The sequence below is a fragment of the Triticum aestivum genome, chromosome 7D (assembly GCF_018294505.1).
Source record: "Triticum aestivum cultivar Chinese Spring chromosome 7D, IWGSC CS RefSeq v2.1, whole genome shotgun sequence".
NCBI lineage: Eukaryota > Viridiplantae > Streptophyta > Magnoliopsida > Poales > Poaceae > Triticum > Triticum aestivum.
In genome coordinates this window covers 522,803,316-522,875,404 of record NC_057814.1, presented here as the reverse complement: position 1 = coordinate 522,875,404, position 72,089 = coordinate 522,803,316, and the positions used below count along the sequence as shown (strand labels likewise).

Genomic DNA, 72,089 nt, shown 5'->3' with positions numbered 1-72,089 from the left:
GGCTCTCCATGGAGATAACACCCCTAGTCCTGCTCTGCGGGGTCTCCACATGATCACTAGATCAGTACAGGTAGCTACAAGTGCTCCTTGAGCTATTTGCCTAGAGGAAGAAGAAAGGCAAGGCTAGGTCTCCTTTTCTCTCTATGTGGTGTGTGAAACTCTATGAGATCAACCCTTTGCATGGGTGTCCCAGGGGGGCTTATATAGGCCTACCCCCAGGGGTACAATGGTAATCCGGCTGGGCACGGGTCCCAGCCGTCAGTGTCTATGCTCGCCGGCTTCTCCGCCGGCCATTGGGGCCCGCCGACTGGTGGGTCCCGCCGGCTGCCGGCCTCTTGGCCGACAGGCCGGCCCCACCGCTTGGGGGCCTTATCGGCAGCTGGTTACTGTTGCCTCGCCTCTGATGACGAGGGCTTTGTCGAGGTAAGCATGGCTAGAGTGTCGCCGCCTTGCGGGCTCTCACTGTAGCCTCACCTCGTCTTGTCTCCTTAATGAGGCACATGTTTCGAGGGAGGGAGGTAGCCGGCTATTGGGAGCCGGCTATTCCCCTGGCCGACTAGGGGAGGCCGGGCCGCCTTCGAGTGTCTCTCTGGCTAAAGGGGCCCGCCGCCCGTGGGACGTACTGGCGCCTGTCGTGGGTGACATCGAGGTCAACATGGCTACAGTGCCGCGCCAAACGGGAGATGGTTGGCCCGTACGACGCCCTGTGGCCATGCCTGCTTCGGGATTCAGGGGTAGTGGGATGTACTGCGGCCACGCCCTGTCTTATCACCGTTATGTGGATGCAGTCTTTGTGGGTGCAGTCTTGGCCGGCTTCTGGGAGTCGGCTTTCTTCATGGCCGGCTTCTGGGAGTCGGTCCTCTTGGGGCCGGCTTCCTGGAGTCGACCATCTCGTAGCTTTCTTGGGGAGGGTTTCTGAGGCCGGGTCGCCTTCTGGCAGTCGGCCCTGGGGATAGCCGGCCGGGGGAAGGCGACCCTGTGCTCTGTATGCTTGAGGGCCTGAATGGCCTGATAATTTTTCGAAGAGCCAGGGGGAGTCGGTTAGGCTACCCGTGGCCATTTACTCCGACACTATCCACGTCAGTTATTGTACACAATGGAACTGAACATGTAGAGCAAAAGAGACGAGCCTTGCGTGGCAATAAAATTTCATGCAGACGTCGCTCCATGGTGGGCACAAAGGCAGCCCCCCTCCACCCATTTCGGATCGTAATCAAGAGGAAGATAACTGTTCTGAGGGGGATTCAGAAGCAGAAGACCACTCCTATTTACCCATGAGGTCTTCGCTCTAACTTGGCATGCTGATGTTGGTAATATCATGCATATGGTGCCTTGCATTGCTTACTGTATACATCAAAGATGTCATCTTCTTAGTTTAGACATGCTTTGTGTCAATGCCATCTGTTTAGTTTCTTTATCGTATATGTTAATCATGCAATGCCATCTTGTTTAGCCAGGCATCATATATGTGAATTTTGCAATGCAACCCTGGTTAGCCAGTCATCTTATATGTGAATTATATCATGACATCATTTTTTTATTACGTGTTAAATTTGTCAACAATTTTAGTACATTCAATTACTCTTCCTGTGCATCAGCCATTCGGCACGGTCATGGAAAAATCGGGAGTGGAAACAAGGTCTTCAGAGCAGACAATGCTATCTAACAAAGTGCATGTCTTGCTGGTTACAGATAGCTCCTCAGAGGAGGAGTCAGAGACAGATGACCGGTCCTATTTACCCCCCAAGGTGCATGCTCTAACTTGACAGGGTTATGATGCTCATATTGTGCATATGGTATCTTGCATTGCTATGTCATTTGCTTAGTTTAGACATCCTTTGTGTGAATGCCACCTGTTTAGTGTCTAATTACCATATATGTGAATTATGCAATGCCATCTTGTTGCAAGACATTATATATGTGAATTATGCAATGCTATCTTGTTGCAAGGCATTATATATGTGAATTATGCAATGCCATGATGTTTAGCCAAGCGTCATATATGTGAATTATATCATGCCGTCCTTTTTTTGTATTTCTCATTGCTTTTGTCGACAATGTTTGTATATTCAACTGCTCTTCCTGTGCATCAACCATTTGAATTGGTGATGGAGAAATCTGGAGTGAAAACAAGGTCTTCAGAGTAGACAATGCTACCTCGTGAAGCAGATATCTTGTTGGTTACAGATAGCTCTTTAGAGGAGGATTCAGAGGTAGATGACCAGTCCTATTATCCCCCTGAGGTGTATGCTCAAACTTGGCAGGGTTATATTACTCATATCATGCACATGTTCTATTGCAATGCTTAGTTTTTACATCATATACACGATATTGAATGCCAACTCCTTAGTTGACACATCATATATGCGATTGCCCTCTGCTCACTTCCTTAGTATATAAATCATATATTTGAATTATATCATGCCATGATGTTTACATAGACAGCATGTATCTGAATTATGGCATGACAACCCATTTTCTGAAGACATAATATAGTTATATCATCTCATCTTGTTCACATAGTCATCATATTTTGAATTATGTCATTCTATCCGTGAATTATATCATGCCATCATGTTTCCATCGATGACATGTTTGGGATTTATGGCATGCCAACCACTTTAATAGACACATCGTATAGTTATATCATGTCATCATGTTTACATAGTCATCATATTTTGAAGTATGTCATTCTATCCTGTTTAGTTAGCCATCATACATGTGAAAATGTGTCATGCTATCCTATTTAATTAGCCATCATATATGTGAAATTATGTCCTGCTATTCTGTTTGGTTAGCCAACATAAATGTGAATTATTTCATGCCCTGTTTTCTTCCCTACTATCCATTGCACATGTCTATCTTACAATGTCTGTACATTCAATTACTTTTCTTGTTTATCAGCCATTTCAATTGGAGGGGGTGATGGCAGTATCTGTGGGAGTAAAAACACGGTCTTCAGAAAAGATCGTGCTACCTGTCGATGGAGATAGAACCACGGTTTTACTTGCACAAGAACTGACCCCACCACACATAACCCAGACTCACGCAGATTGTACCCCTACCCAGTTGGACAGAGAACCAGCTACACCCCTTCTAACCCCAACCCCAGCAGATAGTAACCCTGTTCCCCTTGACACAGCACCGTCTCCATCACAGAGCACCCAAACACGAGCAGTTAGTAAGGCAACTACAGTGCCCAAAGCACGAGGACCACCACTCTGAACCCCAAGTCAACGCTTAAAGCAGAAGAAGAATTGTTCTCGGGTCAGGTTCCGTAGTTATGGTTCATACTACTTTACTCTTGCATCACTGTCTTTACTCATACCAACTAATTTCAAATTTGAAGGATGCAATTGAAACTCCAATGGCGCAACAGGTATGTTTTAAACCTGTTTCTTTAACGTGTTTGCTGTTGTAACTTGCTCTATGTTGATTTCAGTTTCAATTGAATAAACAGTTATATTCTCATGCCATGCACCTTACAAGTGTTGTTATTGCTGTGTAGTTTCCCACAGTTATATTCTGTCTAAGCTGCTTTGTCTTAAATAGATATGATTCGAACTGTATCTATCTTGATCTGGCAACATAAACTAGAATGATATAGACCATACAGTGACCATACTACATAGATATATGTTTGTTTCATGCTGTTATCCTGACCACCTTACTACTGAACTGTTTACCAAAATGAGTTTCATATACTACATTGTAAACCTGTGATGTGTTTGTTTGTTTGTTTCTCTTTTAGAATGTGGATAAAATATTGGAGAAGAGTACCCCGTTATGCAATGGTACAGGAAGTAATGCAGATAAGGTTCAAGATAGTGAGACATCCCTGTTGGTATCCAAGAAAGCTGATAAAAACTATATTGAAGACATTGAGACAACCCCAAAGTCCTGTCTTGATGTAGTGTTCGAGTTACTGGCTACTACTGCTGGCACCAGCTCTTCGAACTTGCTGCCTGAATCAGTTCGGCTTCTTGAGTCTCAACTTCAAGTTGAAAGACATCGATCAGATGTTATGCGACAGGAAGCCGAAGGACTGAGGAAGTCCCTGCAGAATTCAGATGCATACTTTCTGGTGCAACAGCAAGTGCTGGAGGATTTAAGCACCAAACAAGAGAAAGTTAATAAGCTTGCTAAGCATCTTGCCAGCATTATGGGTACCCAGGATATTGTTTCTTGAGCTCTTCTGAAGTGGTTTCAGTTCTGGACTTGTTTTGCTGCGGCGTTTATATGCTGCTTTGTTCCCTATATTTGCACTGGTGGCGAACTTTGATGCCCAGTGGATGTAATATGTGTAATAGCCGTGATAGCCTAGCGTAAGTTTCTTGCCTATTTATTTCCTTATTGTCTTGTTTATTTGTTTTCTTGTAGTCAGTGCAGTTCTTTTTCTGTGGTTTGCTAGTGGCCGCAATAGCCTATTTTTTAAAACTAGGCCACATTAACCATGGGTTACATATTTACTGTAGTTAACATGGGCCTCCACGGGCCGTAGAAACAATGGGCCTTCTAAGGGCCGTAGAAACAATGGGCCTTATACGGGCCGTAGACACAATGGGCCTTCTACGGGCCGTGTGATCGGGTGGCCAAACATGGGCCAATAACAGACCACATTATGGTCGTAAATGGGCTAGAGTTGAAATCGTCCGTTCATGGGCCGACCATAACGGGCCGTCGTTAATTGGCTGTATTTGATGACGCTATGAAAATGGCCCAACGTATTAACGGGCCACAAACGGGCCGACTGTAACCACGGGCTGAGTTTTACCACGGGTCATTACACTGTTCATTACAGGCCAGTTTTACCACGGGTCATTAATGGGCCGAGGGTTACTAAGGCCTCATATGGGCCGAAAGACGTCATGGGCCATACATGGGCCGGAAGTTAAAACGGGCTAGAATTATATTGGACGGCCCAGATGAAGCTACTGGGCCTAATTCAGTTAGGCCGTAAACGGGCCCTGGGTTAGCGGGCTGTAAATGGGCCATGTGCGAACACGCCGTTAACAGGCTTGTCGTGGGCCGGCCCGCCATATTTTGACCAAGTCAAACGGGCCGGCCTTTTCACGGGAATGGGCCTCTGTTGGGCCGTGCCACGTGTCGACGTATCATAGGCGCTTTGGGTCCAATGAGTGGATGACATCTGTCCCAACGGCGAGCCGACACGTGTTCTCTCCAGCCAATGATGATTTTACACGTGGAAAGTCCCCATTGGTTGGGGCTGTTAACGGGTTATCGGATCCAAGACCGGGCCCGATAGCTTAACGGCGTTCCGTTATGGTGGATGCCACGTGTCGGTCACCCTTGACGAAAGCACTTCTCTGACGCGCGATTTATCATCATGGAAGTGGACACTTCCGTGATGATAATTTTGGTAATGTCATGGAACACTTCTACGATAGCACAGGTATGACTATCTTGATTCTGTCATAAATTTGTCATGGATGTACATGCATGACGGGAAACGTGACCTACTGTGACAACCACATATCATCACGTAAGTGTATATTTTTTGTAGTGAAAGAAGTTCAAGAAACCTCGGAAGAACGGGTGAGGGGGCTTAGAGAAACCTCACTCAACGTGTGTCGTGAGCAGAACCCGCTCGCCCTCGTACGGCTCGGGCTCGATCTCTCCCTCCGGCAGCCTCCAAGACCCCTGCGCAATCCGGCCATCGGCAAAGAGATTCTCCAGGTCCTCCTCTGTGGATCCAATCCCCCTGGATCAAACCAGGCAGCAGAGCGGACCGCGAGGTCGACCCCTTCGCCGCCTTCTTGCCCTTAGCCGTCGACTTCTTCGCACGCTCCAGAGCCGCAGTCTTGTCCTTCGCCATAGCTATGGAGCTTGAGAGGAGTGGGCTGAGGGGCGTGGCGCTGGGGAAGACAAGGCGAAGAAGCAAAGGAGAAAGGGGCAAATGGCGAGCACTGTTCCACGCATCGGCAGCAGCGCCATACATGGCCACACATCCGAGTGGCTGACTCATGGGCCCGTGCAATCCTAGCGCATCCCGCAACCGGTGCCAGCTCGATACATGGCAAAAAATGCGGCGCGAGGATCGAGGAGTCCCTCCCCACCTGCCCCGCTTACCGCGCTGCGTCCCGGCCCGCGCGCTTCTCCAAATTTCGAATCCTGTGAAATCCGGATCTAGTAAAGCAGTCGATCGCATTAGAGATATCCAAATCCAATCTACCCGAATAAATGCCGTACAATTCACTCGGAAATTCCATAAGCTGAAATTGATCGAGGTGACTAATGAAGGGTTAAAATACCTAGCGTACTTCCAGACCCCTTTAGAAAGTGTCTCCGGGACATTGAATCGGGTCAGGATCAACTTTAACCCTTCTTCACTCGGTCCTCAATCCATTCGGGGGCTAATGATGATGACATGTACCTAGGGTAGGGTCATAGGCCTGACCTACATGCCTTACCCAAGGACACTACACAAGAGGCCAAGGTCCGCAAAGATAAACAAGAGATACCAACTAAAATCTTCATCAAGTGCAATACACTCAACAGACGATTTCACTCGGAAATCCCAATTCCACTCGACCATCATTATTCACTCGGAATACAGAGATTCACTCAGAGTCCAGAAGACCTAAAGTCACCCCTGGATGGCAACGGTCAGGCATTCACTCCGTTGCCATAAGGATCATTTAATACGGGCATTACCAGTAACATTCGAGACTTAACTCTCATTGAACCCTGGTGTAACTGAGGACATCGAAGGGTCGGCGTACTGTATATAAGCCACCCCTCCCCTCTTGCACAAGGGTTCGCACTCCCTGTAACTCATACTCCAATCAACAGAGCTCCTGCAGCACCGAGACGTAGGGATTTTACCTCCTCCGAGAGGGGCCTGAACTCGTAAATCCGAGTGTACAACTTCACCGTAGCTAGGACTCTACCCTCTCCTACGTACCCCCCCATCTCTACTGTCAGATCTGTTCCCACGACAACGGGCGCGGCTGCAAGACACACACCTTGCCCCGAATAAGATGGGCAAAATGAGGCGCCGAACAAGGCCGTCGACCCCCCAAGCATGGCCTCCTCGTTGGCAAACCGCCTTGGCGATTGGTTCACGGCGGCAAGAATGCGGCAATGCTCCTACTGGTTCTACCAGGAGTCGAGCAACATCGCGGTTTGCCTCATTGGCCTTGCCAAGCACAGCCTCAGAACCAATGGCTCGAGCCCAACTCCTGCTGAATTTTTCGCCGGCGGCTACCAAGCTGGATGAGTGGAGAGCCACCATCCAGAGCTTGATCGGTTTGCTGAAACTGGTAAATCGCAGCACGCAGAGCCGTCTCGATGCCCGTGAACGATGACGGCAGCCCAGGCTAATGGCCGCGTCGAGGGGGCTACACTAACAGTGCAGTCCCTGATAATCCCCAAGTGCAGGGAATCATCGTAGCAATTCCCAAAGGTGGAAGTGATAAGTATGGAGTGTCGAACCCACAAGGAGCTAAAGGTAAGATCAATATTCTCTCAAGTCCTATCTGCCACTGATACGACTCTACGTACACTGAACGTTTGCTTCCAACTAGAAACGACAAATAAAACTATGTTGTGGGTATGAAGAGGATAACTTTGCATGATATCGGAGAGCTAAAACATAAAAGTAGGTGTTGTTAGCATAAAGTTAGAATATATTACTAAATATTATAAATATCGAGTGTGGAATAATGATGGGTCGGTGGGCGGAATTATCCTAGGCAATCGTTAACAAGATCGGTAATCACTATTGCAATTTCATATGAGGGAGAGGCATAAGCTAACATACTTTCTCCTCTTGGATCATATGCACTTATGATTGGAACTCTAGCAACAATCCGCAACTACTAAAGATCATTAAGGTAAAACCCAACCATAGCATTAAAGCATCAAGTCCCCTTTATCCCATACGCAACAACCCCCTTACTCGGGTTTATGCTTCTGTCACTCAAGCAACCCACTATAAGCAAATCATGAACGTATTGCAACACCCTACAGTGGGAATCCCTCACGCTTGCGCGACACGGAGGGCACAATAGGACAGCACCAAAATAAAACATACAACTCATACCAATCTAGATCATCAATCAGCCCAAAGACAAAGGATATCTACTCAAAACATCATAGGATGGCAACACATCATTGGATCATAATATGTGGCATAAAGCACCATGTTCAAGTAGGGATTACAGCGGGGTGCAGGAGAGTGGACCGCGTAAAAGAGATGAGGATGATGATGATGGTGATGTTGATGAAGACGATCACTGCAGCGTTGATTCCCCTCCCGTTGGCACTCCGGCGCCACCAAGAGAGAAGAGGAGAGGTTCTCCCCCTTGTCCTTCCTCCTCCATGGCCTCCCCTAGATGGGGAGAGGTTCTCCCTCTGGTCCTTGGCCTTCATGGCGATGATGGCCCCTCCGGGATCCTCCTCCATGGCCTCCGGTGATGATGGCCCTCTCCGACAGGGTGCCAGAGAGGGCCTAGATTGATTTCTCGTGGCTACAGAGGCTTGCGGCGGCGGAACTTCTGATCTAGGTTATTTTCTGGAGGTTCCTGTATTTATAGGAATTTTTGGCGTTGGTTTCACGTCAGGGGGGTCTCCAAGTCGTCCACAAGTTAGGGGCCCACGCCCAAGGGGGGTGGGTGCGCCCCCACCCTCGTGGACAGCCCGGGACTCTTCTGGCCCAACTCTTTTACTCTGGGGGCTTCTTCTGGTCCATAAAAAATCGTCAAAAATTGGCATGTCAATTGGACTCCATTTGGTATTCCTTTTTCTGTAAAACTCAAAAACAAGGAAAAAACAGAAACTGGCACTGGGCTCTAGGTTAATAGGTTAGTCCCAAAAATCATATAAAATAGCATATAAATGCATATAAAACATCTAAGATGGATAATATAATAGCATGAATACTTCATAAATTATAGATACATTGGAGACGTATCAGCATCCCCAAGCTTAATTCATGCTCGTCCTCGAGTAGGTAAATGATAAAAGAAATAATTTATGAAGTGTGCATGCTATCAGGTGCACAAGTTTGATCAATGATAATTTCAATCACCTTTTCTAGCATCATTATATGTCATGACAGTAGCTCATCTCATAAAACTTTTCATGATCAAGTAACAAGCTATTCACATGTTAAAGTATAGATAATAAACTTTCTTGAAAACTAACAAACAGTGCTCTTAGTCATGAAACAATTGCAATTCATCTTATTTTCGGGAAGGGTCTATGTGAGCTTTGATTCAGCAAACTCCACATACTCAACTATCATTTAATCTTTCACAATTGCTAACACTCATGTGATACTTATGGGATCAAAGTTTTAATCGGACACAGAGAAAGATAGGGGCTTATAGTTTCGCCTCCCAACCTTTTACCTCAAGGGTAATGTCAACAATAATAATTTATGAAAACCTACATCCAGGTGGATATATATATCCGGATCACTCCAACACAAAGTGCTTGCCAAAGGAAAAAGTGTAAAAAGGAAAGGTGATGATCACCATGACTCTTGTATAAGGGTAGAAGATAAAAGTAAAAGATAGGCCCTTCGCAGAGGGAAACAGAGGTTGTCATGCGCTTTTATGGTTGGATGCAGAAAATCTTACTGCAAAAGAACGTCACTTTTTATTGCCTCTTGTGATAAAGACCTTTATTATGCAGTCGGTCGCTTTTATTTCTTCCCTATCACAAGTTCGTATAAAGCTTATTTTCTTCGCACTAATAGATCATACATATTTAGAGAGCAATTTTTATTGCATGCACCGATGACAACTTACTTGAAGGATCTTACTCAATCCTTAGGTAGGTATGGTGGACTCTCATGGCAAAACTGGTTTAAGAGATGTCTGGAAGCACAAGTAGTATTTCTACTTGGTGCAAAGAATTTGGCTAGCATGAGAGGGAAAGGCAAGCCCAACATGTTGGATGATCCAAGACAATATAACATTTCGGATATAGGAAAACATAACCCATTAAGTTGCCTTCCTTATCCAACATCAACCTTTTAGCTTGTCATATTTTAATGAGTGCTCACAATTACAAAATATGTCCAAGATAGTATATTTATATGTGAAATCTCTCTTCCATCAATATTCTTTCAAGAATTTTTCAAGTGACCAATTCTGCGTTTGCTAAATTTCAATAAGTTTACTACCTATACTTATTCTGTGTGAAGTCATTACTCCCCATGGTATAAGCATATGAACCATATATAAATTCAGATTTATAATATTCAATTCATTCAACCATTTACTCATAGGATATATGTGAAGCACGTGAGTAAATGACAAACTACTCCAAAAAGATATAAGTGAAGAACGCTGAGTAGTCAAATAATTAACTAGCCATGGGAGGATTCTTTTTCATTCAAGATTTCAGATCCAATGATTTTATTAAAACATCAAGTAAAATTGAAAATACGCTCCAAGCAAAACACATATCATGTGACGAATAAAAATATAGCTCCGAGTAAGGTATACCGATAGTTTTGAGGACGAAAGAGGGGATGCCTTCCGGGGCATCCCCAAGCTTAGGCGCTTGAGTCTTCCTTGAATATTACCTTGGGGTGCCTTGGGCATCCCCAAGCTTAGGCGCTTGAGTCTTTTTTGAATATTACCTTGGGGTGCCTTGGGCATCCCCAAGCTTAGGGTCTTTCCACTCCTTATTCTCCTCATATCGATATCTCACTCAAAGCTTGAAAACTTCAATCACACAAAACTTAACGGAACTTCGTGAGATAGGTTAGTATGATAAAGAGTAAACCATTCACTTTGGTACTGTCAAAGACAAGGTTCATAATTGTTCTCACACTATGCCTACTGTACCATACCATTTCTACAATTTATATTGAGAAATATAAGCCATAGAAACTAGAAAACAAGCAAACTATGCAATGAAAACAGAATCTTTCAGAAACAGAACAGTCTGTAATGATATGAACAGAAACCATACTTCTGCTACTCCAAAAATTATGAGATAAATTGGTGGACGTGAGGAATTTGTCTATTAATCTTCTGAAAAAAGAATCAACTCAAAAGCACTCTTCTGTAAAAAAAATGGTAGCTAATCCCGTGAGCGCAAAGTTTCTGTTTTTTACAGCAAGATCACATTAACTCTCACCCAAGTCTTCCCAAAGGTCTTACTTGGCACTTTATTGAAACAAAAAGCTATAAAACATGATTACTACAGTAGCTTAATCATTTAAACACACAAAAACAGTAAGGGTAAATATTGGGTTGTCTCCCAGCAAGCGCTTTTCTTTAATGCCTTTTAGCTAGGTATGATGATTTCAATGATGCTCACATAAAAGAAAAGAATTGAAACATAAAGAGAGCATCATGAAGAATACGACTAGCACATTTAAATCTAACCCGCTTCCTATGCCTAGGGATTTTGTGAACACATAATTTATAGGAACAAGAATCAACTAGCATAGGAAGGCAAAACAAGTATAACTTCAAAACTTTAAGCACGTAGAGAGGAAACTTGATATTACTGCAACTCCCACAAGCAAATATACCTCCCTCATAATAACTTTCAGTAGCATCATGAATGAATTCAACAATATAACCATCACATAAAGCATTCTTTTCATGATCTACAAGCATAGAAATTTTTCTACTCTCCACATAAGCAAAATTCTTCTCATTCGGAATAGTGGGATCACTAATTCCTAAAGTTGACACTCTTGCAAACCCGCTTTAGATGATAGTATTATTCATACTCCAAAAGATATAAGTGAAGTTCATGTAGCATTCTACAATTAATATAGACTAACCAATATCCAAGCTCAAAATATATAAGTGAAGTACATGAAGCATTCTATAAAACCATACTCAAAAGATTTAAGTGAAGCACAAAGAGCAATTCTATAAATTGATGAAGGGACATCTCATACTAGCATGGTTCTTAAAGAAAAAGAAAAACACAAAGGACACAAATCATGTGAACAAAACAAAAACCGAGGTATACCGATAATTGTTGAAGAAGAAAAATGGGATGCCAACCGGGGCATCCCCAAGCTTAGATGCTTGAGTATCCTTGGAATATTTACTTGGGGTGACTTGGGCATCCCCAAGCTTGAACTCTTGCCTCTCTTTATTCTTCTCACATCGGTAACTCCTCGTTCTTCGAACACTTCATCCACAAAAACTTAACAAAAACTTTGTGAGATCCGTTAGTATACTAAAGCAGATCACTACCTTTAGGTACTGTTGCAAGCTCATTCCAATTTCATATTAGCACTTTATCTACTGTATTCCAACTTCACCATGGTTCATACCCCCCGATACTACCCATAGATTCATCAAAATAAGCGATCAACACATAGAAAACAGAATCTGTCAAAAACAGGACAGTCTGTAGTAATCTGGAAGTTTAGTAAACTTCTTTAACTCCAAAAAATTCTAAAAATATATGAAAATTTAAACAATTTGTACAGAAGTAATGTGCAAAAAGTTTCAGACCCATTTCACTTTCCAGTAAAAAATGTAAATTCACGCACTACAGCCAAAGTTTCTGTTTTTGTACTGCACATAGTAAACAAGCAATCTAATCATCCTAAAACCAAAGCTTGGCACATTATTTTTATAATACAATGGATATATACAAGGGGATAATTATTTTCAAAGAAGCTTCCATGAAAATTTTTACATTGTTTCCATGAGCATGAACACAAGTGTTCAAGGTCGACCCTCACTTCTCCAATGCATAAACTTCCAATCACTTCTCTTACTGAAAAACTTTTTAGGCATGAGAGGCAAGTAAATTTTTTGTATTTTCATTCTTAAAAAAAATTGTATGTTTCACCCACAACTAAACAGAAACAAAAAGTAAAAACAAAATCTACTTAGTGAAGAAAGCAAACAAGCACACACGAGAATATCAACCCCACGCTATTGCTCCCCGGCAACGGCGCCGGAAAAGAGCTTGATAATCCCCAAGTGCAGGGAATCATCGTAGCAATTCCCAAAGGTGGAAGTGATAAGTATGGAGTGTTGAACCCACAAGGAGCTAAAGGTAAGATCAACATTCTCTCAAGTCCTATTTGCCACTGATACGACTCTACGTACATTGAATGTTTGCTTCCAACTAGAAACGAGAAATAAAACTACGTTGTGGGTATGAAGAGGATAACTTTGCATGATATCGGAGAGCTAAAACATAAAAGTAGGTGTTGTTATCATAAAGTTAGAATATATTACTAAATATTGTAAATAGCGAGTGTGGAATAATGATGGGTCGGTGTGCGGAATTATCCTAGGCAATCGTTAACAAGACCGGTAATCACTATTGCAATTTCAGATGAGGGAGAGGCATAAGCTAACATACTTTATCCTCTTGGATCATATGCACTTATGATTGGAACTCTAACAAGCATCCGCAACTACTAAAGATCATTAAGGTAAAACCCAACCATAGCATTAAAGCATCAAGTCCCCTTTATCCCATACACAACAACCCCCTTACTCGGGTTTATGCTTCTGTCACTCAAGCAACCCACTATAAGCAAATCATGAACGTATTGCAACACCCTACAGCGGGAATCCCTTACGCTTGCGCGACACAGAGGGCACACTAGGACAGCACCAAAATAAAACATACAACTCATACCAATCTAGATCATCAATCAGCCCAAAGACAAAGGATATCTACTCAAAACATCATAGGATGGCAACACATCATTGGATCATAATATGTGGCATAAGGCACCATGTTCAAGTAGGGATTACAGTGGGGTGCGGGAGAGTGGACCACGTAAAAGGGATGAGGATGGTGATGATGATGGTGATGTTGATGAAGACGATCACCGCGGCGATGATTCCCCTCCCGATGGCACTCCAGCACCACCAAGAGAGAGGAGGAGAGGTTCTCCCCCTTGTGCTTCCTCCTCCATGGCCTCCCCCCTAGATGGGGAGAGGTTCTCCCTCTGGTCCTTGGCCTTCATGGTGATGATGGCCCCTCCGGGATCCTCCTCCATGGCCTCCGGTGATGATGGCCCTCTCCGGCAGGGTGCCAGAGAGGGCCTAGATTGATTTCTCATGGCTACAGAGGCTTGCGGCGTCGGAACTTCTGATCTAGGTTATTTTCTGGAGGTTCCTCTATTTATAGGAATTTTTTGCATCGGTTTCACGTCAGGGGGGTCTCCGAGTCGTCCACGAGATAGGGGCCCACGCCCAAGGGGGAAAGAGCGCCCCCCACCCTCGTGGATAGCCCGGGACTCTTCTGGCCCAACTCTTTTACTCCGGGGGCTTCTTCTGGTCCATAAAAAATCGTCAAAAATTGGCACGTCAATTGGACTCCATTTGGTATTCCTTTTCTGTAAAACTCAAAAACAAGGAAAAAACAGAAAATGGCACTGGGCTCTAGGTTAATAGGTTAGTCCCAAAAATCATATGAAATAGCATATAAATGCATATAAAACATCTAAGATGGATAATATAATAGCATGAATACTTCATAAATTATAGATACGTTGGAGACGTATCAGCATCCCCAAGCTTAATTCCTGCTCGTCCTCGAGTAGGTAAATGATAAAAGAAATAATTTATGAAGTGTGAATGCTATCAGGTGCACAAGTTTGATCAATGATAATTTCAATCACCTTTTCTAGCATCATTATATGTCAGGACAGTAGCTCATCTCATAAAACTTTTCATGATCAAGTAACAAGCTATTCACATCTTAGAGTACAGATCATAAACTTTCTTGAAAACTAACAAACAGTGCTCTTGGTCATCAAACAATTGCAATTCATCTTATTTTCGGGAAGGGTGTATGTAAGAGCTTTGATTCAGCAAACTTCACATACTCAACTATCATTTAATCTTTCACAATTGCTAACACTCATGTTATATTTATGGGTTCAAAGTTTTAATCCGACACAGAGAAAGATAGGGGCTTATAGTTTCGCCTGCCAACCTTTTACCTCAAGGGTAATGTCAACAATAATAATTTATGAAAACCTACATCCAAGTGGATATATATATCCGGATCACTCCAACACAAAGTGCTTGCCAAAGGAAAAAGTGTAAAAAGGAAAGGTGATGATCACCATGACTCTTGTATAAGGGTAGAAGATAAAAGTAAAAGATAGGCCCTTCGCAGAGGGAAGCAGAGGTTGTCATGCGCTTTTATGGTTGGATGCAGAAAATCTTAATGCAAAAGAACGTCACTTTATATTGCCTCTTGTGATAAAGACCTTTATAATGCAGTCCGTCGCTTTTATTTATTCCCTATCGCAAGTTCGTATAAAGCTTATTTTCTTCGCACTAATAGATCATACATATTTAGAGAGCATTTTTTATTGCATGCACTGATGACAACTTACTTGAAGGATCTTACTCAATCCTTAGGTAGGTATGGTGGACTCTCATGGCAAAACTGGTTTAAGGGATGTTTGGAAGCACAAGTAATATTTCTACTTGGTGCAAAGAATTTGGCTAGCATGAGAGGGAAAGGCAAGCCCAACATGTTGGATGATCCAAGACAATATACCATTTCGGATATAGGAAAACATAACCCATTAAGTTGTCTTCCTTGTCCAACATCAACCTTTTAGCATGTCATATTTTAATGAGTGCTCACAATTACAAAAGATGTCCAAGATAGTATATTTATATGTGAAATCTCTCTTCCTTCAATATTCTTTCATAAATTGTTCAAGTGACCAATTCTGCGTTTGCTAACTTTCAATAAGTTTACTACCTGTACTTATTCTGTCTGAAGTCATTACTCCCCATGGTATAAGCATATGAACCATATATAAATTCAGATTTATAATATGCAATTCATTCAACCATTTACTCATAGGATATATGTGAAGCACATGAGTAAATGACAAACTACTCCAAAAAGATATAAGTGAAGAACACTGAGTAGTCAAATAATTAACTAGCCATGGGAGGATTCTTTTTCATTCAAGATTTCAGATCCAATGATTTTATTCAAACAGCAAGTAAAATTGAAAATACGCTCCAAGCAGAACACATATCATGTGACGAATAAAAATATAGCTCCGAGTAAGGTACGATAGTTTTGAAGACGAAAGAGGGGATGTCTTCCTTGAATATTACCTTGGGGTGCCTTGGGCATCCCCAAGCTTAGGGTCTTTCACTCCTTATTCTCCTCATATCGATATCTCACTCAAAGCTTGAAAACTTCAATCACACAAAACTTAACGGAACTTCATGAGATAGGTTAGTATGATAAAGAGTAAACCATTCACTTTGGTACTGTCAAAGACAAGGTTCATAATTGTTCTCACACAATGCCTACTATACCATACCATTTCTACAATTTATATTGAGAAATATAAGCCATAGAAACAAGAAAACAAGCAAACTATGCAATGAAAACAGAATCTGTCAGAAACAGAACAGTCTGTAATGATCTGAACAACAACCATACTTCTGCTACTCCAAAAATTATGGGATAAATTGGTGGACGTGAGGAATTTGTCTATTAATCTTCTGCAAAAAGAATCAACTCAAAAGCACTCTTTAGTAAAAATGGTAGCTAATCCCGTGAGCGCAAAGTTTCTGTATTTTACAGCAAGATCACATTAACTCTCACCCACAACTAAACAGAAACAAAAAGGAAAAACAAAATCTACTTAGTGAAGAAAGCAAACAAGCAGACACGAGAATATCAACCCCACGCTATTGCTCCCAGGCAACGGCGCCAGAAAAGAGTTTGATAATCCCCAAGTGCAGGGAATCATCGTAGCAATTCCCAAAGGTGGAAGTGATAAGTATGGAGTGTTGAACCCACAAGGAGCTAAAGGTAAGATCAACTTTCTCTCAAGTCCTATCTGCCACTGATACGACTCTACGTACACTGAACGTTTGCTTCCAACTAGAAACGAGAAATAAAACTACGTTGTGGGTATGAAGAGGATAACTTTGCATGATATCGGAGAGCTAAAACATAAAAGTAGGTGTTGTTATCATAAAGTTAGAATATATTACTAAATATTATAAATAGCGAGTGTGGAATACTGATGGGTCGGTGTGTGGAATTATCCTAGGCAATCGTTAACAAGACCGGTAATCACTATTGCAATTTCATATGAGGGAGAGGCATAAGCTAACATACTTTATCCTCTTCAATCATATGCACTTATGATTGGAACTCTAGCAAGCATCCGCAACTACTAAAGATCATTAAGGTAAAACCCAACCATAGCATTAAAGCATCAAGTCCCCTTTATCCCATACGCAACAATCCCCTTACTCGGGTTTATGCTTTTGTTACTCAAGCAACCCAATATAAGAGAATCATGAACGTATTGCAACACCCTACAGCGGGAATCCATCACGCTTGCGCGACACGGAGGGCACAATAGGACAGCACCAAAATAAAACATACAACTCATACCAATGTAGATCATCAATCAGCCCAAAGACAAAGGATATCTACTCAAAACATCATAGGATGGCAACACATCATTGGATCATAATATGTGGCATAAAGCACCATGTTCAAGTAGGGATTACAGCGGGGTGCGGGAGAGTGGACCGCGTAAAGGAGATGAGGATGGTGATGATGATGGTGATGTTGATGAAGACGATCACCGGGGCGATGATTCCCCTCCCGATGGCACTCCGGTGCCACCAAGAGAGAGGAGGAGAGGTTCTCCCCCTTGTGCTTCCTCCTCCATGGCATCCCCCCTAGATGGGGAGAGATTCTCCCTCTGGTCCTTGCCCTTCATGGCGATGATGGCCCCTCCGGGATCCTCCTCCATGGCCTCCGGTGATGATGGCCCTCTCCGGCAGGGTGCCAGAGAGGGCCTAGATTGATTTCTCATGGCTACAGAGGCTTGCCGCGGCGGAACTTCCGATCTAGTTTATTTTCTGGAGGTTCCTGTATTTATAGGAATTTTTGGCGTCGGTTTCACGTCAGGGGGGTCTCCGAGTCGTCCACGAGATAGGGGCCCATGCCCAAGGGGTGGGCGCGCCCCCCACCCTCGTGGACAGCCCGGGACTCTTCTGGCCCAACTCTTTTACTCCGGGGGCTTCTTCTGCTCCATAAAAAGTTGTCAAAATTGGCACGTCAATTGGACTCCATTTGGTATTCCTTTTCTATAAAACTCAAAAACAAGGAAAAAAACAGAAACTGGCACTGGGCTCTAGGTTAATAGGTTAGTCCCAAAAATCATATAAAATAGCATATAAATGCATATAAAACATCTAAGATGGATAATATAATAGCATGAATACTTCATAAATTATAGATACGTTGGATATGTATCAGTCCCCTCTGCGACAGCAAGCCCAGAGGTAGCCCCAACGAGCACAGCATGTCGAAGAGCCGATGAGACGTCGATGGCCCTGTCTGGCCCGCAAACCCACCAAGATCAACCACGGGTTCTGGAAGATCGACGGAAGGAAGATGCGCTGTCACCATCGAGTGACGCCAGGAGGCACACCGTCAATCCAACAGGCGCAATGGCCCAGGCATTGATGAACCCGCACCCAGCGATGGTGGGTACTTGCCTTACGAGATTGGGTGCCCTGCTTCACTCGAGAGTCGCGACAAGTCCGCTGGCCATCTGCATGAGTCTTCAAGCCTGAACTGGCAGAAAAATACGATGGAAAGTTAAATCCGGCAGAGTTTTTGAGCATCTAGATGATTGTCATTCAAGCCGCCGAGGCCAGAGATGAGAAGGTGTTCGCCAACTACTTCCCTTTGGTGCTCAAGCCAAATGTGAGGTCATGGCTGATGCACCTGCTGGAGAACTCCATTTCCTCATGGGATGACATGTGCAATGAGTTCATTGGCGCCTTAACAGGTGGCCACCAAGAGCCTGGACAGCCTAGTGACTTGCAGGTCCTTCCGCAAAAAAGAAGGGGAGGGTTTGCGTAAATACATACGGAGGTACAGCCGAGTGCACCGCAACATTCCGGAGATACATCCAGCAGCAGTGGTTGCCGCGTTCCATTCGAACATGCGCAACAGGAGGATGCAAGCCAAGATGAATGTCCGGCTGCCCAAGACCGTCAACGAGCTATATACCTTGGCAGACAAGTGCACTCGGGCTGAAGAAGGAAGGCGACTCCCCGGGGAAGAGGCTGGCGTCGAAATCAATTCAGATGAAGATGACGAAGCCACTAACCCGAAGAGGAAGAACCGGAGGCGCAATAGGAAACACAAGGAGAAGATAGTGTTGGCCGTTGAGAGCTCTGGTGATCCTAGTACCGGTAAGAAAGCCAAAACCGAGGTCCCGGCAAGGGAGCTGCCACATGCCCTGATTGTCGGGAGGCCGCAGCAGCCGAAAAAGCCAGAGTTCCTACGGGCCATACTATAAAATCCACCGCACCAAAGGTCATGATCTCCAAGAGTGCCACCAAGTGGAGCAGCTTGTCAAGAAACAAAAAGCTGAGTACGAGAAGCGTGATAGGGAGAGAGGTCAAGAAGGTGCTGGCGGGAAAGGGTCATGGTAGTAGAGGAGGCCGCCGTGGCAAGACCCCGTAGCAAAAGGAAAAACCTGTTAGAAGTCGTGAGAATAAAGAAGGAGACGATGGGAGTGATGAAGAGGATGAGGAAGAAACTAGCGAGCAAGAGTTCCAAAAGGCAACCGAAGCCATGTGTATTTATGGGGGCGCATCTTTGCACTCCTCTCACCGCCAGCTCAAACAGTGGGCGCGTGAGGTCAATGTCGTGGAGGCAATTGCAAACTCCCAAGAGCCACTCAAATGGTCCCCCATGCCTATCATCTTTGACGAGGAGGATCACCCTGACCGTACCACTGCGGTCGGGTGTTTGCCGTTGTTGGTTTCCCCAACAATCCGCAACCTCAAAGTAACAAAGATGCTAGTTGACGGTGGGGCCGGGTTGAACTTGATCTCCCCTAAGGAAATTAGCAACAGATCCGCACGAATCAATCTCCACCTCCAGCTCCCGTGACTAGAGCATGCACCTCATTAATCATGCATGTAGTGCAAACTCCTTCCCATGCGTATATAGACTCCTCCTGTTGTATAATACTTGCATGCAAAAAAACAGAAAAGCTGATGTTGTCAAAGATTCCATCTAAAAAATGTTCAAAATGTTTTGTAACTCAAACCGTCGCTCTGATTGAAAAACTATTTTCACATAAAAGATTCGTCATGACGAGACCTTCGAAACTAGATCCCATGTTGGTATGTTTCGATGACTTTTTTTCGGGTCAAAAGTTACCACGCATGTGCTACGTAAGTTATCACGACTATGACACACAGTTACCAAGTTGTTTTCATAGGAAATACCGGGCATAAAAAGATGGTCTTCCAACTTTTCTTCTCATGTGCACATGCATATATGCAGTAGATGACAAAACTATGATGTCATCCTAGATTCTCCCTATTTCAAAACTTGAAAATGTTTTGTACCTCAAACTACCCCTTTGATCGAAAAACTGTATTCACATAAGAGATTCGTCAGGACAAGATCTTCAAAACTAGATCCCATGTTAGTATGTTCCGATGACTTTTTTTAGATAAAAATTTATCACGCATGAGCTACGCAAGTTATCATACTAGTTGAGTGTAAAGTTATCGTGTTCTTTACACAGAAATTACCGAGGCATAAAAAATGGTTTCTTCGACCTTCTCCCCACATGCACATGCACACGCCCTAGAGAATGAAAATGCTAATGTCAGGGAGGATTCGACCAAATTTAAAAATTTAAAAATATTTTGTAACTTAAATAGCCGCTCTAGTATAAAAACCTTTTTACATAAAAAAATCATTGCGATAAGGCCTTCGAAACAAGATCTCATGTTGCTATGTTTCGACAACTTCTTTCAGTCAAAAGATCATCAGGCCTAAACTAACTAAGTTTATCAACTCTGTTGTGGGTATATTACCATGATATTCACACACGAATTACCGAAGGGTGTTTTTCAACAAGTCCCTACCCATCCCGGTCAAAAGTTATCACACCTGGACTAAGTAAGTTATCAACTTAGTTGTGCGTATATTTTCAACAATTTTTTCATGAGTCAAAATTTGTACATAAGTTATCATGTTTGGAGCCTGTGTTACCATGTTATTTACAGAGTATGTTTTCAATAACTTTTTTCCACGAGTCAAAAGTTATCGTGGTGTTTGTAAATAAGTTATCAGGTCCGGAAGCCTGTGTTACCATGTTATTTATAGAGTATGTTTTCAATAAAAAAATTCCACGGTCAAAAAGTTATTGTGGTGTTTGTACCTAAGTTAATAGGTCCGGAAAGCATATATTATCACGCTTTTACACAGAAGTTATCGGTGGTATGTTTTCATCAACTTTTTTCCATGGGTCAAAGTTATTGTGGTGTTTGTATCTTAGTTATCAGGTCCGGGAGCCTATATTATCATGCTTTTACACAAAAAGCTATTGGTTGTATGTTTTTAATATCTTCTTCTCTGGGTCAAAATTATCGTGGTGTTTGTACTTGAGTTATCATGTCCAAGGGCGTATATTACCATGCTATTACTTTGAAGTTATCAGTGGTATGTTTTAATTTCAACAACTTTTTTCCACGGGTCAAAGTTATCGTGGTGTTTGTACCTAAATTATTAGGTCAGGGGATGTATCTTACCATGCTATTACTTAGAAGTTATCGGTGGTATATTTTCAACAACTTTTTCTCACGGGTCAAAATTATCATGGCGTTTGCATCTAAATTATCAGGTCCAGGAGCCTATATTATCATGCTGTTTACACAAATAGTTGCCGAGGTATGTTTACAAGGATTTTTTGTAACCAAATAAAGGGTAAGTCAGTCTACAATAATCATGTTTCTATAACATATACAACTTGGTAACTATAAAAATAACCATGTTAATAACTACAACCCGATGACTACATAATTGTTATGTTGGAACTACGTATAGTCTTACCTCCTATGATGACCCCTCTCTCATCAAATTACTACGAAGATTTTCTTGGATTCTACCATGATACGACGCGCTACCTTCCCTTTGCCAACATCTCCCACCTGTCCAAGTGCATCTCATGTAGAATCCTCTTTGATCCCACCACCAACGCCGTTCTCGGCATCATCGGAGTGCTTGCGGAGATGCCTACTTACATCAAGAAGTGAACCACAAAATGATTCATGAGTGAAAGAAAAACCGGAAATGCATTCTATAAAAATACAACAAAATCCGAGTAGTACCAATTCCTAACAGAAAAAACAAATGGAGGGCTGCACCGTAGTAGTGGCCTACTCGCGGTAATCACGTATCTAAAGAATTAGCCAACTTCCAAACAAAACATGTGGTTGACTGAGATGGTCACCAGGTACACTCAAAAGTTAGTACTGAGTCTGCAGGTGCGCAGTTCGATTCTTATTGCCGCTACTGTTTTTTGAAAAAATGAGCCAACGACCCACGATGATGGAATCGTGCGTGCCTATCGCTAACCAACAGTGGGCAGGAACTTAGCTTTCTCGATTGGAAAATTGTGGGAAGCATATCAAGCTTCTTTGGATATAACCTACAAGTCAAGAGATGTGACTAAAAAGGAGAACAGAGGTATACGAGATTCTTATGAAATAAACCATGGTTTATATGTAGACAGTGGCGGAGACAGGCCTGGGGCAACTAGGGCTATAGCCCCAGGCCTAGAAACAACTTCCCTTATAATTTCTTCGTACAAAGTATAGAAAATCATAGAATTTTATCACTTAACATAGCATAGCCCCAGGCGTAACCACATCTAGCTCCGCCACTGTATGCAGAACAATGCAACGCAGAAATAATGAAATAAACTGAATCAAGATTACATACGGATAAGTGGGTATTAACTTGAGGGTTCTAAAGGAATGACTAACTAAGAAAATTAAGTATAAATACATATGTGATACACATGAAATAAGTCATTATATCTCAGATCACACGAAAGTAGAAAGAATCAAAGATATGGACATAATTAATAAAATTGAACTTCAATAAAATAAGTATGCGTCGACGCAGCAGCCATTCAGTTTATAATTTACAGGGGAAAGGAACAAACAACTGCATTGCTTGAACAAACGATGAATGCCCATACCCTGTTCTCCGAGACCATCAGCATGGGGCGAGTTTGGTTGCCTGCACCGAGCCCAACCAGGCCCACGCGATGCAGCATCTTTTTGGACCTCGGTTGTTTGGTTGCTCGCATATATTGTTAAGCCCGCATAGCACGGTTCTTAAAGCACCCCTAGGCCTGGCCCGTTGGGAACGGCCGAATCGGCAGTTTCCCCAGAGCCAGGCCCGAGCGATGCTTCGAGGCGCACATGGGTGGCTCTCTGGAGATGTGTGTCTCGGGTTAATCCCTCTCTCTCTCCCTAATCCTCAATCCCCTCTCTCTCCCTAATCCTCAATCCCCTCTCTCTCCCTCTACTCCAGTGCGATCCCGTCCGCCATGGGGGCAGGGGAGCTCTACCACGAGCTGCTGCAGTCCATGGCCGCGATGCTCGCTGATGCAGCCCAGCTCGCGGCGCGGTGCCGGGGCCCGCCGAGGGACGGGAAGCTGCAGACGCAGAGCGCCGTCGATGCGCTCGGCGCCCGGCTCGACGTCAACCTCCGAGACTGCGCGGTGCTCGTCCGGACCGGCGTGCTGTCTGACTCCGACGCCTCCGTCGTCGCCGTCCCGGCGACAGCGGCTGCGGCGCAGGCGGCCGTGTAGGAGCTGCTCGCGCGGCTGCAGATCGGGCACGCCGAGGCCAAGTGCTGGGACGTGGACGGGCTCCTCGACACGCTCAACCGGGACGAGAAGAGCGTCGTGTCGCTGCTCGGCCGCGCCAACGTGTCCGCGCTGGTGCAACTGCTCACGGCGTCGGCACCCAAGGCGCGGGAGATAGCCGCCATGGTGCACTACAAAAAAAAGACACATCCGTGATATTTTGGGCCGAACAAATTTTTTTCTGTCATACTTATGACACTTCTATGATGATAATTGTGACAAAACCCGGTATCATCATAGATGTGGTGGGCTCCTACTTCTATGACAAAAAATCATGACAGAAAATGGGCTTTTCATCCTGGGCGGGCCAGAGACGCAGCTTCATGACATTCTTTGGGCCATCCATGACGGAAAAACCATGGTAGAAGTAAGGGCGAGGAAAATATCGGGGTGTTCCCGGTTACGGTGGGTGGTCGGGGTCGAGCGATGCACGGAGGTTTGCGCGTTTCTCTCGTACACGCACGTGCGTGGGTGCGAGGCGTTGGGCTCTAACTGAACCCGAGCGAGGCGTTCGCCTACTGAACCCGAGCGATTGCACTGCAGGCTACGCGTTACTGAACCCGAGCGATCGACCGATGGCTGTTAACTGAACCCGATCGAGCGATTCCTTCGCAAGTACTGCTAACTGAAGCCGATCGATGCTGCCTCTGGATGAACAGTGAGTGTTGCTGGGGGGGTTTGGATGAACAGTTCCCGGTGGGGGTGGATGAACAGGACCCCGTGGTGTTGCCTCTGGATGAACAGGACCCCAATCGATCGAGCCGGTTGGGGCTGGATGAACAGGACCCCGTGGAGGGCTGGATGAATAGGACCACCCCGTGGAGGGCTGGATGAATAGTAGACAGTGGAGGGCTGGATGAACAGTAGCCTGTGGAGGGGTGGTTGAACTGGAGCCCGTGGAGAGGGCTGGTTGAACAGTAGCCGGTGGAGTAGCGTGCGGTGGAGGCTGGATGAACAGGAGCCAGTGGATGAACAGTCGCAGGTGGAGGCTGGAGGAGGTTAATGGTGGATGAACAGCAGCCCGTGGAGGCTGGAGGGGGTCGATGGTGGAGATTAACAGTATCCCGTGGAGTCCCATTTTGCGGTACGCCACACCCCTCCCGATGAACAGGAACCCCGTTTCGACCGTAGCGCTCCAACACAAGTCCGTTTCCTCCGTTTTGCGGTACGCCACACCCCTCCCGATGAACAGGACCCCCGTTTCGACCGTAGGATGTCCATTTCCTCTGTTTTGCGGTACGCCAGACCCCTCCCGATGAACAGGATCCCGTTTCGACCGTGGCCGGTCGAACACAAGGCCGTTTCCTCCGTTCTGCGGTACGCCAGGCCTCATTTCCATCGGCTGTTCCGTCCAAGCCGGTTGGCTCCCACGCGTTCCGTTGCCTCCCGATGAACACGACGCATTCCGTTGCCTCCCCATGAACACGACGACAACGCAGTTTCTCCGTTCCGACCCAGCCATGTACACGAGCCCTGGCCGTACGTATGCGCGAGTAGGCATTCGAGACCCCACCCGTATGTACATACGTGGCCGTATTTTCTTTCTTGCACACTGGCCGTTGTACGTACGTGTACCTGCTACATGCGCGCCTCTACTATGCCACGTGCGCGCCTCTACTACGACACGTGCGCGCCTCTACATCGACCAGTATGTATGTACACGTTTGCGACCAGAATGACAACGCTACGTACGCTTCGACCAAGTGGGTCCCGACTGTCAGGCACTTCCTTGCGTGCGAAGATGTAGCTGGTGGGTCCCAGCAGTAAGGGGGCGAATCGTTTTTTTTTTTGCCCGGACGCACTTCCTTGCGTGCGAAGATGTAGCTGGTGGGTCCCAGCAGTCAGGGGAAACGTTTTTTTCATGAAATACGGTGGCCCGTCCGGTGGGTCCCTGCTGTCAGGTGGAGGAATAATTATTTTGCGCGTAATAAGGACGCACTTCCTTGTTGCCGCCGTGGACCCAGTTGTCAGCCTCTCCACGTACAGTCCACGTCCGATGGAAGCCGTTCCTTGACCATGTTGACCACGCTGCGCCGAGAGCACCAGGGCGGTGGACGACGGCGAGGCCTAGGAAGGGGACGACGTGGAGCCGGGGAAGACGCGGCAGTGGATGCCCATGCGTAGAGGAGTATGAGGGTTCACTGGTTCGCTGTCGTGTGAGGCTGCCATCGCCGTAGAATAACAGGGGGCGTGGGTGAGTAGAGGGATGGCCTGGCCAGCGGTGGGAGTAGTAGGGGGCGGTGAGGCCTCCGCGGCATCGCAGCCGGCCACGGGAGGCAGGAGCACGAGGCACGACCGGCGCTGGTTTGGGCGGCTGGAGCAAGAAGACCAGAGGTTGAAGAAGCACTATGGCCGTTGGATGGACATCGTACGGTCACTGGAGCTAGACTCGTGCATATTGACTAAGTTGACAAAGCCCTCCGTCCCGTCAACTTAGTAGGCCCACAAGTCAGCCTGCCACTATACTGGGTCCCAGCTAGTAGGGGGTATTCTTTTTTTGTGGGTAATAAGGAGGCACTTCCTTGATTGCGAAGATATAGCTGGTGGGTCCGAGCTGTCAGCGGCGGTAACGTTTTTTCGCGAAATACAGAGGCCCTTTCGGTGGGTCCCAGATGTCAGGTGGAGGAACCATTATTTTGCGCGTAATAAGGAGGCATTTCCTTGCGTGCGGCCGTGGACCCATCTGTCAGCCTCCCCACGTATAGTCCACTTCAGATGCTTGTGACCAGGCCGCGTCGAGAGCACCAGGGCGGTGGACGACGGCGAGGCCTAGGAAGGGAACGACACGGAGCCAGGGAAGACTCGGCAGTTGTTTCCCACGCGGAGGGGATACGACTGTACGAGGGTTTACTGGTTCGTCTGCCATCGCCGGAGAATAACAGCAGGTGTGGGTGACTAGAGGGATGGCTAGGCCAGCGATGGGAGTACGGTGGGCGGTGAGGCCTGCGCGGCAGCACAGCCGGCCGCGGGGAGGAGGGAGCAGGCAGTCCCGCCGGCGCTTGTTTGAGCGGCTGGAGCAGGAAGAGCAGAGATTGAAGAAGCACGACGGCCGTTGGATGGACAGCCAACAGTCACTGCTTGTGCGTCAACCTTTTTTTAGGAAAGCCTCAAATCTGTGGAAAACAGCATACAACCCATCTGCCATTATTTCTAATAATTTATAGCCCATTTGCTAATTCTTAAGTTTTTTTGGAGCCCTTGGTTGGGATTTAATAGCTGTTACAATAATTCACTCTAAATTAAACGACTGGCAAGCCATTTGCCTTGCTTCAAAGAAAATATGACAGTCACAGTCGAGTTGAAAAGGGCAAGAACATCTAACTCCAGCTTACAAACTGTACAAAAGCACGAGGGTTAATTGTTCATCAGGTTTACAAAAAAACCAGGTTGAAAAGGGCAACAACATCTAACTCCAGCACTGTTTTCGGCAGTCACAGTCAAATGGATCGGTCAGGTCCATAGAATGAACATCCTGGGTCGTAAAATTTACTGGATTATGACCACAATATGTTGTAAATAGAAGCCCGGCACGTTCAAAAGCTCTTTTGCCCACCTGAAACTCCTTTTTTTTTGCTCTTCCACATACCCATCCGTCAAAACCATGCTGCAGATAAACTTAAGCCTGATGGACAATAGTAACCTCACATTCAGCAGGAAGAATGTGACAAATCTAGTGTTTGCATGGTTGGCTACATATCATTCTAGCGTTATTGTCTTCAATCGAATCTCATGAGAAGTGAGAAAATCCCGATGCTTACGAATCCACCGATTGGTTATAACTTTCTTACCCCGTCCTGTTGCCTAAATAGACATGAAGATTGAAAACAGTTAAGGTCTAAAAAAGGAGTGTCGAAAGAGCAACAGCTGAACGGTTAATTCTAGTACACTATATGCGGGCTTCCAATGTGCGTGAAATTGTCACCTTTATATACAACTTCTCCAGACATGGAAAGCATTGCAGCAAGCCAATAATCTTGTTCAGATCAAAACTATTCATTTGGATATATAAAATCTTGACAGAATCCAGCACCATTGATAGGCCATCCATGGAGAAACTCTTCATTGAGCATAGAACATAATATTAGTACAAAATGTGTACTCCAAAATGACATATAACTTATGCACAGAAATTTAAAATGCAGTTTATGGTTACAAGTGTAGATGATAATATAAAGTACCTGAAGAACTGTGGAGCCAAACACCATATTGAAATGAGCACAGATATCATGTATTACACCCAAGGTCTCCAGTTTAGGCGTAGAGAGGACGGTTATTTGCAACGGTGAATAACTAGAATCAAGGATCAACCTTTGAAGTGAAGGGGCATCTTGGATGATGAGCTGCCTTTCGTCAAAAGAAATTCCAATTCTTACAAGGTTAGGCCACTTTATTTGGAGACAACCGATTCTAACTGTGAAAACAAGCACCAAGCACTCCAGGGCAGGGCAACTGGAGCGGATGATGCTGTGCAATGAGGCCTCCGATATATGAACCCGCACAACTGAAAGTTTCTTGAGAAATGGGAGTCGAAGGTTTAGTACCAGATTGTCTGGTAGGTCGCACAGCGCAAAGGTGGCGGTGTGGAGAGAGGAGGAAAACTACGAGATGGACATCGGTGCTGAGGGCACAAGTAGATGGTGTTCGGTATCTGGTAGGTGATTTCCAGGGGAATAGTAGAACTCAAGTAGCTGTAGTTCTGTGAATTCAGGGGATTTCATCCAGGCGTCCACCGTGCAGAGCATGGTATGCTTGCTCAGTTAGCATGACAGGATGCAGAGGCTTTGAACGGAGCCCTGGTGGGAGGAGATGATGGCTCTGGGGATTTCAAAATCATTGAAGAGAGATAGCTGACGACAGTCGAGATTAAGGGGCACAGCGTGCCATAGAGGGCGCCACCGAATCGAGAGGACTTGGGTGCAGCAGCAATCCTTGGTGGGGAGAAGCGAGATGATCTCCCCAAGGACGGCATCCGGGAGATCGCTGATGCGGTCCACCCGAGATTCTACGGGTTCCTGGGATCCGGTGGGGGCGGGGTCGCCGCTTCTCCCCGCGCTGCCGGGTGCGGGATCTACAACAGGCGTCGCCGCTGGCGGGAGCCTCATCTTCTTGGCGCTGGGGTCAGCCGACTCCATTTTCCTCGAGGGCGTCGCATCGCGCTCACGGATTTGAGAAGAGTAACGAATGACGAGCCTAGTTGTAGTGCGAGTGAAGAAGAAGGGGAGCTGGGGTTTTCTGTAGTAGTGAGGAAGAAGGGGAGCTGGGGTTTTCTGTAGGAGTGAGGTGAGGAATTTGGGGGTACGAGTGGAGCGAGCTGACATGAGGTGGGTGGGAGTGAGGAGGAAGAAGAACACCCAGGGTTTTTGGGGGGGCGGTGTGCTTTGTGTGGGTAGCGCCTCTCATTCAGTAAATATATGGACTTTTGAATTGATTTTACTATTTACTAGGGTGGATGGGCTGTTTTGTCTTGGGCCCAGAGAAACAATTACTACTAGTACAGTGGAGACACTCTACAGCTACCCAGAAAAACAATTACTACTAGTACAGTGGATACAATACCGCTTCTGGCTCCTCCTAGGTCATCGAAAGTCTCCCTCTACCGAATGTCGTTATACTTTTGTTCACCGACATGTGGGCCATGCAGCACGCGGGCCCAAATGCCATCCACCAAATTAGAAGGCAGTATGCAGGCGGAGAGTCACCCCGGTCGTAGCGCGGCAGTAACGAGCCGTCGTATCACAAAACCCCACCTCCCCGCAGTCTAAGTTTGACGGACGAAGCAACCATCATTTCACTCTTCGCTGAATCCCCTTCTCCCTCACCATCTTCAAGAAAGGCAACACTCGCATCTGCCACTATTCTTCTCTCCCAACGAAGGGAAGGTAAGCGGATCCGTGATGTTGGTATATTTTCGTTCAGAGAAAAAAAGAACTTTTGCAAAGCAGTAACCGATCCTCACTCTCTTTTTTGTTTCATTGTCATTGCGATTGTGTTTTCCTTTCAGTGGTCTCCTAGTATTCGTCAGTTTCATGATGGACCAAGGAGAACCAGGCAAAGATCTGCCGATATTGGAGCAGACATGGGAGGCTGATCCCCACGAGACAGAGAGCTCCAAGAAGCTGGAGGCAGCCACCGAGCCGACCCCAGATACGCTCACGGCCACTACTGAGATGGTCAATGCCCCGTTTGAGGTTACAGCCCCCGTGGCACTGCAGGAGCAGTTTTCCCCCTTCGAGGATGTGTCCCCCCCCCCCCGCTGAGCTGCCCAAGGTGATTTTCTTCTTTGCCGATCTCGATTGTGGTTTTTCATCTAAGTATGTGGTGATGAATAATGCAAAATTTTATTAGCTTCGATGCCATGCTATACATAGTGGTTTAAATAACTTGTGTTTCTTATACTGGAAAGTAATTCAGAATTTGTTTCTGTTTCAATTAGAGCCCTGATGCAGACAAGGATTGTGTGGTTGTACATGTCACTCGCTATGAGGCGGATGACCTGAATATACGCACTGGGAAAACAGAGTTTTTAGGCTGTTGGATCCTGGAAGCCATTTGCGCTTATACCAATGAAGAGTTGTATTCCAGCCTCACTGTTGTCAGGCGTGTTGTCCAGGGTGTACTGAAGCACAAGAAGTTCAAAGCTACTCCTTCGTTTGTGAGGCATACTGTTCTTGTCAAGCTTACGCAGGAAGATGACATGGCATGCCTCCATAAACAAGTTTATGAGTGGCAAGGCCACAAGGTTGTCTTCATGAAGGTTCATAGGATTGAGCTGCTGCCGGACGTCCTCGATGATGTTCATGGCAAGGTCCGTCTTGTGTCCAGCCCAAATTAGATCGAGGCATGAAATAGTTGCCCCAGCTAGTGTTTAATAGTAGTTTGGATTGTGTCTAATTATCCGAACCTTGCCTGTTATCGAGCCCTCTGGGGCTAGTACTCTGTTTGAATCCGTCTATGGGAACTGCTGCTACTTTTGTGTGCCCGTGAATCATGTGAGAACCATCGTAATTGTTGCCGAAACAGATGCGTCCTCACTAGTTTTTTCATGAATATGGCATGGTAAGACATAAGTTGTCACGGTTTATCATACGAGCAGTGTGTGTTTTGATGAAATAGAGTACTCGTTCGAGAACTGTGCGCCGACGTATACATAAGTACTTGTAAACACTGTTGGTGCTACCCCACTTGTAAGCAGTTGTGCAAAACACGGCACATTGGCTCAGCTCGCTTCAACACTAGGCTATCGACCAGCTAACAATCAACAATCTGCTGTCTGACATATAAGCAACTATGTATCTTGTTACAGTGGTTCATGCAGTTAACTGAGGCCACAATGTAAATTCCAAACGTTCACACGCTAGTCCAGCGTTCATGTGGAACACTCACATTAAACTCGGCTTCATAAAAAACTTGAAAAGCATAAGTTAAGCAATTTTATACATCTCAATGATTCATAGAACATAACAAACATATACTAGTTCACAGCAAAAGACAAAGTTGTGAGAAGGTTTACAAATCAGGAAAAAACAAGCAAGGCTTCTCTGAGCAAAGGGCCTCCCGGCAGGCTTAAATTTCCTGGAGTTCACTCTGGTTTTTTCTTGTTGCCACCATCCAGGGTTAGGTTCTCTCATTCCAGAATAACCAATTATAATTGTGTTCTCAGCTGGAATGCTGAACTGAACCATGTAGTGTACTGACCAACTGAAAGTCTTGTGCATTCCACTAAATTTAAGCACCGCTATTTGCAGAAATAAGCAGACCACAATGCCTCTTGTCCGCGCACCTGTCCAAAAAACCGTCGTGCAGCCATGCCAGCTAGTCCTCGGTCCATGGATGAACTGGTAGAAAGTGCATTCCGGACTAGGATGCAGTTGTTTTCGCTCGTCCCTACACTGCAATCAGGAAGTAAAACGTAGGAATCAACTTCTTTTATATTGCGTTGGTCATTCTACCTAGTAACTACCAATGTAGGAATACCTGGAAGACGGGTGGTTAGATGACGGCAACGAGGGATAGCCATCTCATTTTGCGCAGTTCTACTAAAACTGAGGTGTGTGCTTTTGATTGCGCGGATAGAAACGATACGGAGACAGACATCCCGAAACGATATGGAGACAGACATCCCTGTTTGCGCAAATACGAAATACGGTTATTTAAACAGTGACAGATATTTGCAGTGGCGTATGATTAACAGCAGCATCTATTGTGTTATAATTGGCACTAGATTGACAGTATGAAAGTGTCCTTAAGTAAGTAGCATCACATCACATCAACACTGCCACTAGATTAACATGCAGAACAATAGCATTAGTATTACTGTCATGAGAGTAGCACATGGTCAGTAAATGTGCAATCAAATTTGTGCAGTTCCACTGGGATGAAGCAATGTTAGCGGTGTGAGATTTAAGTGTAACTGCAAAAACACAATTCATGGGAAATAAAGCAAGACGGAAGCACTTCATAAAATGGTGGTGGCATTGCTTCAATTTATCGACGGCACTAGACCATTACTTATAGTGACATTAGGTGGCATTGCTTAATGCTTCATGTGATTTTACATTAACGGTAGCGATATGGGCGTAGGGACAGCAGGGGCATAAAGTGGTGAGGCAGATGTGGTTGCCGAGAGCGGCAAACACTCAGGCAGCATGTCTGCATTTGTCCCATTTTTTATCTCCTCGGCGACATTTTCCTATGTGAGCACAGGAAATCTAGACCTGCTCATTCTCATTTGCGTTGTCCCCCAACACCCATCACTTTCTTTCCTTTTTCAACCAAGAGATAGGTCCACTTCCCCCCACCCTTCGCCATCCACCATGCTTTCTTCGTCTTTTCAACCAAGAGACCGGTCGAGTAGACATTATCTACTACTTTCCCCCGTTTCCTCTTAGAACCAAGTCCTAGATTCATGCTACAGCTTTCCCACTTTCTTCCCTGTTTGAACCAACTCTTAGAGTCGACTGTATGAACTAGCTTTACCTCTAATAATAGTAAAAGTCTAGGTCGCTTTGGAACAGCGGACGGAAGTAGAAAAAGATCCAAACGAAGCCAAGTGGGGAGCTGGGGCAGTAGAGCAAGGCAGGTTTCGAAGGAATATATACCTGAGGGTCGTCGGCATGTGGCAAAGACAGCGTCGGGAGGCCGCATCTTGGCCACAATACCGCAGGGAGGAAGAAGGGGTCGGAGGCCCTTCCGAGTCTGCGCTCTCTCGGAGAGAACGGCATGGTCGCCGATCGGGACGCGCGAGCAGCCGTTGGTCTCCTCCCTCGCCGCCGATGACAGCGTGAACGATGCACCTACACCCGTGCCCCGGTCGAGGTTGTCTGGCCGGATTTGTGACCAGCCGTGAGCTGAGAGAGAGTGTGGCCACCTATGTCTTGCTTAGATCTGGAGAGCATGACAGAGTGAACGAGAGGAACCCTAGTAAAGCAAGCGCTAAGGCTCCTGCTTGTATATATAGTGGAGTGATTTTGTTGTACCAGCTTCAAAAAAATGCGCTCCTATGTGTACCTGCGAGTGGGTGTGAGGGAACTAGTGCGTGCGTGCACCGCTTCTCTTCGTAAGAGTACAATATACTATGCCCAAAGAACGTTCGCCACAAGAGTAATAGTATAAGTGTGTGACGTGTGAGCTAAAATAAAATGTGCGCGACGTCTTTTGTTTTTTAGAAGTTCTGAGGGTAGGGTGTGAAGAGCACATATGTGTGTGACGTCTACCTGCAGATAGACGGTGGGTGCGAGAGAACTCGGGAGAGTCGTGACTCGTGAGGGTGTGTGTGCGTGAGAGAGAGGGGGGCACGTATCAATGCAATGCATGTGTCCGTAAATCATTATCCGACAAACGTTCGCCACAAGCCTTTTCCTGACGAACGCCGTAAGAACCGTTAGATCGGCAACCGACAGTGTCAGTTTTGCCATGTCATTTAACAGAACAACCACTCCTCCTACACACAAATCTTCCACGTGAGTGTTAGCAACTTCCGTATGCTCCCTCCATTCCAAAATGCAGTGCATATAACTTTATTGAAAATTCGAACCTCGCAAACTTTTACCGAGTTTTCGTGTACCAAATTGCACATGTAGAATACCCTGTATATATCATTTCATTCATCTTCGAGAGGTAACTATAAAGATGGGGGAGGAGTCTACAAAGAAAGACCATCGTATCACCTGCAACAATTTCAACCATCCTTTGGTGTGGAGGAATATCATAGGAACTCTATATGATACGATTTTTATAGGATTTTTTCCTTTAGAGCCAATTGGTTCATAGGAATAGATTCATATACTCCACATTTCAAAGGAAATAAACATGATATCATTTCTATAGCTTTAGAGCCACTTGGTTCATATGAATGGATTCCTATACTCCCATAATTTCAAAGGAAAATAAACATTAGCGTATATTCAATAGAAAAGTTCCTATGATATGAACCAAATTACATCTCTTTTCTAATCCCTCCTCATAGGAATTGAGATACATGTCATCTCTAGATTCAATAGAAAAGTTCCTATGATGTGAACCAAATGACATCTCTTTTCCAATCCCTACTCATAGGAATTGAGATACTCCATGTCATCTCTTTCCCTACAACTTCATGTATACATCTTCTATTCCTAAATAGCTAGTACAACCCACTAGTAGCTTTTTTCCAAGACATGCAACTATGGCACAAGAACTATATAGTGTGCGAATAACTTTGAAAGATGGTCGCTGGATGAAGCTAATCCGACAGTGCAGAGATGGCAAATCCGAGCACTACTGGCCGTTGGATATCATCAACATTCCACCAGATCTGCCACATGTACAATTTAGAAGACTCCATGGTTGAACTTAAGCATAATGCACAAACCTCAAAACACAAGCACTTCTCCTTTGTTCTAGAATCTTCCGTATCATAATTGATTTTTTTTCTAAATGAATTGCCATTATTTGTTTTTTACTTTATGCTTTACAATGCACAACCCCATGAATCTTAACATTTTTATAAAACTAATTGATTTTGAATGAGATGAACTATAAGAACTAAACGAACATCTACATCATGCATATATGACTCAAAGCTTTACATGCTATAGTGTGTATTTATTCATAATTTGGTTTCGAAATCTCATGCGTTCAATGCATGCGTACCTTACTAGTTTTGAGTAGAGTAGCAAATTTCACGCGGCCCCGGGTATATCAAAATGCAGGGCCCATGCATCATTGCCTTTCGGTCGAACCTACGTCCACAATTTTTTGTACGTACTATATCTCCACTGGTCCCCGAACCCAAAATGATGCCTCGTTCCCCTAAAACCAAGCGGCCCACACATATTTAAGGCGTCGACTCGAACTCAATCCCTCTCCCGTTTACTACGACGTGGCCCCGCACGCTGTAGTAGTACTCCTACAAACCCTACCGCCGCACGCATCATCGGTTTTCTTCAAGAGGACGAGGGAGAAGCTGATTTGTAGTGGAGGCGCTTTCAAAAAAATGATCTGTAGTGGAGACCCCTACCCTAGGGTGCCCTAGGTAGCTGCCACACGCATCATTGGTTTTCTCTTTTCTTTATGCTCTTGCGCCCTAGAGTGAAATGATGGTTGCTTCGTTCGTCCAGCTTAATGCTGGAAAGGTGGGGCTTTGTGATTTGACCCCTCATCGCCCATTTTCTACTACTGCGGCGCTACGACCGCGGTGCCTCCAATTCCAACCGCTGCTCCGAACTGTAATTTGATGCATCGCACATGGAACAAGACGGTGGATGAGCCACATGTCGGCCAAAGGGGTCCTGTTAAGTGTGTCGCCATTTCGTGTGCGGACTGACCCTGCTTGAGTTGCTACGCTAACACGACAGGTGCAGCCTACCACTTGGTTTTGCTCCTTGGTGAATCCCGACTATATTGATCTAAAAAGATACGTACTGAACTACCCTCTCCATCTTGGTTTTTTTAGGCATCTCAGTTTATAGGGCGTGCACGTAGTTCTAGGTCATCCATTTGACTAACTAAATATGAGTTACTATGTCACAAAAAGTATATCATTGGATTATTAAGCGGATGTAGTTTCTAAACATATACTGTTCATCACATATATAGCCAGTTAAATTCTCAACCTAGAACGACGTGCATGCCATGTAAACCGATACGGAGGAAGTATAGTAGTAAAAATGAGGTGATTTTACCGAGCGATCGGCGGGGGAGCATGGCCTGTCATGCGGTCCCACGTGTCATGATCTACCAAGGCGATGCGTGTGTCCCTCTTGAGGCAGAAGCAATACTACGTGGTTTGAGATGATGGCGAACCGAAGTGTGAAATACTGGTTGCTTCGTCCGTCTGGGAAGGTGCGGCATTGTGATTTGACGTCTCATTGCTCATTACTACTACTACTACTGGGGCGGTACGACTGGGGTGCATCCCCCCTACTATTCGGCACTGTTATTTGGTGCTTGACATATCGACCCGGTTGCTATATGTCCCACATGTCGGCGATAGGAAGTACAGAATTCATGAAAGCGAGCGACGATAGAGGAGTACAAGACACGGCTTGGGTTTTTGCTGCTACGCGCGATCCATCGGTACAAACCCGGACTAAAAAAGGCGAGGGCGGGTCTTTTCCCACGCGGCAGGCAGGGGAGTTTGGCATAGTCTGTTCGAGGCAAGGAGACAGGAAGGGAAACAGGGAAATAAAGGTTGAGCGACTTAGTTTTGGGGAAATCTGATTTTACGGAGTACGTACCCACTAGGGTTTATAGGGCTCATCTAAAAAACATTCGTTTTTCCGTTTTATAAGTCTCAATTCTACTACTAGTAGTAGTACCATCACATGTTGGATTTCGAGGTGCGTTAGATCACCCGATGCAAGCAGTGTCAAGAGAAAACTCACCAATGCATGTAGAAGTTCATGGAAATTTAGTGGTCATTCATGCGTTCGTTCTAATTAATGCCTCGGTAAACATAAATTCTTGAGAAAAATGAGCGTACTAATTACTTGTGCAAACTAGGAGTGCGAAATTAATTCGACCACTCACCGTCTACCTTGGTTGGAGAGATTTTGAAATTGAGCCATAAACTGGAAAGGAGGGAGTAGTAACTTTTGTCTCGATTACTATTTGTGGCCTTGTATAGATGCAAAATGTATTTTTTTTATAGTGGCCTTGTATAAGTAAATGGAGGGAGTACTAAAGGACATATATATTCCAAACAATATGATAATGTCTCTAACCAAGGTAGTAGGGACGAGGAGTAAACGGAGGGCGTAGTAAAATTTTCTCCTCGTCCTGCGAGCCACCACACGCGTGGGCGAGGGAGCGGGCGTAAGGCGTACAGTACTACTAGTAGTAAGCAAGCTTCACCTCATCCTGTGAGCCTCCGCGCCCGTGGGCGGGGGAGACGGCATACTAAGCAAGCTTCTCCTCATTCTGCGAGTTGACGGGACACATCAAAAGTACTCCAGTGTATAGAGCCTTGCGTCTAAGGTAGGCCCCACATGGTTTGCCTCTTTTTTAACATAACGCGTCAAGTCACAATTTGTTTGTTCACCCGTGGTAGACGATCCTCCCTCCACCAAGTGGACAACTAGTACACGGTCAAATTACCACGTGGGCTGCCTTTTCGTATAGAAATGAGCTCCACCGTGTACCCGCGCGGGTGTGGTTGGGAAAGAGACGGGAGTACGTGCACCATGCGTGCACCTCTTCTCTTCGTGCATGTCCCCCACCTACGTGGGTGTGTGTGAGAGATACAAACCTAGACAAATGGCTTGTGCGGAATAACTACTCTTCGTAAGCCATTATAAGAGTGGACAAAATGGTGAAGGAGGAGATAGGGGAGCGGCAGAGGTGTGCGATTCTTGGCCGGCGTTTGGCCTCGTTTAAATAGGAGATTAAATAGACGGCGGACGGGAGGAGCTCGGCCGGCGTTGCGTTTAATGCCGGCCCGGTCATGAACGGACGTGTGTCCAGAGTGGGTTTCTCGGCTTCCACGGGCGGGTTTCATGGAGGCGTTTGAATGCGGCAAGGAGGCGTGTCCAGCCGGGCGTGCAGCGAGTGGCGCTCTCGACTCTGACGTAGGACACCGCGCCGTTCTTCCATTGACGTGTGGGCTCTTTGGGTACATGGCCTGCATGTCAGTGACCCAACGCAGGCAGCGCACAGCAGAGGAACCTTCGGTGGGCCAGGGCGCTCAGAAGCGGGCATTTCATAAACCGATGATTGTTCATTGAGAGTGACGTCATCCTTTTTATGTAGATAAGCCTACTATGTTGATAGCCCGTTCGATACGTTGTGATTCATAAAGACCACTGCAAACATCAATGTTCTGCTTATCACAGATAAGATTGATTAATACCCGTAACAATCCATGTCCTTAACAAAGGGTGCATGCACCTATAGGTTGAGCGTGTGTCTTGCGTCGTGTGCTGTGTGCATGCAGGCGTGCGAGTGTTGCATGCGTGCAAGGGTATGTTTCAGTGTTGCATGCATGTGTGTGTACGTGCGTGTGTTTGTGAGTGCATGTGTACGTGTTAGTGTTGCATGCCTGCATGCGTGTGTGTGTGTTCGTTATGTGTACGTGTTAGTGTTGCACGCCTGCATGCGTGCGTGTCTTGCGTGCGTGCATGTGTACGTGCGGGGTGAGGCTACACGTCAGTCGACTGACTTCTTCATCTCTGGTAATTAGATTTTCCAGCCGTTGGATACGAAATCAAGGGCCTGCAGTTTATCATCAAACTCCACCCCCTGAGCCGCCAGCCACCACCGGCCGAACCGCCGGCCCCCGCCGCCACGCCGCCCCGCCCGCCCCGAAACCACTCCCCACCGCCGGTCCGCCGCCGCACCGGCCATCCCTCTAGCCCCCCCCCCTCCCGCGCCGAGCTTTTTCTCCGGCGATCCCCACCCCACCGCCCAATCAACGCCCCCCCCCACCGCCGGCGACTGCCAACCAGAGGTCTCACGACTTCAAATACCCACCGACCAGTAATTTATTACCATTCTTGTCCTTCATATACGCGCTGACGGGTGGGCCCTATGGTAATGTGCACTGCTGAATGTGGACCGTTTGACTGGTCAATTCATCGTGTCATCAACAAGTTACGGAGCTGTATGGTGAGCCAGTGACCGTATGATCACCCTAAAATGTATTTATTAACACAATACAAACTCAAACTACCATTTCTTTCTTTCATATACGGGCTGACAGGTGGGCCCCATGGTTACGCGCCCCGATGGTGCAACACTAGTTGCGCCATGTGGAACATTTGACTGGTCAATTGATTGTGTCATCAACAAAATACGGAGTTGTACGGGTGAGCCAGTGACCGTATAATCATGACATGTATTTTTTTTAACACGGTACAGATGCAAGGGCTCATATATACGCGCAAGCACTCACCGCTATAAGCGCACACACGCAGACCCTACCCCTATGAGCACCTTCGAGAGAGTGAGCCAGCATATGATCTTGAGATTTTACGAAGTCACCATAGGTGCCTCTTAGTCGAGTGGAACGTCTCCTCCCACTGAACGCACATCGCTGGAAAATACTGAAATTAACCCAGGATAAATGCGAGCACCGGGACTTTAACCCTGGTGGGCTCGAGAAACCACTGTCCTCCTGTAACACCCCAAAAATTTAACCATGTTTTGTTTATTAAAATTTTGCTAAGAAATTAAATTTTCTTTTTTCTGGATTTATTTTGATCTCAGAACCCCTCTTTTCTTGTAAGTTGTGGAGTTTTCACCCCAAGTGAAAACTTTCCAATTATTATTGGACTTGTTTACCCTCTCAAATAAAACAATTCTTTTATCAGTGGGATTGTTTATAATTATTTTTTTCCTGAGCTGTAATTCTCTAAAATGGGTTTTCATAAGTTTTCGAGTCCCATTTGCACTGCAACCCTTTGATAAATTCATTTAAAAATCCCACCAAAATTTGTGCAAACATACTCTTCAGTCATTTGGAGATTTTGAGCTTTTCCCCAAGTTTTCAAATCTGGTCTAGTTTGCACTTTTGCACTACAACCTATTTAAATATTTCTTTAAAACTTCCACCAAAGTTAGGGGATGTTAGTAGGAGTATATTATTCAACTTTATGCAAAAACCCACTGGTGTTCTATGGAAAATTTGAGCAAAACATCCTCTTTTGCTCTCTGGTCCAGTTTGGCTTTTTCTACAGCAACTCTGATTTTTGTTGCTCTAATGCCCATAATCTTTCTCCTGCTTATCAACCACCCTGCAAAACCCTTGAGTCCAGGAGAATGGACCTATTGGAGTATTTTTGGTCCATGAAACTATGCCTTTTACTTTCTGTCCAGAAATGGTTTTCCCAAAAACTTGCACTATCAAGTTTCTAGTCTTGACCAACTGACCTTACCACCCCCTTTTGCACCTAAAGAGACTCTGATCTGGAGATTTTGGCCACCAGAAGAGATGCCCAGATGCCCATGGCATTCTGTCGAGCACCTTATGTGCATGGCCAGTTTTGGGCATAGTTTTTAGTTTACATTGTGGACTTGATCCCCTGACCCAGCAGCCATGTCCACTAATCTCCTAGCCACCTCTAACCTATACCTGTTAATCCCCAACCTCATCCAAGCCTCCGGGCATGCCTTGGCATTTTGCTGAATGCCTGGCGTGCGTGCTCTGGGCGCGCCCAGAGCGCACGTTTTGCACGCGCGCACCCGAGCCACCGCGTCCCGCCCCTGGCCCTTGCTCGCCTGCAGAGCCACGCCCGTCCCCGTCCACACATCAGAGCGCTCCAAGCTTCCTCCTGGCGCCCTACAGCGCCGCCGTCAGAGCTCCCTTGGCGGCACGCCGGCGTCCGCAGCAGGCTCCTGCCATGGACGGTGCCGCCAGAGCCACTCCAGCGCGCCAGCTCGCCCCTGAACAGCCCGAGCTTATCCGTGAGCTCGTCCACTAGCGCCCGTCGCCGCCACGTCGTCCTGCAAGCTACAGAACGGCGGTTCGCCGTTCTTATCCACGGCCGCCATTGGAACCGACTCCGGCCGCCTATATAAGGAGCCCCCGAGCCCGTCCAGACACTCAGGCAACCTCAAGCCATTCCCCTAAAGCCCCCACGGCCAGCAATCGACGGCGGGAAGCCTTCTTCCTCGTCTCCGGTCAGTTCGGCCGCCGCCATGCTCTGGTGCCATACGTCGCAAGCAGAGTCTTTCCCGTCCCTCCAGTGCTCCCATCCTCCTCCCCTCGACCATGCGGAGCTGCCCAGCACCTCAGCCTCGATCGGGAGCCACCGTAGCTCGAAGCCCAAATCCACCAGAACCACCATCCGCCGCGGAGCTCGCCGCCGGCGACTCCCTCCATCCCCGCCACCTCCTCGACCACCGGGAGGACCGCCCCGGCCTGGCGGATCCATCCCCGCCCTCAGGACCCCGCGAGGAGCCGCCGTTCGCCGGCGTTGATCGCCGGAGCCCCGCCTCTGTTCGGCCAGAGGAGGAAGGAGGCGGGGGTGACTGGTCAAACCTGACCAGTGGGCCCGAGGGACCCACTGTCAGTGACCCACAAGCCGGTCCACGCGGGTTAAGTGGAGGCGTAAAGCCCGAAGTACGTGTCCTCCTCTCGAAAGCGTATTTTGTCCGAAACGTTTTCTTTTCTGTTTTATTTTAAAAAAACAGATTTTGACTAAACTTTGACTGGCTATAACTTTTTAAATATATCTCCAATTGACTTGATTCTTTTTCTGTTGTTTCTCAAATTCTGTCTAGTTTATTTTTCATATTTATTTGAAAATTTTCCAAACAACTTTTTTTGTACTGTTTTGAAACTATGTGTTAATTTGAATATTCTCAAAAATAGGATTTTTGGAGAGAGGAGAAAACTTTCAAAAGTTCTGGAATGCACCCTGCCTCTCCACGACTTGAAGGCAAGCATTCTGAACCCTGGCATAATATTTTTGTGTGTTGTTTGATACGGTTACAACACCACCTTGACATGGAGCATTCGTTATTTTATGTGACGATACGATCATACGCATGAGTGCATAATGAAGATTCTTTGCTGTTAGAAATGGATATGCTTGTGATAGTAATCATCTTCGTATGCCTTTCATGCCTACCGGAAGGAAGCCGGGAAAGTCTCTGTCTTGGGTAGACACGAGCTTGTCCCTAGTTCCTCGTCGAGACAAGTGTGTCTGGTATGGCATGATGAGGTATGATGAGTGGTGATTCTATCTGTTAATTGAAATATATTTGTTATGCTAATCTTACAGGGAATACTTGAACCTCGTGAGTCGGCCGTAGATCGAGTCCTGTTCCAGTAAACCCCGTACTTGTTTCGTACTACCACTTGTCCCTGCCACAGGTAGGGTACGGTTCAGTAAGTTGTCAACCCCTTCCTAGCACACACCGTACAGAGAGGCCATGGTGGAAGATACCGGCTGCATCCGGTAGGCAGGCCACCTGGTCCGGGGGCATGGGTGTTTCCGGTTGGGACCGAGAGGGGGGCACCCCTTAGAGCGCGCGATATAAATTTGATCCCATGCTACGTGAGGTTGTAGCCTCCCCACTTAGAGTTTTGCTTAACAGGTGTCGTGGGTGATTCCAGACACCGGTAAGTTAGGCTGGTGTGTGCGGTCAGGTGTGTTTTCAATTAAAAGACCGTAGACGGAATTAGTCCCGATGGACTAAAGAAATCCGTTACTCGTGGGTAAAGAGTACACCCTCTGCAGAGGTTAAATCTATTCGAATAGCCGTGTCCATGGGTAAGGACTACGGTCTGAGATGGGTCAAGTGTCGGTCTTCGGAGGAGAAACTACTAAACCGGAACATGGATCATGACTTGTGACTTATGATGATTGTGATTATTATTATATTGGACTAACCCTTTTTATTACTTGAATTATTGAGTATCCCTGGGACGGTTCTACCTCCTGGATATTCATTGTGATTATTTTCTTATAAGCCCTTTATGTGGTGTCGCTCAGACGCCCGACTGTGGCATGCATGTTATTTGTTTACTTTATAAGCCCTTTATGTGGTGTCGCTCAGACGCCCGACTGTGGCATGCTTGTTATTTGTTTACTTTATAAGCCCTTTATGTGGTGTCGCTCAGACACCCGACTGTGGCATGCTTGTTATTTGTTTACTTTATAAGCCCTTTATGTGGTGTCGCTCAGACGCCCGACTGTGGCATGCCTGTTATTTGTTTACTTTATAAGCCCTTTATGTGGTGTCGCTCAGACGCCCGACTGTGGCATGCCTGTTATTTGTTTACTTTATAAGCCCTTTATGTGGTGTCGCTCAGACGCCCGACTGTGGCATGCTTGTTATTTGTTTACTTTATAAGCCCTTTATGTGGTGTCGCACAGACGCCCGACTGAGGCACGCTTTCTGTTGTCGTCCTTTCGAGGCGTCGCTTCAGACACCCGATCGGTGCATTTTTTTTATTTCTATTCTCGGATTGCATATTCATGTTTTATACGAACAACCTGCATGTGTGCATCATGGATTTTGTTTATTTCGTGACTGACATTGCGATCATAGAATATTTCAGAGCGTGATTATCATTTGTTATATTATACCCGTGTTCATAATGTTTGCGAGTACATTCAAAAGTACTCACTGGCTTGTCCCTGGCTATTGTCTTGGCCAGATTACCTGCTTGGAGAGGAGCGTTGCGATGACAGCGCCGGAACCTAAGCAACGGTGATAGCAGCCTCGCGAAGATAGGAGTTATCCAGGTCAGCTGTTCCTGTGGGAAATGGAGTCCCATAGACGCTAATAAACCACAAACCGCTTCCGCCATCAACCACTAGAAACCATTTGTTGTACTCTTAGGCCACAATGGTCCTGTACTACATATTTTGTACTTTGCTTGGAATTTCTGTATCAAGTTGGTGCCTCATCAGCTAACAGTAATCCTGGGGCTGGTGAGCACAAGGGCCATTTTCTGGGAAATTAATATCCCGAAAACCGGTCCTGACAAACTTGGTATCAGAGCCAGGCTGACCATTGGCTAATCCTATCTTAGTCAGGTCAAAAAAAACCTAGGTTAACCCACCCACCAGACCTTAACCTCACCACAACCAAGCTTATCCTACCCGATAGCCCCCACAGTGACCCCGACAGCTTTTGGCAGTTGGTGCCCAACCTATCAGACTAGCCCAGTAAGCTACACGACCGTGATCGACACCTGAGTTGCCCCATTCGCAAGCATGCGAAGGAAGACTCCGTTTTCTTTATATAAAGGGAACGTTTTCCCCAACCGACAATTAATATTGCCCCCACAACACGATATGTCATCCAACCCAGACGCTTTACATGAGGCCACTCCGTGATCTTAGCAAACATCCCTCACCTTGTGCACTGCCTTCACAGCCATTTGTTTTTCAGGTCGCACCTTGGGATTCATATAAAGACCCCAGATGCCACCCCGGGGGGGATTTTACCAAAATAATTCTGGGATTTTGATCACAGTACCATGGGTTTTCCCCAGCCATCCTGGTACAATCTGTTCAAATCGAGGGTCACTCTCACCCCCTCGAAATATTGTACAGCCAGGCACACCCCGTAGGTAGACCCAAACCAAGACCCTCCGGAAGTTCCCTTCATTGGGAAAATCCATACCCACTCCAACAATGGCAATTAAGATTGCATATGGTGTCTAGCTTGTATTGCTTCCAATTTGGTTAAATTGCATCTGCTTACTTTACACATTATACCTTTGATAATGACATGTCTTCCTGTTTTTGATACATACTACATATGTCTATTAACCATGTTCGTACATCAAACTAATGCTCTTTTGTATCCCTCGTCAATCACTTATGATGAGACAGTCCCCCCAGTGGGTTACTGTGAGACGCCATGCTCGTTTAAAGAGTGCAGTGTCATCCTCCCCACATGATTCTCAAGAAACAGCAAGGCTAAATGAAGATAGTCAACGTAGCTCTCTAGTTGATGACCGCAATTCCCCCACACCACCATCACAGGTGCTTGCTCTAACTTCGCAGTGTGATATTTGGTTGCATGTTGCATACAGTGTCTAGCTTGTAATGCTTCTAATTAGGATAAATTGCATCTGCTTAGTTTACACATTGTACCTGTGAATATGACATGCCTTCCTATTTTTGGTACACACTACATCTATGTGTTAACCTTGTTCTTACATGAAACTACCTCTCTCTGTATCCTGCATCAATCACTTATGATGAGTCACCTTTATTCATTGCATATTGCATATTATTTCTAGCTTGTTGCCATGTATTGCTTCTAATTTGGTCAAATACATTTGTTAGGGCACCCTTTTAATTTGGCAGAGTGATATTGGTTTCATCTTTCATATGGTTTCTAGCTTGCATTGATTCTAACAAGTTCAAGCACCTTGTGCTTAGTTTACACTTTATACATCATACATGTCAATATGTCACGCCGTCCTGTTTTTCATACATATTCCATCCTCCTATCATGCGGCTGCCTTACATGAAAGTAGTGTTCATCAGTATCATGCATCAATGAGTTCTGAAGAGCAAATTTTATTCCTTTTTCTTGTGGGTTTGACTTGACAAGGCAAAATCAAGAAAGAGGAAGGAAAAGAGTAAGGAAGGCGATGATGGTGGTCCTCTGCAGCAACGTAAACGGAGCATTTGTACCGATTCTCCTTGTACTGATAGTGCATTACAAGGTCCAAGTCTCCGCTCCCCTACTCCACCATCCAAGGTGCTTGCTCTAACTTGGCAGTGTGATATCTGATTGCATGTTGCATATGGTGTCTAGCTTGTATTGCTCCTAATTAGTGTAAACTGCATCTGCTTAGCTTACACATGATACGTGTGAATATGACACGCTTTCCTGTTTTTGGTACATACTATATCTGTCTATCACACCATGTTCTTACATGAAACTACTCCTCTTGTGTATCCTGCATCAGTCACTTATGATGGGACACCTTTAATTTGGCAGTGTGATATTGGTTTGCGTCTTGAATATGATTTCTAGCATGTATTTCTTCTAGTTTGATGAACGCCACCTATGACGAGACAGTTTTAACTTGGCAGAGTGATATTGATTGCACCTTTCATATGGTGTCTAGTTTGTAGTGCTTCTAATTTGTTGAAGTGCCTTCTGCTTAGTTACCACATCATAGGTGTGAATATGTCAAGCCGTCCATTTTTTCGTACATATTCCATCCTCGTATCATGACTTTGCCTTTCATCAGAGTAGTGTTTGTCGGTATCATGCATGAATGAGTTCTGAAGAGCAAATTATATTCCTTTTTCTTGTCGGTTTGACCTCACAATGCAAAATCAATGAAGTTGAAGGAAATTGGCAAGGCATTGGATGATGGTGGTCCTTCCGAGCAACTGAAACGGAGGTTCTCTACAGATTCTACTCCGCCATCCTCCCAACAAGATTCACAAGATAACACAAGGCTAGACAGTCAATGTAGCTGTGTAGATGATGAGCACATCTCCCTTACTCCACCATCACAGGTGCTTGCTCTAACTTGGCACTATTATGGCCCATTTCTTTTGCCAGAATCTGGGGATTCTCCCAGAATCCGACCCCTACCCAGCTTCTCCTAGAATCTTTGAGCCCTGTTTGTTTTACAATTCTGTCTAATTAGACCCTAACTAGATAGGATTGTAAAACAAATGGGGCTCAAAGATTCTGGGAGAAGCTGGGTAGGGGTCGGATTCTGGGAGAATCCCCAGATTCTGGCAAAAGAACTGGGCCTATATGTGGTTGCATGTTGCGTATGATGTCTAGCTTGTATTGCTTCTAACTTTGTTGAATTGCATCTGCTTACTTTACACACAATGCATGTGAATATGACATATGTTCCTGTTTCTAGAACATACTATATCTGATCACACAATGTTCTTACATCAGACTACTGTTCTTGCATATCCCGCATCAGTCACTTATGATAAGGCACCTTTAAGTCGCCATTGTGATATTGGTTGTGTCTTGCATATGATTTCTAGCATGTACTGCTTCTAATTTGTTGAAACGCCATACAGTTTGAACTTGGCAGAGTGATATTGGTTGCATCTTTCATATGGTGTCTAGCTTGCAGTGCTTCTAATTTGTTGAAATGCCTTCTGCTTAGTTACCACGTCATAGGTGTGAATATGTCACGCCATCCTGTTTTTCATACATATTCCATCCTCGCATCATGTGTTCGCCTTTCATCCGAGTAGTGTTCGTCAGTATCATGCATGAATGAGTTCTGAAGAGCGAATTTTATTCCTTTTTCTTATTGGTTTGACTTCACAATGCAAAATCATTACAACTGAAGGAAATTAGTCCGGCAGTGGATGATGGTGGTCCTTCAGAGCAACTCAAACAGGGGGTCTCTACAGATTCTACTCCGCCATCCTCCCAACAAGATTCACAAGACAACACAAGGCTGGACAGTCAATGTAGCTGTGTAGATGATGAGCACATCTCCCCTACTCCACCATCACAGGTGCTTGCTCTAACTTGGCACTATTATATGTGGTTGCATGTTGCGTATGATGTCTAGCTTGTATTGATTCTAACTTTGTTGAATTGCATCTGCTTACGTTACATATAATGCCTGTGAATATGACACGTGTTCCTGTTTCTAGAACATACGTGTACATGGTGAGCACATCTCCCCTACTCCACCATCACAGGTGCTTGCTCTAACTTGGAACTGTTATATGTGGTTGCGTTTTCCGTATGATGTCTAGTTTGTATTGCTTCTGATTATGTTGAATTGCATCTGCGTAGCTTACAACTTATACCTGCAACAATCACTTACCCATAAGACACATTTAACTTGGGACTGCGATGTAGGTTGTATCTTGCATTGTCTTCTAGTTTGTACTGCTTCTAATTTCTTGAAATGGCACTTACGACGAGACACTTTTTACCTGATAGAGTGATATTGGTGCATGTTCATATGGTGCCTAGCTTTCATTTCTTCTAATTTTGTTGAAATGCCTTCCGCTTACTGTTTTTTCATACATATTCCATCCTCCTATCGTACGTGTGAATATGAAACACTGTCTTTTTGTATATATTCCATCCTCCTATCATGCGCTTGCCTTACATCAAAGTAGTGTTCCTCTGTATCATGCATCAACCAGTTATGCAGAGCTAATTTTATTCATCTTCTTGTGGTTTTGACTTCATAAGGCAATATCAGAAAATAGGAAGGAAAAGAGTAAGTTAGGGGATGTTGGTGGTCCTCCGCACCGACGCAAACAGAGACTCTCTAGGTTTGCCACTACTATTGCTAATGAAGTTGAAGTCCCAAGTCTACATGATGAGTTCATCTCCCGTACTCCACCATCGCAGGTGCTTGCTCTAAGTTGACAGTGTGATGATTGGTTTCATGTTGCATATGTTGTCTAGCCTGTATTTCTTCTATTTTGATTAAGTTGCACCTGCTGAGTTTATACATTATACATGTGCATATGACATGGCGTTCTGTGTCTAGAATACACTGCATCTATCTATCATACCATGTTCTTACATCAAAGTACTGCTGTTGTGTATCCCGCATCAGTCACTCATGATTGGACGCTTTTAACATGGCAGTTTGATAGTGGTTGCATCTTGCATTGATTTCTACGGTGTACTGCTTCTAATTTTTCGAATTGCCACTTATGACAAGACACTTTTAACTTGGTAGAGTAATATTGGTTGCATCTTTCATATGGTGTCTAGCTTGCATTACTTCTATTTTCTTGAAAATCCTTCTGCTTAGTTTACACATCGTAGCTGTGAATATGGCATGCCGTCCTGTTTTTCTTACATATTCCATCCTCATACGGTTGTCTTACATCAAAGTATTGCTTGTCTGTATCATGCATCAATGAGTTCTGAAGAGCGATTTTATTCTTTTGGGTTGTGGGTACGGCTTGACATGGCAAAGTCAAAAAAGAGCAAGGAAAATAATATAGTAGGGAGTGGTATTACTCGTCGGGTGAAACAGAAAAGGATCTGTCGTCCAGATTCTGCTGGTACTTATAGTGTAGTAGAAGGTCCAAGTCCACCGGCTAAATCTACAAACACAGTATCACCTGCTCCACCAGCTGCAGCATCCGCTTCAACTGTACCAGCATCTCAATGAGTTACTCGTTCGTTTGCTCCGGAACTGGCCAGTTCCCAAGCTGCCTTCACACCTAACACTACTTCCGAAGCACTGCTGACACAACAGGACTTGGCAAGATCATATGAACCTCATGAGCATTAACACCAAGACGGTACCTGACCGAGTAAAGTTGCAGTTGCATGCTCCTTTATATGTACTCTCACAGTTTGATGTACACTAACACTTTCCATATTCGTTGTTGAACTAGCACCACGGCGCAAGCGGAAACAGACATCAGGGATAATGCTTGACAGATTAACAAAATCTAAAGGAGGAAGAATGGAGATCCATTTTGAGGCAGGTTTAAAAAGGCCACGTGATGCTACAGATTCAGCCAAGTTAGTATCAGAGGCAGCCGTTGCCATTAGGTGTCATGCACGTATCCTCCCAACATGGATCCAGTACAGGAATGAGAAAGACAATACCCAGTTTAACACCTTCCTTGACCATTCATCCGTAAGTAATGTTATTCATCGCAATTAGTAATATTGTCTTGCTCTGCCCATACTTTCTAGCTTCCTCCTAATAAGACTCACATTCTTTTTTCAACAGATGAGGTTCAAGTTGGATCCAAAAGATGATGCAACTAAACAAGCATGCACTCATGTTTTTCAGTCTGCTTTGCGACAGTATCGGTACCACCTTAGAAAATCTCACGTTGAAGGCAAGGCTAACAATGAAATCGCCCAAACATCACCAGTGGAATATATTACAGATGAAGACTGGACAGCCCTCATTAAACACTTGTCTGATCCAAAGTATCAGGTAGGCTATATGTATTTGATCAGACCACAAATTGAACTTGATGGGGAACGTAGTAATTTCAAAAAAATTCTACGCACACGCAAGATCATGGTGATGCATAGCAACGAGAGGGGAGAGTGTTGTCCACGTACCCTCATAGACCGAAAGAGGAAGTGTTAACACAACGCGGTTGATGTAGTGGTACGTCTTCACGATCTGACCGATCAAGTACCGAACGCACGGCACCTCCGAGTTCAGCACACGTTCAGCTCGATGACATCCCTCGAACTCCGATCCAGCCGAGTGTTGAGGGAGAGTTTCGTCAGCACGACGGCGTGGTGACGATGATGATGTTCTACCGATGCAGGGCTTCGCCTAAGCTCCGCTACGATATTATCGAGGTGTAATATGGTGGAGGGGGGCACCGCACACGGCTAAAAGATCGTTGATCAATTGTGTGTCTAGAGGTGCCCCCGTATATAAAGGTGCAAGGGGGAGGCCGCCGGCCAAGGAGGATAGGCGCGCCTAGGAGGAGTCCTACTCCTACCGGGAGTAGGACTCCCCCCCCCTTTTCCATGTTGGACTAGGAGAGAGGGGGAAGAGGTGGATGGGAGGAAGGAAGGGGGGGCGCCGCCCCCCTCTCCTTCTCCTATTCGGACTGTGGGGGAAGGGGCGCGCGGCCCTGCCCTGGCCTCCTCTCCTCTCCTCCACCTAGGCCCACTAAGGCCCATTAAGTTACCGGGGGGTTCCGGTAACCTCCTGGTACTCCGGAAAAATCCCGATTTCACCCGGAACACTTCCGATGTCCAAACATAGGCTTCCAATATATCAATCTTTATGTCTCGACCATTTCGAGACTCCTCGTCATGTCCGTGATCACATCCGGCACTCCGAACAACCTTCGGTACATCAAAACATATAAACTCATAATATAACTGTCATCGTAACGTTAAGCGTGCGGACCCTACGGGTTCGAGAACTATGTAGACATGACCGAGACACCTCTCCGGTCAATAACCAATAGCGGAACCTGGATGCTCATATTGGTTCCCACATATTCTACGAAGATCTTTATCGGTCAGACCGCATAACAACATACGTTGTTCCCTTTGTCATCGGTATGTTACTTGCCCGAGATTCGATCGTCGGTATCTCGATACCTAGTTCAATCTCGTTACCGGAAAGTCTCTTTACTCGTTCCGTAATACATCATCCCGCAACTAACTCATTAGTCACAATGCTTGCAAGGCTTATATGTGATGTGTATTACTGAGTGGGCCCAGGGATATCTCTCTGACAATCGGAGTGACAAATCCTAATCTCGAAATACGCCAACCCAACAAGTACCTTTGGAGACACCTGTAGAGCACCTTTATAATCACCCAGTTACGTTTTGACGTTTGGTAGCACACAAAGTGTTCCTCCGGTAAACGGGAGTTGCATAATCTCATAGTCATAGGAACATGTATAAGTCATGAAGAAAGCAATAGCAACATACTAAACGATCGAGTGCTAAGCTAACGGAATGGGTCGAGTCAATCACATCATTCTCCTAATGATGTGATCCCGTTAATCAAATGACAACTCATGTCTATGGCTAGGAAACATAACCATCTTTGATCAACAAGCTAGTCAAGTAGAGGCATACTAGTGACACTCTGTTTGTCTATGTATTCACACATGTATTATGTTTCCGGTTAATACAATTCTAGCATGAATAATAAACATTTATCATGATATAAGGAAATAAATAATACATTATTATTGCCTCTAGGGCATATTTCCTTCAGTCTCCCACTTGCACTAGAGTCAATAATCTAGATTACACAGTAATGATTCTTACACCCATGGAGTCTTGGTGCTGATCATGTTTTGCTCGTGGAAGAGGCTTAGTCAACGGGTCTGCAACATTCAGATCCGTATGTATCTTGCAAATTTCTATGTCTCCCACCTGGACTAAATCCCGGATGGAATTGAAGCGTCTTTTGATGTGCTTGGTTCTCTTGTGAAATCTGGATTCCTTTGCTAAGGCAATTGCACCAGTATTGTCACAAAAGATTTTCATTGGTCCTGATGCACTAGGTATGACACCTAGATCGGATATGAACTCCTTCATCCAGACTCCTTCATTTGCTGCTTCCGAAGCAGCTATGTACTCCGCTTCACACGTAGATCCCGCCACGACACTTTGCTTAGAACTGCACCAACTGACAGCTCCACCGTTTAATGTAAACACGTATCCGGTTTGCGATTTAGAATCGTCCGGATCAGTGTCAAAGCTTGCATCAACGTAACCATTTACGATGAGCTCTTTGTCACCTCCATAAACGAGAAACATATCCTTAGTCCTTTTCAGGTATTTCAGGATGTTCTTGACCGCTGTCCAGTGATCCACTCCTGGATTACTTTGGTACCTCCCTGCTAAACTTATAGCAAGGCACACATCAGGTCTGGTACACAGCATTGCATACATAATAGAGCCTATGGCTGAAGCATAGGGAACATCTTTCATCTTCTCTCTATCTTCTGCAGTGGTCGGGCATTGGGTCTTACTCAATCTCACACCTTGTAGTACAGGCAAGAACCCTTTCTTTGCTTGATCCATTTTGAACTTCTTCAAAACTTTGTCAAGGTATGTGCTTTGTGAAAGTCCAATTAAGCGTCTTGGTCTATCTCTATAGATCTTGATGCCTAATATATATGCAGCTTCACCGAGGTCTTTCATTGAAAAACTCTTATTCAAGTATCCCTTTATGCTATCCAGAAATTCTATATCATTTCCAATCAGCAATATGTCATCCACATATAATATCAGAAATGCTACTGAGCTCCCACTCACTTTCTTGTAAATACAGGCTTCTCCAAAAGTCTGTATAAAACCAAATGCTTTGATCACACTATCAAAGCGTTTATTCCAACTCTGAGAGGATTGCACCAGTCCATAAATGGATCGCTGGAGCTTGCACACTTTGTTAGCTCCCTTTGGATCGACAAAACCTTCCGGATGCATCATATACAACTCTTCTTCCAGAAATCCATTCAGGAATGCTGTTTTGACATCCATTTGCCAAATTTCATAATCATAAAATGCGGCAATTGCTAACATGATTCGGACAGACTTAAGCATCGCTACGGGTGAGAAGGTCTCATCGTAGTCAATCCCTTGAACTTGTCGAAAACCCTACACAACAAGTCGAGCTTTATAGACAGTAACATTACCATCAGCGCCAGTCTTCTTCTTGAAGATCCATTTATTTTCAATGGCTTGCCGATCATCGGGCAAGTCAACCAAAGTACATACTTTGTTCTCATACATGGATCCCATCTCGGATTTCATGGCCTCAAGCCATTTTGCGGAATCTGGGCTCACCATCGCTTCTTCATAGTTCGTAGGTTCATCATGGTCTAATAACATAACCTCCAGAACAGGATTACCGTACCACTCTGGTGCGGATCTTGATTTGGTTGACCTACGAGGTTCAGTAATAACTTGATCTGAAGTTTCATGATCATTATCATTAACTTCCCCACTAATTGGCGTAGGTGTCGTAGAAACTGGTTTCTGTGATGATCTACTTTCCAATAAGGGAGCAGGTACAGTTACCTCATCAAGTTCTACTTTCCTCCCACTCACTTCTTTCGAGAGAAACTCCTTCTCTAGAAAGGATCCATTCTTAGCAGCGAATGTCTTGCCTTCGGATCTGTGATAGAAGGTTTACCCAACAGTCTTCTTTGGGTATCCTATGAAGACACATTTCTCCGATTTAGGTTCGAGCTTATCAGGTTGAAGTTTCTTCACATAAGCATCGCAACCCCAAACTTTAAGATACGACAACTTTGGTTTCTTGCCAAACCATAGTTCATAAGGTGTCGTTTCAACGGATTTTGATGGTGCCCTATTTAGAGTGAATGCAGCCGTCTCTAAAGCATAACCCCAAAACGACAGCGGTAAATCAGTAAGAGACATCATAGATCGCACCATATCTAGTAAAGTACGATTACGATGTTCGAACACACCATTACGCTGTGGTGTTCCGGGTGGCGTGAGTTGCGAAACTATTCCGCATTGTTTCAAATGAAGACCAAACTCATAACTCAAGCATTCTCCTCCACGATCAGATCGTAGAAATTTTATTTTCTTGTTACGATGATTTTCAACTTCACTCTGAAATTCTTTGAACTTTTCAAATGTTTCAGACTTATGTTTCATTAAGTAGATATACCCATATCTACTCAAATCATCTGTGAAGGTGAGAAAATAACGATATCCGCCACGAGCCTCAATATTCATCGGACCACATACATCTGTATGTATGATTTCCAATAAATCTGTTGCTCTCTCCATAGTTCCGGAGAACGGTGTTTTAGTCATCTTGCCCATGAGGCATGGTTCACAAGTACCAAGTGATTCATAATCAAGTGATTCCAAAAGTCCATCAGTATGGAGTTTCTTCATGCGCTTTACACCGATATGACCTAAACGGCAGTGCCACAAATAAGTTGCACTGTCATTATCAACTCTGCATCTTTTGGCTTCGACATTATGAATATGTGTGTCACTACTATCGAGATTCATTAAAAATAGACCACTCTTCAAGGGTGCATGACCATAAAAGATATTATTCATATAAATAGAACAACCATTATTCTCTGCTTTAAATGAATAACCGTCTCGCATTAAACAAGATCCAGATATAATGTTCATGCCCAACGCTGGCACCAAATAACAATTATTTAGGTCTAAAACTAATCCCGAAGGTAGATGTAGAACCATTTCCCACGCGCATCGTCACCTCGTCCTTAGCCAATCTTCGCTTAATCCGTAGCCCCTGTTTTGAGTTGCAAATATTAGCAACAGAACCAGTATCAAATACCCAGGTGCTACTGCGAGCATTAGTAAGGTACACATCAATAACATGTATATCACATATACCTTTGTTAACCTTGCCATCCTTCTTATCCGCCAAATACTTGGGGCAGTTCCGCTTCCAGTGACCAGTCTGCTTGCAGTAGAAGCACTCAGTTTCAGGCTTAGGTCCGGACTTGGGTTTCTTCTCCTGAACAGCAACTTGCTTGTTGTTCTTGAAGTTCCCCTTCTTCTTCCCTTTGCCCTTTTTCTTGAAACTAGTGGTCTTACTGACCATCAACACTTGATGCTCCTTTTTGATTTCTACCTCCGCTGCCTTTAGCATTGCGAAGAGCTCGGGAATTGTCTTATTCATCCCTTGCATGTTATAGTTCATCACGAAGCTCTTGTAGCTTGGTGGCAGTGATTGAAGAATTCTGTCAATGACGCTATCATCTGGAAGATTAACTCCCAGTTGAATCAAGTGATTATTATACCCAGACATTTTGAGTATATGCTCACTGACAGAACTATTCTCTTCCATCTTGCAGCTGTAGAACTTATTGGAGACTTCATATCTCTCAATCCGGGCATTTGCTTGAAATATTAACTTCAACTCCTAGAACATCTCATATGCTCCATGACGTTCAAAACGTCGTTGAAGACCCGGTTCTAAGCCGTAAAGCATGGCACACTGAACTATCGAGTAGTCATCAGCTTTGCTCTGCCAGACGTTCATAACTTCTGGTGTTGCTCTTGCAGGAGGCCTGGCACCTAGCGGTGCTTCCAGGACATAATTCTTCTGTGCAGCAATGAGGATAATCCTCAAGTTACGGACCCAGTCCGTGTAATTGCTACCATCATCTTTCAACTTTGCTTTCTCAAGGAACGCATTAAAATTCAACGGAACAACAGCACGGGCCATTTATCTACAATTAACATAGACAAGCAAGATACTATCAGGTACTAAGTTCATGATAAATTTAGGTTCTATTAATCATATTACTTAAGAACTCCCACTTAGATAGACATCCCTCTAATCATCTAAGTGATTACGTGATCCAAATCAACTAAACCATGTCCGATCATCACGTGAGATGGAGTAGTTTCAATGGTGAACATCACTATGTTGATCATATCTACTATATGATTCACGCTCGACCTTTCGGTCTCCGTGTTCCGAGGCCATATCTGCATATGCTAGGCTCGTCAAGTTTAACCTGAGTATTCCGCGTGTGCAACTGTTTTGCACCCGTTGTATTTGAACGTAGAGCCTATCACACCCGATCATCATGTGGTGTCTCAGCACGAAGAACTTTCGCAACGGTGCATACTCAGGGAGAACACTTTTATCTTGAAATTTTAGTGAGAGATCATCTTATCATGCTACCGTCAATCAAAGCAAGATAAGATGCATAAAAGATAAACATCACATGCAATCAATATCAGTGATATGATATGGCCATCATCATCTTGTGCTTGTGATCTCCATCTCCGAAGCACCGTCATGATCACCATCGTCACCGGCTCGACACCTTGATCTCCATCGTAGCATCGTTGTCGTCTCGCCAACTATTGCTTTTACGACTATCGCTACCGCTTAGTGATAAAGTAAAACAATTACATGGCGATTGCATTGCATACAATAAAGCGACAACCATATGGCTCCTGCCAGTTGCCGATAACTCGGTTACAAAACATGATCATCTCATACAATAAAATATAGCATCATGTCTTGACCATATCACATCACAACATGCCCTGCAAAAACAAGTTAGACGTCCTCTACTTTGTTGTTGCAAGTTTTACGTGGCTGCTACGGGCTTAGCAAGAACCGTTCTTACCTACGCATCAAAACCACAACGATAGTTTGTCAAGTTAGTGATGTTTTAACCTTCGCAAGGACCGGGCGTAGCCACACTCGGTTCAACTAAAGTGAGAGAGACAGACACCCGCCAGTCACCTTTAAGCAACGAGTGCTCGCAACGGTGAAACCAGTCTCGCATAAGCGTACGCGTAATGTCGGTCCGGGCCGCTTCATCTCACAATACCGCTGAACCAAAGTATGACATGCTAGTAAGCAGTATGACTTATATCGCCCACAACTCACTTGTGTTCTACTCGTGCATAACATCAACGCATAAAACCAGGCTCGGATGCCACTGATGGGGAACGTAGTAATTTCAAAAAAATTCTACGCACACGCAAGATCATGGTGATGCATAGCAACGAGAGGGGAGAGTGTTGTCCACATACCCTCGTAGACCGAAAGCGGAAGCGCTAACACAACGCGGTTGATGTAGTCGTACGTCTTCATGATCCGACCGATCAAGTACCGAACGCACGGCACCTCCGAGTTCAGCACACGTTCAGCTCGATGACGTCCCTCGAACTCTGACCAGCCGAGTGTTGAGGGAGAGTTTCGTCAGCACGACGGCGTGGTGACGATGATGATGTTCCACCGACGCAGGGCTTCGCCTAAGCTCCGCTACGATATTATCGAGGTGTAATATGGTGGAGGGGGCACCGCACACGGCTAAAAGATCATTGATCAATTGTGTGTCTAGAGGTGCCCCCTGCCCCCGTATATAAAGGTGCAAGGGGGAGGCCGCCGGCCAAGGAGGAGAGGCGCGCCTAGGAGGTCTCCTACTCCTACCGGGAGTAGGACTCCCCCCCCCCTTTTCCATGTTGGACTAGGAGAGAGGGGGAAGAGGTGGAGGGGAGGAAGGAAGGGGGGCGCCGCCCCCCTCTCCTTGTCCTATTCGGACTGGGGGGGAAGGGGCGCGCGGCCCTGCCCTGGCCTCCTCTCCTCTCCTCCACCTAGGCCCACTAAGGCCCATTAAGTTACCGGGGGGGGTCCGGTAACCTCCCGGTACTCCGAAAAAATCCCGATTTCACCCGGAACACTTCCGATGTCCAAACATAGGCTTCCAATATATCAATATTTATGTCTCGACCATTTCGAGACTCCTCGTCATGTCCGTGATCACATCCGGGACTCTGAACAACCTTCGGTACATCAAAACATATAAACTCATAATATAACTGTCATCGTAACGTTAAGCGTGCGGACCCTACGGGTTCAAGAACTATGTAGACATGACCGAGACACCTCTCCGGTCAATAACCAATAGCGGAACCTGGATGCTCATATTGGTTCCCACATATTCTACGAAGATCTTTATCGGTCAGACCGCATAACAACATACGTTGTTCCCTTTGTCATCGGTATGTTACTTGCCCGAGATTCGATCGTCGGTATCTCGATACCTAGTTCAATCTCGTTACCGGCAAGTCTCTTTACTCGTTCCGTAATACATCATCCCGCAACTAACTCATTAGTCACAATGCTTGCAAGGTTTATATGTGATGTGTATTACTGAGTGGGCCCAGAGACATCTCTCCGACAATCGGAGTGACAAATCCTAATCTCGAAATACGCCAACCCAACAAGTACCTTTGGAGACACCTGTAGAGCACCTTTATAATCACCCAGTTACGTTGTGACGTTTGGTAGCACACAAAGTGTTCCTCCGGTAAACGGGAGTTGCATAATCTCATAGTCATAGGAACATGTATAAGTCATGAAGAAAGCAATATCAACATACTAAACGATCGAGTGCTAAGCTAACGGAATGGGTCATGTCAATCACATCATTCTCCTAATGATGTGATCCCGTTAATCAAATGACAACTCATGTCTATGGCTAGGAAACATAACCATCTTTGATCAACGAGCTAGTCAAGTAGAGGCATACTAGTGACACTATGTTTGTCTATGTATTCACACATGTATTATGTTTCCGGTTAATACAATTCTAGCATGAATAATAAACGTTTATCATGATATAAGTAAATAAATAATACTTTATTATTGCCTCTAGGGCATATTTCCTTCAGAACTTGTATTTATGTATGTGCCTTACAAGTGTATCTTCTTCTAGGCTAACTATTTGAAGAACAAGACCAACCGTTCTAAAGTAAAATTCCAACAGACAACAGGATCTCGTAGCTATATTGCACACTGCGAGGCTCTTATAAATAGTTGCTACTTCCTTCTTTTTTCTATGACATATTATCGTATCTATATTGACTTGTTCCAAATACAGAGGAAAGCCTGTGCGGACCAAAAAGAACCTGAACCGAATGCAATGCAATGCCAATCTTCATGGATTGCCACACCAGCAAGATGAAGGGCATGAGCACGCCAGTTCAAGCCGCTGTTGTAAGTCCTTACTCCTGCCTTTGAACTGATTGGTAATGTGATGTGTTCATTTAACTACTTGGTTTGCAGCCAATGTCAGTTACTCTGTTCACTTTTATACACTGTTGTCTTAACATATCATTTCACCTTACATGGTTGAAAAGAGATGAAGGATATTCTTTTGGTCTTGATCTGTAATCTAGTTGTTATGTTCACGTGCACACACAATGATAAAATAGCTTGTTTGTTTTATATATGTTTGCCCATGATATGAATGATGTCATACTATGTTCATCCTACTTTAAACCATGTCTCTTTATCCTTAGATGTCAACGAATGTGAGGAAATAGACAATACAGTAGGCATGCTACATGGACATATGTTCCGAAAGTGATTTTATTATGTAGTTGGCACTACAATACATGCTAATGTATTACAGTACTTCACCAAAATAAGTTATGTATAAACGTGTAACCTACTTTGTTTGTTTCTGTCTCATTAGTAAATTATCTGGTACACTAATCTACAAGTTCAAACTTTCAGAAAGCTATGGAACAAATGATTGAACAGCCACAACCACCTGAAGGTGACGAGGCTACCACAGGTACAATGTCACCTCTTGCTGCAGTGCGTCAGTATCTCTCCACTAACAGTGCAAAAAGCACCTTCCTGCGTAATTCTGGGTTGGTTGTCAAGGTAACCTCGTCCAAATCGCCTACTGAACAAAATCTTTTTGCAGACAGAGTGATATATCTGTGCTCCATACACAAGCCCAATCCCTAATGGACGTCGTTTTGGAAACAAGAATAGTGGTTGACAAATGTCGTCAAGATATGAATGGTTTTGAAACCAGACTATCAGACATTCGCTTCGTTGTTCAAGAGCAATGGCGGAAAAAAGGTGAAGATCGTGCTGCTCCATCAGATTCTACAGCCTGAAACATTAGCACTCAGGTCAAATGATATGTGCTTCTATACATCTGATGGTGCTTTTATCTGCAAGGACTGTAAACTTTATGCCAATAGGCCTTTTGTTGTATGGTTGGAATTTATTTTGTTGTGATACAGCATTTATGATGCTGCCAAAGGCTGCCGTAATTACGACGCTATTTTTGTATAGTGTAGGTTTATCTTAGTAGTGTATTCGGCCGAAAGCTTCGTAGGAGCCCAACATGCCAACATTCGTCAGGCCCATTCCAATTGGGCTAAATACGATTATGGCCCGAAATTTGCATGTAGCCCACTAAAAATATCTGGGCCTAAATCAGCATAAGCTTTCATATTTTTCTGGTAGGCATGTGCCCATAGTGGGCCTTTAACAGGCCTAAACATAATTTGGGCCCTCAGTAACAATAGGCCGTTTACAGGTGTAAATATCTCGAGCCCATAAAAAACATGGGCCTTTAATAGACCGAAAGTGAGATTGGGCCCTGATTGTGCCAAATAACCCACTGGTCTTAGCAGGCCGAAATGGTGGTCCATTTACGATGCGGATCTTTCACAGGCCGAAATTCGGACGGGCCGTAAATGCACCAACCTAATACACGGGCCTTTAACAGGCCGGAAGTTTGGTCGGGCCAGATTATCGTCATTTTTATATGGGCCGTTAATGGGCCCGATGTGACGTTGGCCAGATATGGCCCATGGATTTCGTCCGACGTTAACAAGCCGCAAATCACAACAGGCCGAAAGTGGCCCAAATCTATAGTGGGCCTCTAACAGGCCGAATGTCAGACATGGCCGAATATGACCCAAATCCTTCACGGTCGTTTATGGGCCGAAAGTTTCAATGGCCTGTAAATGGGCCCAAATGAAGCGGGACCTTTAACAGGCCGGAAATACACCGGGCCGTAATTCGGCCCATATACTTAGCGGACTGTTAACGGGCCAGAAGTGACCATGGGCCGCGATGATGACAACTTTAGGATAGGCCGTTGATGGGCCAATTTGACACTAGCCGTACGGGCCTTAACTGAGAATGTTGGGCCTTTAGCTGGGCCGGCCCATTATGGTCTGCAAAATCTTGTGGGCCTTTAGTTGGGCCGGCCCATTGTGGTCCGCTAAATCTTGTGGGCCTTTAGCTGGGCCGGCCTATTATGGTCTGCAAAATCTTGTGGGCCTTTAGATGGGCCGGCCCATTATGGTCCGCTAAATCTTGTGGGCCTTTAGTTGGGCCGGCCCATTTAAACTTTATGGGCCACTTTTGGGCCCGTCCACGTGTCAACATATCATAGGCCCATCTCGACCGTTGGATGAGTGACACATGTGCCAACGCGGAGCTGACGCGTGGTTCCGTCGGCCAATGAGAATTTTACACGTGGAAAATCGGCATTGGTCGTGACTGTTAGCGGGTTATCGGATCCAAAACCGGACCCGATGGCTTAACGGCGTCCCGTTACGGTGGATGCCACGTGTCGGTCACCCTTGACGAAAGCACTTCTATGACGCGCGATTTATCGTCATGGAAGTGGACACTTCCGTGATGATAATTTTGGTAATGTCATGGAACACTTCTACGACAGCACAGGTATGACTATCTTCATTCTGTCATAAATTTGTCATGGATGTACATGCATGACAGAAAATGTGACCTACTGTGACAAACACGTATCATCACGGAAGTGTATTTTTTTGTAGTGGTGATATGTCGGCTCGTGTCGGAGGGCGCGCTGCCGCCGCTCATCCGGCTGGCCGAGTCCGGCAGCAGCCTCGTCGGTCGCGAGAAGGCCGTCCTGATGGCTGTTGTTGTGAGTATGGCATCGTGCTTGACTACGGCACCGTCGTCCACGTCATGGACTCATGGTCAACCTGCTTGACTACAGCACCGTGTTGGGCTCCAAGGAGCACGCCGCCGACTGCCTGCAGTACCTGGCGACGGGCGGCGACAGCTTCAGGCGCTCTGTGGTGCGCGCGCTCGGGAACATGGTGGACGTCATCTCCCCCAACACCCTGGTCTCGCTGGGCGTGCTCCCACGGCTAGTGCACGCGCTCAGAGCCGGGTCGACCGGCACACAGTAGGCGGCAACGGTGGCGATCTGCAGGATCTTCGGCAGCGGCAGCAAGGACATGAAGCGGCTGGTCGGGGAGCACGGCTGCATCCCGCTGCAGCCTTGACGCCTACCTCTTCTTCCCTCTCCCCGGCGAACTCTCCGTCCAAGCCCAAGCCCAGTACACAACCGCGGCGAGCCGGGCGCAGCCACGGCCACAGCGGCCAGTGGGGCGCGTCCACGGTTGCCCGGAACTGGTGGTGGGCAGAATGGGCAGTGGAAGCTCCGACGCGCTCAAAGTGTTTGACGAAATGTGAAGCCCAACCTGATGGCTGTTAAGTTTTGTTGTTAACACTGGTAATCATATGCATGTATGCAACCAAACGATGGGTGAAAATTGCATCTCGATGGCAAGACCCTCAATGCAGGCAACCAATCAACTGGCCATCCACGTTTTTGGCCTCATTTTTCCTCACCCAGGACCTGCTCAGCCTGGCTCGTTTTTCCCCTCTGAGCCAGGCCCGGCAGCGAAAGCAACCAAACACGCCCATGGTGGCGTTGGATGCGCTCGCCATTGCTGGACGTGCGTGCAGCTCCCCAAGCCACGCCCGTGGTAGCCGCTCCTGCCGCCTGTCCAGTTCGCTGCACCATGCACCGCGCTCACCGGTGCTCGTCGTCGGCCGCATCGGTCGAGGCACCGCCTGGATGCTCAATTTTGGTCGAGGCACAGCCAGGACGCTCGATTTCGCATGGGTCTCCTTTTCCTCGTCTAAATCCGAGTATTCAAAAAAAACTACCACAATTCGTGATACCGTGCCTACAAACTATCACTTTACAAATTTATGCTGAAAACTACTACTTTTGCACTAATTCTTTACAAAAACACTAGCGACTGATTTGAACGAAATTAAACTCGATTATAACAGGGTTGGCCCACACGTAAGCATTGACCGTTAAATTGACCATTATGACATGTAGGGCCCAGCAATGAGTGTCGCATCTAATCATGAATATACAAATTACTCCCCCCGTCCGGAAATACTTGTCCTAGAAATGGTTGAAAATGAATGTATTTATAACTAAAATAAGTCTAGATACAATCATTTTTAGGATAAGTATTTTCGGACGGAAGGAGTACTACTTAGGCTAATCTAACCGTGTAGGCACGAATTCGGCCGAGCCAGCCATAGCTATCCGCCGTGGCCAGCAGCCACACCTCGCCAATGTCCACGCGAAGCTCTCCTACGACCGGCGGGTAGCCGGCTGGCCGCGAGCAGCACCCACTGCCTCTCCCTGCTGCGGCCTCCTCGAGCCGCAGGTAGACCGTGAGCAGCAGCCACGCCACCGCGCGCGTCGCGGCGCGCGCCTGTGCCACCCTGCCACCGCCGCGTCGGCCGCCCGCCCCGGCGCACAGGCCGCACGGGTATGTCGTGCTCGCCAGCCGCGGGGAGGCCCCAAGCCAAGCCGCCGCCCGGTCGCTCGCCTCGCCTGCAGGTCGCGTCGTCTCCTTCAGATGCGGTCGCGCCGCCGGAGTACTTCATCTTCTCCGCCTCCGGTGAAGACCGCCGCCGCCTCGATCTCTTTCTCCGGTGACCCGCGTGCCTCCTCTGCAGTTCATGGAGGAGCTTGTGTGGCCGGAGCGGCTGGCAACGGTTGATCTTTGCCGTCCCTCTTGCCATTATTCGCCGCCGGCGACAGGGATTACCCCTGGTCTTCCTCCATGGGGAATTTTAGAGGAAGGAGATAGAAATGACATGTGGGCCTTATATGTTGACGGTCAAACTTAACGGTGCTGACTTTTTCAGTTCTGACGTGTGTGCCAACTCTGTCATAATCGAGTTTAAACAAGTCGAATCGGGCACTTTTCATACATCGTAGTTTTTAGTCAAAGATTAGTGTAAAAATGATAGTTTTCGGCACAATTTTATAAAGTGGTAGTTTGTAGGCACGGTTCCACGAATTGTGATAGTTTTTGTTAAATATTCTTTAAATCCCAGTCGGAAGCTTCCCTAAAAGAGAGAAAGAAGGGGCATGGGGAGGTCGAAGGCAAGGTCCGCCGAGGCCGTGGCAGCACCGAGGATACGGGAGAGGAGACGGAGGGAGACGGCCGGCGTGAGAGAGGCGACGCGGGGCGAGAGGGAGGAGGAAGTGAGCGAGAAAGGAGACGGCTGGGTTGTTCGCTCTCGTTTTTCACCGCTCGTCTAGGTCGCTTTCACCCAAACCGTGTCTGTGACCGAATGAGCGAACGACCCTTTCACTGCGTTGTGGGCCAATAGTTACATGGGTCCACTGGCAGTCAGCCCACGGAAGAATTCAGTGTCACAAAATCTACCGCAGGACAGTGAAATCAAACGGTTAAAATTGATCTATCACCGGACGGCTTAGAAGGCATGCGTGCGAGGGAGCGCCGTGGGCACGAGATCCTCCCAAAAAAATCATCCGTGGGGGGGGGGGGGGGCCAAGATAATAATCTTGACATATAAATCAAAACCAAAAAATAAAGAAACCATATTGATTCCAGTACATCTTACAGGATGTAAAAACTTCAGTACCAATGAGCGTTTGAAAACCTAGGAAAAATAGAAGAACTGTACCTGTGGATGAACGTTTTCCTCCAAATAGAGTGCAAATAAATCCTCATTGAAAATTTCTATGAATTAAAATCACGCGATGGAAATCAAACAAACTACACTTTTTTCCTAAGAATCCAAATCCTCCCAAAAAAATCCTGCGAAATTGGATTAAACCAAAGAAACCTGGCAAAAGGAATCCAGAAAACCCGTTAAAAAAAGGAATCCTGAAAACCGAAGTGTTGTGAGGAACTTGGGAGCCTGGTGCTCCTTTGTTCGAAGAACAAAAACCCTAGGCTAGATAGAACTGACACACTTCACTCGAAAAAAAGATAGAACTGACACACATATATATGGAATAATAAGGTCATAATGCCTTAGAGAGGAAGATCATATGTACTCCTAGAAGTCTGGAAACCGATTAACGAATGGGTTTAACCAATGCCACAGGAACCCTTATTACTTATAATACATTATTATATTATAAGATAAAAGCAGTTCTTTAGTTGCCCCTCTTCTGGCGGCCCTAGAACGGTATGCCATAGTCATCGCCTGCAAACTGGGGGCTCCAGACACAGAACACGTTGTCGGCGACGCCTGACTGGTTCGCAGAATCGTACACCGGGGCGTCTCCAGTGGCGGGTTCTTCAGCTATGGGTGCGTTGTTGACGACGTTCGCCGGGTTTGCTGGCTGAAGCGCCTGGTTCCAGGCTTCGTCTTCCTGGAGCAGTTCATCTGGCGCAATGCCGTCTACCAGGAGCAGATCCAATGGTACGAGGCCTTGCTGCTCCTGGCCCTGTCCTTCCATCTGGTTCATCCAGAATTTCTCCAACTCATCCCAATCCGAGTCGCTGAAAGGCTCAGACTGCGCATTTTCTGCACTGGGGTGGTAGTTGTCCATACCGTCAAGCAGGGCTTCGCTCCCAAGGTCCATCAGATCACCAGCGCCCATGGCTGCAGCAGGCACCTCGTTCACTCCATGCGGAATAGCTGCAGCGTGCACCTCGTCCATCGCATCTTTCTGCGGAGTAACTGCGCCATGCACCTTCTCCATGGTATCTTTCTGCGGAGTAACTGCAGCATGCACGTTGTCCATGGTGCCTTCGTGCATGTCATCGCTCTCCAGGCCGATGACAATCTTGCCTGCTGCTTCAGTACGACTGGTCTCCTCTCTCTCCAGGTTGATGAAAATCTTGCGTCCATATACATCAGCTGTTTTGCTCTTCACAGGCAGCACTTCACGTTTATTTGCCAGGCTCCCATTATAGTACTGCAGGCTCTCCTCGTACCGGTCCCAAATGGACTTGGTACCATGAATCAGAACAGAAGGTGGGCCTGCATTAATCTGGGAAACTTCTGCTCTGGCCGAACTCTCCCCCAGTTGTCCCCACGGCTTTCCGGGGTAATTGTACCACATAGCAGAGGCAGCTGAACTTCCCTCCACATGTGGCCACACCATCCCAGGGTACTTGTCCCAGATAGAAGAGGCAACCCCATGTGTGAACTGCGTCTGGGTTGTTGCCGGATAATTATTGGGTTTAGCACTGGCTAACTTGTATGACGATGAAATCATCTCAGATAATTCTTTCATGCTGGCATAATGTTGATAACCCTGAGATAACCTCTGTGCCCACAGCCGGTGTTTCTACATCAAAATACAGAACAGAACAGTCAAGACAGGGATCATACATCACAATATAGAAAGTGAGAGAATGCAGAAATTTTAGCGCTTTATCATAACAACGCTGAAATAGATGAACTTGAAACTTGTAGAGTATGCACGCTTTTCTCTCTCAAACACAAGCCCAGACGTGTTTCGCTTTGTATTAGAAGGAGAGTGCCAAGAAAGCACGAAGAGTACAAACAAACACTAGCACCAAGGACAAAAAGAAGCCAAAACCCTACTGCTAGCATCAGCTGACCAAAGTCACGTCAATAAGGCCCCAATTTAACAGAATCAAGGAGAAAATACCAATAAAGTAGTACATTGTTCACAAAATTCCAATTAACATGATAACAATTATTAATCCGTCGATTTGGTAAACTGGGTTATAATAATGCTTTGGATAGTCTGATTATTTACGAATTAGGACAACTTGCTAACATGCAAAAAGTTTTTTTTTCAATTGTGATTGGTTCTGTAACAAAATCTACTCCTGAAGCTGCATGGTTTGGAAATTTGTAATCTGATCTAGAGCACCATACAAAACTTAAACTCCATGGCATGCAGAGACAGAGTACTGACTACTAAGTACTGACGCAGGTATAAGACATAACAAAGGAAAATAAAGAAATAACAAAGGGGACACAGTAGAGTATCACGGTGGAAACATTCTTTCCTTCCAAGTTTATCCTGTTAAAATGTGATCTTGACCCTTGTATTTAGCATGTGAGCTTGCCCATAACTGTGTGAGCTTTTACTGGGGTGTGAATTAAAAGGTCAAAAATTAAATAAAGTTCTCTTCCCATTTGTTTCTTCAACAGCGTGCACATAGTTCTTTAAAATTTTGTGAACTCAGACACTGTTGCCACAGAAAATTACCCAATTGATTGAACACTGCAGAACCTATATTTACACAAAATAAATAGCAGAGTGGAATGTTTTATTTTTCGCACTAAGATCAAACCAATCATAAAAAATTGATTATTATGTTGTTGTTGCTATTCCAGTAGGTGTTTGTTTCTCTTTTACCTTTTTCCCTTTCACCCAATCACTGTATGTTAATGAGCACATGAGTTGATAAAAGGACTCATCTGCATGTAACATCAATTTCTTTGGTCAGTCAGCATCCATGCCAGCCTCCCTGTGTTAGTTACCGTGTCCCTCAAATTCTTGCCAAATCAGAAATCCGAATCCGAGCCAGATTCGGAGACCGTGACTTTGTCCGAGCAGCACTAGCTGCTGGTACTTAACGTGCCAGGGTACAAAATGGTGACAAAGATGATGTCCAAGTGGTGGCATACAGCTGCAACTTCGGGAATCGTGTAATGATGACCACCGTGAGCAGATCTCTTGCAATTAGCTGGTTCTACTAGATTAGTTTAGGCAATGCCGCAACCATTCTGTTGGTTAATCAATATATGTGTGTAGAAATGGCAAGTACGTCGTAGGTTCCATCTTAAACAGATATTCATGCATGGGGGATCAGGTTGGCAGTGGCAATCAATGGCCAATGGCCACGGAAGGGGGATTGTCAGCTGTAGTGGTGGGAACCAATGACTGGACAGAACTAAGGCCATGCCATCGAACTTCAAGGCTACAGCAGAATGACAATATCATCTTAATTAGTGGCAAACACAAAAAGTTTCGTTCAGGAAAGTGCATGGGACGAAAGAAAAATATAAGGCTCAAATGCCAAATGTTCAATCAGTTTAAACTAACTAGCATATGCAAATGCATAGGTTGTCAGCTTCTACTACTTATGATCGTCTATTAAACAAACAAAATTTAAGAAAAGCGTACATGCTGCCTATTGATGTACTGGCAATACCACAGTTGCAGATAAACTAAATCCATCACCCACCTGGAGATGGCTTGCGACATGCTGTCTGGTCAAATTCAAATCCTTGGCATTCATGTACTGGTGAATTTTTCCAGCCGTGGCAGCTGTTGATGCCAAAAAGAAAACACACACTCAAAGGTCATGTTTTTTAGCTTCTAAACATAATAAATGACTGATTTATGCCAAGTGCAGATAGCCTTACACGCCCCAAGCACTTCAACAGCCTGCAAGAACTTTTCGTGGAGCTCACTGCTCCACGTGAACCGACCCAGATTATCGGAATACACATTTGCGTTCAACGCATCTTGTTCTTCATCCTCAGTTTCAGACCTGTGATTTTTGATAGACCTGTGTTGCAGTGCTCTCATCCTCAGAAAATTAATGGTTTCAGTATCCAACGGCTTAACCACATTGAACCATGTTCCAAGGGTCATGTGTGCAGAGACTGCCTCGTCATAGGCACACATAGCTGCAGCCAAGAAACAACACTCCTAGACTTATGAGTTTGGGATGGAAGGAAAATTTCTTAAAACAATACAGCTCTCAATACAAATGCTTACTGATGAGAGGTACTTCAAGTTCATTCAGGATGTGGTGAAACAGCACCAAGGTGCCCAACTCTGTATTGCCAGGATGAACTTCCGCTACTATCAAATCAAGCTCTTCATCTTTAGCAACCCCCCTTTTAAGTGAATCTAGGGCCTCTTCCGGTGTATGGAAAGGAAGAACTACAAAACAAACTTTGGAGAGTAAACACCGTATTATTATGTCCAAATATAGTTATATTAATATCCCAACCTGCACGTACTATTGCAACAAGTGAGTATCTTCTAAGGACTAATATAGCTACTTGGTATGTGATTTTTCTCATTTGACCACATAATCCAACACTTTCTGCAATCTAATACTAGCACTTGGAAGGGCGGCCCAGTAACTAGCAGCTAGCTATATCCCATTACGAACTACATATGCTGCCTCTGTTTAAACTGTGAAGTTCACACAATATATTACACACATATATGCTATATAATCTAATGTCCTTTGGAAGGGTGACGCACTAACACTATATCCTATATGGAACTGCATCTGTTTCCTTTCTGTTTAAAAATGTCATATATGTACGGAAATGCTCCGCGTATATGATGGTTGTACAATCTATACATGATACCGAGGACAGGTTCACTGCCATGTGGGGCCATAGCTCGCCAAGCTTCACGTCATGAGAAGCGTTCTATATCCACACACGCAAGCCATCCAACCGTTAATTGGTGGTCCAGATCATGATGGATAGAACCTATAAATATTCCCACCGGACGACCGTACACCCAAACTTCACGCCAAGCAACCATACACCCAAAATTCCCGCCAAACAGCCGTACACCCAAACTTCCAGCCAAACAGCATACACCCAAACTTTCCACCAAACAGCAGAAATATGAAATATCTGAAATTCGATCAGATGTGCCTGTGTGGATAGAAGACACCAACAGGCATCAAATTGTGCCTTATATAGTAGCCCCATGAATATGCAAAATCTTTTACCTACTATCTTTCATTCTCCCTCGAAACACAACTTCCTTTTTGGACAAGAAAGGGAAAATTTGAAATGGAGATGCTTGGGAATTGAAGTGCGCACCTTTGAAGTTGAATCTAGCAAGCATATTGGAGATGGTCCACAGGGAAACCGGATCCTGATCAAGAACTAAAACTGAAAGATTTTCCATCAGGTCAGTGAGACCCTAAGGGGAAGAAACGAAGGCTACCAATGTTTTTTGACGCTGAAAGGCTACCAATGTTTGTGATGGATCTAACCATATATGGATCTAATACCTTCTTTTGGCGTGAGACCTTCACCAAAGCCAAAAGATACACACTATATACCAGACGATGTCAGAAAAGGACAAGAACTTAAGGAGTATAGACCATCTAATTTTTTATTCAAAAAGTGACCTGTATTTGGATAGGGAGGTTGAACAAGATATACTTACTTGAGAAATAAAAGTTAACATCATCATTATTTTGTCCTCTTGTGCTTCTTCAGTTTCCATGTAAAGAACATGCAAGACCATGTACAATGCAAGCCGGTGCTTATCTGTAGAGAGCAGATGCTTAATTAGGAACCCCTGTCACAGACATAAGCACTGGTGCTTAAGAGAAACACGGTTTATTTTACTAAGCACCTCTCTAAGATTGTTCATGGTCTAAGAAGGTTATCTGTTCTCTATCATCACGCTTGCTTTTGGCACACCCTTTGATTTGACCCAACCTGCATTTCGAATAGTCAACGCAGAAACAAGTTCAAAAAAAGACAAACAGATTGAACAGATGCATGAAAACCTAATTGTTCTATTTACTTCTCTTCTGTTTCGAATTTTGTTGTCAAATTTACCTAAGGCGCATATAGGACACATACATGTTCTCCCTAGCTCTCGCCCACAGTAATATTTTTTTTCTTCATTCAGTACCTAGTGTTAATATCAATACTTCAGTTGCAACCATTAGAACTTCCAAGTCCTAAAGGGTCTCAAGTCTCAACTTTCAAATGTCAAAACAAACCAAATGGTGATGTGCTGCTTTAAGATGATTCCTCAGGAAAAAGTCTGGAGAGTAAATAAGGCAATTTCTTGGCCAGCTTCATTACTTATAGCATGCAACAGTTTCACTGATTTATAGCATATGCTGTCATGCATACCAAGAATTCTACTACTAGGAGTCTTCCTGTGCAGAGGTGTCGTGACGATATATCATATAATCAATGGGTTAATTCATGCCGGTGAATTTGATCTTGTGGTGGTACCTGGGGCATGGCAGGCAATGTTGCGAGCACGCAATCCTACATGATGTATGCATGAGCGCTAATTGCACCGATGTACAAGATAACTTCACAAAAGACAAAAACCAGTAGTTGCAGCCGTGATTGCATGCTACCTTAATGCCGCAATAGACACTCACCCTAGCCCCAATTGCATCACCACATCTGCTCTTTTTAGGCATCAAACCTACATATCTATCCACATGATAATGTACCAACAAAAATAATGAGATGAGCGGTTGATTTCTACAAAGAAAAAAAGGTATATAACTGATTCCTTAACAAGGAAGATATGCGAATGATGTTAAACATTGATACAGCCTCTAAGCTGGATGGGACAAACTGAGGAAGAAACAACCAGGGCCAAGCCTAAAATCAATAAAAACTTCTAAAAGAGAAAGTATCCACGCTACGGGCGACCGCCCTGGGTTCCAACGCTTGTCACCACCCCTATCCCAAAAGATATATGACATGGCCTGTGCCCAGTGTGATGCATGTGTTTCTTGAAGGAACTGATTGCACATATATTATTTTTGAAGGAACTGATTGCCCATCTCGAAAACACCAGGAAGAGATCCCAGACGAAACGCCCTTCAAATCGAAACCTGGAAGCCAGCTTTTCCTTCAGATAATCGAACCGGGATCCACATACGCTCAGCAACAATCCAAGTAGGCGCGACGCAGATGCTTTAATAATAACCAAACCAAATCGAAGTAGGCAGACGCTTCGGAATGGTGCGCGCTTACTGGGGGAGGGAAGGCCAGGATCGAGGGCAGCGGCGCCGCCGGCGAGCGCGAGGCGTAGGAGGAGGCGCCTCGCCTCCCGACCGAGCAACGTCGGGATCCCTCTTCTCTCTCGCCGGCGGTCGCCGCCTCGCCATGCGCCGCCCCGCGAGTAGAACGGTCGGGCCCCACGGGGGGTTTGGGACGCAAACAGATGGGCCTGACTGCTGATGGGCTCAAAATGCTTTGGCAGAGTGGGCCCAGACATGGCCATATGAGCTGGCCCGGCCATAAAAGGGCCTGGCACGGCACGGCCCGTATCAGGTCGAAGGAGCTCAAGGATTAGCCCAAAATCACTAACTGACGAGTAGTCTTTTAAAAAAAAACTCCCACCTTCCCAGGTTGGTTGTGTTAAGAACAATGGTACATCTACGTAAACTAACCTACGTATCTTACGTAATGTGCAACATGGACATTTTTGATTGGGTATTGGAGGATTGAGGGGCCCAACCCCCTGAAAATCGCGGGGGGGATTATTGTTAGGCAGTTTACATTACTTTTCGTAGCCTCGTTCGTAGATGGAGCATTATTGGTCAAATGATGGGCTCCATGTGCGTTACTTGTCGCAACCTGGGAGTTTTTCTTTTTTTGTAAATTTGCTTATTTAAAATGTTTTATCTCTTGAATCATGTATCCAAATCTCGAACGTTGAAATCCTCGCGTCTAAGATCTTCAAAACTCGATCCTATGTTGATAGATTTTTACGAACTTTTTTTTCATGAAAACAGTCGGACAAAAAAAAGAACCGGAAGCACGTTTTTTTTCTTTCCGAAAGCCGTTTCCGAGAGGCACGCCGGCGCCTCTCGCGGAAGCAAAATCATGTCTCTCACACAAAAAAGAAAACGTGTTTTTTTGTTTCCGAGTGCCTCTCGCGGAAGCAAAACCGTGTCTC

General features: G+C 45.4%; 2 pseudogenes; one reads left to right on the top strand and one right to left on the bottom strand.

The window, feature by feature from the left end:
• The first annotated feature begins 23,371 nt into the window (after positions 1-23,371).
• Positions 23,372-61,656, top strand: LOC123171227 (uncharacterized; annotated as a pseudogene).
• A 2,778-nt stretch (positions 61,657-64,434) lies between these two features.
• On the bottom strand, positions 64,435-70,524 carry LOC123165841 (uncharacterized; annotated as a pseudogene).
• Positions 70,525-72,089: the final 1,565 nt, after the last annotated feature.